This window comes from Anastrepha ludens, chromosome 3 (assembly GCF_028408465.1).
Source record: "Anastrepha ludens isolate Willacy chromosome 3, idAnaLude1.1, whole genome shotgun sequence".
NCBI lineage: Eukaryota > Metazoa > Arthropoda > Insecta > Diptera > Tephritidae > Anastrepha > Anastrepha ludens.
In genome coordinates, this window is record NC_071499.1 from 57,406,971 (window position 1) to 57,463,269 (window position 56,299).

Sequence of the window (56,299 nt, forward strand, 5' to 3'; positions counted from 1 at the left end):
TTTATATTTGTGGATTCCTTAGAACTACACCTACAGATGCATTAAGAATAATGCTGAACTTACTACCAATCAAATTATTCGGTAAGCAAGCCAAATCAGGGAAATAAACTCATTCAGAACGACCCATAAAGGTCATTCGACCATATTGGAGAAATCCGACTGTATTCCTTGTAATTAACTTAATTACATTAACTTTAACAAATCCTTTATCGCAATGTTTCCTTCGAAAGAAGATCGGGATAACGGCCTAATTGAACATGAAAATGAAATAACTATCTATACATACGGCTCAAAATTAGATAATAAAGTAGGTCCAGGCGTCTACCCCAAAAAAACTGGAGATAAAGCAATCATTCCGCCTATTCGATCACTGTAGTGTATTTTAAGCGGAAGTCACTGCCATTAAGGAAGTACTCACAGCGATAAAAACAAGAGTATTACCCACAAATGAAGCCTTCATTTACTCAGACAGTCAAGGAGCCACAAAAACGATAGAGTCCAAAACGCACTCGTCAAAAACAGTCATGGAATGTTTTAATCTACTAAATGATATGTCTCAATACTACAAAGTACACCTTATTTGGGTGCCAACCACAGGAATATAGCAGGAAACTGCAAGGCAGATGAACGCGTTCGAATCGGTACGAGTACACCCTTGATATCCAGTTGTATAAAACGTTGATACCCACACACCTTGACACTTGTAAATTACTTAGAGACGGAGTAACTATTAAAATAGTAAATTCAAAATGGAACAACCTAACAAAATGCGAATTAAGCAAATTGACATGGCCGAAATCAACAGTAATCGTTCAAAATACCTGCTAAAACTTAACAGAGAGGATACAAGAATTTTATAAGTGTATTAACCGGTCTTTGTATGATATAATAGTTAACCATGCAAGAAGACTGGGAGTAGTACATACTACGAATATTGCAGAGGCTGCTACAATACAGAAGAAGAGGAAACTATTAAACACCTCCTTTGAGAGTATGAAGGATTACGCTTGGTAGTGCATTTTCAAGAGATGTAGAGGATATAGCGCATCTTAAACTAACGAAGTTAAGCTCTTTTATAAAAGCCGAAGGATGGTTTGAAAGGAAAAACTTCCATTGGAATCACAATGGACCAACAACAGGTCTAAGTGTGTCATTTTGGCAGCACCCAGACCTACCTACCTACCTAACCACTGAGGGTGAAACTTTAAAAGAAAACCCGAAGGAACGTAATATATCTGTGCAAGATGAATCCCAGGATAAACCCGGTGGTAATGGAAGCGCAGATGAGGATAAAAAGTCTGTGAAGTCAGTGAAAGTAGTGACAGTAAGCTATTTTAGACTTTACTGCATGAGAGAAAGATTCTCCGGAAGATTTTTTTCCACGTTGGTGCCGGCGAATATCGGCCACGATGAGCTGTATGAGCTTTACGACGACATAAGATAGTGCATCGAATAAAGATTCAGCAGCTACGTTGGCTGAGTCATGTCGTCCGAATGGATACAAACGCTCAAGCTCTGAAAGTATTTGATGCGGTACTAGCTGGAGGTAGCAAAGGAAGAGGAAGGCCTCCTCTGCGTTAGAAAGATCTTGTGGAGAAGGACTTGGCTTCACTTGGTGTGCCCAACTGGCGCCGATTAGCACGAGAAAGAAACGACTGGCGCACCTTATTAAACTCGATCAAAAACGCGTAAGTGGTTATCGCGCCAATCAAGAAGAATAATATAAGCATTTTATCAATGGGATCTGGTGCATCTGTTTTCTGTGGCAGCAGTATTGGATCTTGTGGATCTCGTTGCCAAAGGGCTTCCATTCAATTGTTTGCTGATGAAACATTGATGAAGTCTTAGTGCATAGACTGAACGATGATCTGAAAAAAAATGATCCGGTCGTATTAAATTTGGACATGGGTGTCGTACTGATTGGAATTTATTTCCATTGAAAGAGCAGTGATACATAAAATGTAAGATTATGAAGGACAAACAAAATGTATTGATTCTATAAATAAATAAAGACTGTATAAAATTAGTATGGTTCCTTGCTGCAATGGCTGAGAGTAGACATACGGCCGCAAAGGGTTGACTTGTACGAATCACAACAGTTATGTATGTATACCATCTCAAAAATTTACCTTTTGATACACCCGATGCTGTCTATTGTTGAACCAAGGAGTGTTTTCCCAGACAGCACAAAACTTAGATATTGGGGGTGGACAAATGCTGACCAGAGAAACCAAAATCCTGCAGTAAGGAAACCAAAATTCTGTTGGTTGAAATGGCGACAAAATCAAAATCCCGTAACTTGAGACGAAATGGCGACAAAAAATATCAGTTAATTTTCTTAGAATGTACAATCATATATGTATAATACTGAATGTTTTGGATTGACAGATAATATTTAATAAATGGAGATAAAAAAAATTTCTTCAGCACTCCAAATTAGGTTTTACAAATATTTTCAAAAATGTTCCCCTATTTATACAAAAATATTTCTATCAAAGCCTACTTACTTTTACAGAAAAAAAAGCTGATAAACCTCAAAGTGGAAAATTATTGAGTAAGTAATAAGATAGAGTCACAATCACTAAATTTTTGGCAAACAGGCATATTGATGCGGTCGGTCAGGTGAAAGGAGAGGGAGGGCGAACCGTTGCTACAAGTGTTATAGAGACGAGAAACGATGTCTTTCGTATATGTACACAAAAAGAAAACGACACGAAGCAAATGCGATGTAGATTTGCCTTTGCCTAAGCATTGAGCAAGCGTGCGGTAAACGTACATATGTATGTTCATATAACCTTATAAAGGGTGATTTTTTAAGAGCTATCGGAAAGTTTTTCAAAAAAACACGTAAAATTCAGAAAAATTCATGAAATTTTTATTTAAATCGATAGTACATTCCATATAATTTAATGTTTGAAGATTATTTCATGCAAATGTTGATCGCGACTGCGCTTCAAATGGTCCATCCGCTTATTCCAATTTTGGCATACTCTTTCCAATGTTTCAGCCGGTATCTCACATATAAGTGCTTTAATGTTGTCTTCCAATGCGTTAATTGAAGCAGACTTGTCTGAATAGACATGAGCTTTAACATAGCCCCACAAAAAATAATCTAAAGGCGTTTTATCGCACGATGTGGGTGGCCAATTGACAGGTCCCGAACGTGAAATAAAATGTTCACCGAACTCGCCTCTCAACAAGTCTATTGTTACGCGTGCTGTGTGGCATGTGGCACCGTCTTGCTGAAACTACATGTCATGCAAGTCAAGGCATTTTGCCTTGCATTTTGGGCAAAAAAAAGTTGGATATCTTTTCCCGGTAGCGCTCACCATTTACAGTTACGTTACGATTCCCAGCATCTTTGAAGAAGTACAGTCCAATGATACCTCCAGCCCATAAACCGCACCAAACTGTGACCTTTCCTGGATACATTGGTAGCTCTTGCAATTCTTCTGGCTGATATTCACTCCAAAATCGACAATTCTGCTTATTTACGTACCCATTGATCCAAAAATGAGCTTCGTCGCTGGACACAATTTTTCGACTTTAAACTTTCTTAACAGAACACGCATTTTTATAATAAAATTTAATGATTTGCAAGCGTTGTTCGTTTGTAAGACGATTCATGCTTAAATTATAGACCAAACTGAAGATGTTTGACAGTGAAACAAACACGAAACGTGCGTCAGCTGTTTAAACCAACTGTTTAAAAAGATAATACCTAAAAAATCACCCGTTATAAATGCGTTTTTCTCAAAACAACTGGTGATCACTGTAACTTAAAAACCGCTTGGTAGATTTCAATAAAATTTATACTGCTTTTGAAAAACATAAAAAATCGAATAATTTTTTTTTCAAAATTTCGATTTTTTTCTCGAAAATCTGAAAAATATTTCCTGAGTCCGCCATATTGTAATTTTGAAAAAAAGAAAAAGCTTCGATCAGGCACAAGATTATCTATTAAAGGGCTATTCTGGTGTAGACGCCTTAATTTTAGGTATTCTTAAAACTAAGATAAAAAAATGAAAAACCTTTTTACTATCCATTTTTTTATGGCTTTTATTAATATGGGAAAAGTATAAAAAAAAATTATGAAAAAAAAAATAAAAAAAATCGTGGAATTACAGGTCGGCGGAGTGGGGGCTACATGAAAAACGGTGCTCCATGGTTGACATGATTCCAACCCTTTTGTGATCTAAAACAAACGAATTAAAAAAATTCTTCATTAGTTAGGATGTCGCTATCGGATTACGCCAAATCAAAGAAAAAAATCACAAAATGGCGTCAACTTGGAAAAAAATTGTTTACCCTCTGTTTTTTTACCTTTTCAAATTTTTTAAAAATACTTCAAACTTAAATTTTTCAATTTCCAAGGCAGGCGCGATAGACAGATGTATAATGAAAAATTCTTATCAAACTTCAAAGCGATCGGTCAAGTAGAACTTGAGATATCATGACGACCATCTCAAAAAAAGAGAAAATTGCGTTTGAAGTGTAAGCAATTCCAATAGAATAACTTGAATCATAATATTTACTACTCACTCTGGATTAATCGGCGATATATTTCCAGGTATACCTATATTATACAAGCATAAAGTATATATACTATATGTATCGAATAAATAAAGGTTGTGTGGGATACAAAAGATTTTGTGGAAAGAACGAATCCTTAAGTGGTTCGGTAACGTCTGCCGTTCATGGTGCGATTCGCTCCACTCTGCTGACTTAGCCGCCACGTCACAAAATCCGCTGTATCTTCAAAAATAATTCGAATTTTGAAAAATCCGTTGAAGGGCATATTTTTGAAGATCTAAACTTTGAAAATATGCAAAAAAAATCGATTTTTTAAATTTCTAGACCAGAATACCCCCTTACTTAATAAAACTAATTTCTTTTGTCCGATTGATTTCTGATGAATCGCCAAGGACTTGTGATGATCACCGTAAGGGACTTCTGGAGAAACGAGCTCCACACAAACAGCAATAACTTTTACAATTGTTAATTTTTTTTTTTGAAATTTTGCTAAAGTCAAGTCGAAACTTGGTGTATTGATGTTGTGTTTTTATTTTTGGAAAATAAAGTAATTCACTAGCAAAACAAAAAATATTGAAAATCATCATTTTTCCGGGCCTCTAACTACCCCTAACCCCTTAAAGCCATCATTTTTGTTGGTGCAATAAAATATATGTAAAATAAATTCAAACAATTTTAAAATTAATTAGTTTTATTAATTTAGTTCGGTATACCTTTTCTCTTCATATGTCTTATAATTACAAAAATCGTTTAAATTGTTTTATGTTAGTTACAAATAGACAGGTTTCTTTTTAATTTTTTCTGTTTATATTTTTTATATTTTGGCAAATGTCATTTCTTACCTAAATTTCACTTATTCCTTATGCATAGCTATACACAAGTTAATTCACAGTGGCAAATAGCAAGTGAGCATTTCCTACTTCGATGCTTTAGAGAACATTTAAATATAAGGTTGCCTTTTTATTGCTCACTACTACTTTTTTCTAACATTTTGCTGTTGCAATAAGTATTATAGCATAATTTCGTTTGCTTGTATGCATGCATCTATGTAATTAAACAACACTGAATTGAAAGTAAATATATTTCGTGTTACTGTAACTAGTGCGTTGTTCACACATTTTTGTATTTGTTTTGCATAATGATTATGTTTATTAAATGGAAGATTTATTTTGCTTTAAATACAATATATTGCAATTTTTTTTTTGCTTATTAAAAAAACTCAAATTATTTTGTACTCATACAACTTATATGCTTTCCAAATATTAAGCATTACTGAATCAGAATTTTTATATTTGTTTGCATACACTCGATTTTATATTCATACATTTTATAAAAGCTGCTCTACATTGCATTCATTGCAAAACTTTACTCACTCATGAAGTATTGATGTATTTTTTTTTTTTTTTGATAACTCCGTAGGAATTTTTTTTTTATTATTATTATATTATTCAATTAAAAAGTAAAGCAAGAATGTCAAAATAAAAGAGTGCACAATTTTTAAATGATAACTGCGTATAAAATAAATTTAAAAATATTAAAAATGTTATTTGAACTGAATTTATAAATGTAAGAATTTTCGAAATTATTAATTGGTCTAAGCCTAAACAACTGAGCACAAAAAATAGTTAGCAATTAAAATAAAATTTTAGAAAATTAAATATAAATAGTCATTGCTAAAACTAACAGCGTTAATTTTGCAGTCATTTGCTGCTAAGATTACTTGCTTTTTCTTTTTCGATGTTAAAATAAAATAAATTTAAAGTTGTCTCATATATTGGGTTTTGGGGGAAAAGAAACCGTTATTTTCGCGCAAATGGTTTAAAACTGTTTTATGGGTGATTTTTAGCTCCTGGACGATGCTACGACTACTAAAATGCCGCTCAACTTTGATTATTTTTGTGATTTTATCGACAATTTCTTTAACATCAAAAAAGCCTGAAATGCCACCTTGACAACGAGCATAAACTTTAAATTGTTTGATCGACACTTCACGAGATATCGATGACTACATCCATCTACCGAGAAAATAATGGATTTTTTTCCCCCATTTATTTTCTGAGCACGTCCTGCTTAATTAAAATAATCATAAAACTATTTAATGCTACGCTCACACATTTTTTTAATTTTTTGTATGTATTTGTATTTGTATTTTTTCCTATGATCTTATTTGCTTTAAATTGTTGCTACTCTTTAGTAGCGCGTATTAATCTATGCGCTCTTATACTATAATATAAGTTGGTTTCTACTGTCCTGTGTTTTGTTTTTGCTACTTTCTATTTTATGTTTTAATCTTTATTACATTTTGTTATTAAAATAAAGATTTTTTACATTTTATTATTATATTTAATTAGCTATATCCTATCGCAGTCCATATTTGACGTCTGTCATTTCTTTTTGATGCGCTGCACAATCCACTCAAGACCCTGATAAAGACTGTTGAAGAAAAAAATATAGCATTTAATATTTAAATATAAATAACTTTGATGTGAAAAGAAGGGAAGCAAAAAAGTAAAGCACAACCTCTTTTGTGATAAGTGTATTCTGATAGAATGAAGAGAGTGACTTCCAAGCAGCTCGTTTTTAGACCTACTGTTAGGTGACATCGATGACGACGACTGATGACCTAACCGTTCGCACGACAGTCGGTTCCACGTTACCTGAACAACTCTAATTTGTATCCGACAAAGGGCTCCCCATACAACAACAACTGATGGTTTAACCACTCTAGGTTAGGTTAGGTTAGGTTATGGTGGTTGTCGGTCTATACGATTAACTCATTTAGACCTTACAGGCCCTTATTTTTTTTCTTCGTAGAACCATTTTGTGGGTCTTATAACCGCTCTAAATGGTGTTTAATAAGATACTACAAAAATAACAATGTAATGGAGAAGATTGATGGGATTTAGGTTGGCGCACTGTAACCTTAATCGCCTTGCTGCCAAATCCGGACATTTACAAAGAAATTGCTCAACTTCTTCTGAAAAGGTCCCCATAGCTTCTGCAATGGGAAGTAAATGGTAAACCTGGCTTTTCCGCTTGTGCGCCGATTGTCCAATGGCCGGTAAACACAGCAACGTGTTTGGAAATTGAATGGCGTGGTTGGTTGGTTTAAGTGGTGATTCGCCCAGAATCCAACTAGCGTCTTCGCACAATTTTGTTGTCACATCCTCGTTACCAACTTGTTTACCAGTTATTTACAGCATGAATATTTTCAGTCTGTGCGGTTCAGGAACCTTATCAGGTTGGTGACATCTAAGCCAGACAGTTGTTCAAGACTCTTGAACCGTGAATTGCCCAGGATTAACATTCTGCCCTTCCATAGGGCAGGGCATTCGCAGAGGAAATGGAAGATTGTTTCCTTTTTCTCCGGTTGCTTGCAACTGTGACAGTATGTGTTGTGAGGGATGCCCATTTTGGCTGCTTGTTCTCCCACAGACCAAAAGCCAGTTATGACTGCCGTTAGTCTCCAGGCGTCTCGGGACCCAGATTAAGGTAATTTTATGGTTTTCGCTTTAGGTGGTAAGGCTAGTCCTGTTTTGTTCCACCAGCTTAGAGGTTGTTGTCGCCGAATCCAGCGCCTGGACTTCAGCTTGGCTATCCGAAAGAATAGCGATATTGCCCTTAAAAGAGGGATCTGCGATTAGTAGCCTACAAGCTTCCCCAATTGCCAGTACTTCCGCCTGGCAACACCGCAATCCATTTTACTGCCATCTATATAGACCGTAGTGTCGAAGTTGTTTAGTGAGAATCCCTTATTCCATTTTTTTTTTCCTAGATGGAAAGAGAGTGGCAAAATTTCTACTGAATGTTACCGTCGGGACGATGTAGTTAGTCCTCTTCGAGATATACTGGGTTTGTCGCAGTAATAGACTGGCGTGGCCATGAATGCACTCTTTTTTGTCATCTTCGTGATATGTAGATCTACCGGAATAACGTGTGCTATAGCACAGGCTGATCTTTGCATTCTGCCAAGTAATTTGGGGCGTGCAGTTCCCAGGACTTTCTGAGCCCACCGTCTCTTTTATCTACTGGGGCCAAAGGGTTTCGAAATATCCCATGAAGAACTGGAGCTCCATCTTTTCTGCGCTTTCCTGAGAAATAAGTTGTGCGAAATTCCACCTTTCTATTGTTGTTAGACTGTGGGCGTCGTAGCCGAGTTGGTTTGTGTGTGACTATGATTCGATTGGTTCCAGTGTCAACGCGCACAATGTACATAGGGCATCAGATGATGGAAAACGATTTTTCTAATAAATCATCATCATAAAAATATCTGCCGTTCGGAGTCGGCTTGAAACTGTAGGTCCCTCTATTTGTGGAACAACATCAAGACACACACCACAAATAGGAGGAGGAGCTCGGCCAAACACACAAAAAGGATGTACGCGCCAATTATATATATATATCTGCCGTTCTGTACCAATTCATTTTAAAATGTTAGTCATTTTTAATTTCTTTTTTTCGCTTTTAGCAATTTTCTTTTAACAATTGCTCTATATATTTTTCAATGGGAAAAATTGTTTTGATAGCTTAGAAAAATGTTATGTTATAACGACCAATATTTTTCGTGTCCATTCTTAAGTATGTTTTAAAAAGGCAAAATGAAGAATTGCTTGCAAATTTAGATAAGATTTTATATGACAAATATAAAAAATGCCTTATTGTGCACTAAGCAGCAATTGGAATTGAAAACGTGCCCGACATCCACCCAAACAGAAGATCGAAAAGGGAACAGGCTTATATTTTGACGATATACAGATAAATGAAGAATTGGACTTCCAAGCACTTACTTTACAATACCTTTGGTTGCTTTAACAGCATAAAACATTCCCACAAATATTTGGTGAACTGTTGCTGAAGTGACAGCTCTTGGCCGAATACGAAACTACGTTGTTTCGATACCGTAAGCCCGATTCACGTATGCCTCAATGCACGCTAACACCTTACGGTGCTCGCAATAATCAATTGATTTGATTACAAATTCTTTAATCCTATTTTTTTTTTATTTGTTGTTGGAAGCATGAACATGCCCTTCAAAGATTTCATTGTTTTCTAAGCACATCATTAGCACTTCCAACTTCTAAGAGGTCTGGTTACGCTTATGACAACAAATGTTTGTTTGTTTAAGACTTCTCACTGTACAAATACATAGGCAAGCGTTTGTATGTTTGCCATGTGCTTTACGTATCAGCAAGAATAAATGAATAAAAACACTTTAGTGTTTTAATGTTGTTCCCATAATAGAGATTAAGTGGACAAAAAACAAAATTATGTCACAATTACGTAAATACACAAAAGAGTAAATCGCGCAGTACAAAAAAACTTCCAAAAAGCGATTGGAATTATCTTTCTGCTTGCCTTCTTTCATCTTATTTTTAAATATAATGTTATAATTGCCTACCCCTCGCCGGTGAGCGCACAACACGCCTGTATATGCCATTGATGTTTCTTAATCGAGGTTAAGTCCAACTGACGCGAAATTTCCGCAGCTGACATCGCACCCTTGAGATCCTGCACGAAAGTGAAAACAAGAATTTAAATATCAATTTATGAGTAAAACATAACAAACAAACAGCAGCGTGCTGACAAACCTGTTTATTTGCATAAACTAATAGACTGGCTTTACACAGATCCTCATGCTGCAACATGCGATACAGTTCTTCGCGCGTCACAGCCAAACGCTCACGATCCGTCGAATCGATGACCATAATGATAAACTGTAAAAACAATAAAAGCGGAAATGGTATTCAATTAAAATAAAACAGTAATGCGACTTGCTATATTAAATATGCAGTTTATTTACAGTTGCGGTCATAAAAAGTGGAGCATCAAAATATTGAAATTTTTGCTGCATTATTTTTCCACATGCAAATGTGAGGATATTGCTAGGTATTTTGATTTGAGGTTAGAAATTTGCAAATTACGTATATGTAAAATGCATTTGCGGCCTAGGTAGGCTAGCATAAGGGCCTAGCCTGCCATCCCAGAGGTTGGGGGTCGAATCCCACGTAAAGCACGGCCCTCGTATTTTTTCAAATTTACCTATAATGCTTTCCCTGTTTCTAAAAACAAAACCAAACGAAAAAAATCTCATTCCTCAACCCCAAAAACTTATCCTTTTCATCCTGACTCCCACACAATAGTCACCGCATTATTTGCATTATGGCTAAAACAAGCAAAAACAAAGAAAAAAACACACAGTTACACATCGCATCAGTGGCGCCAGCAAGAGGAAGTCGGCAACCGCGGTAATAGCGCAGACACACCAAATTTAGCGAAGTTTTCAACCATGTGTGCGATCCTTTTGGCAGAAAAATGTGAAATACAGATGGCGCTCCAAGCAGTAAGAAGACATTGTTCCTAAGCAACGACAGGTGGGCATTCCGGCAGGCTAATCGCCTACCCTGCCAGATAATCAAAATAGATTAACAAAACCAACGCAAGACTGAGTCTTGTCGAGGTGCTATGCTTCCAAGAGGAGTGAACAAGGGAAACAAATTTGGTTTTCAAAACGAAATTTCTGGTATTTTCATCAAAAAACTGTAAAATGTACCGAATTCTCTCTTTGTTTTCTTCTTTCTTTTTCCCCAAACTAATATAGAGTACATTTACTTTTGACGCTGACGGTAGACTCGTACATACTTATGTATTAACACAGAGTACTCTTACACATATAACTCTTCAAATGCAAGCTTACTCTCCCGACTCTCATGCCCGCAACTGCATGTAAATATGTATAATAAATAATAATATGTGTATGTATGTGTGTGTCTGTACATACCTCTGTATTCGTATAGTAGGTGCTCCAGGCGGCGCGTAAACTCTGCTGCCCACCCAAATCCCACACCAGAAAGTGTATATTCCGCCACACCACCTCCTCCACGTTCGAACCAATCGTTGGGCTGGTGTGCACGACTTCATTCATAAGGAATTGATAGAGTATTGTAGTTTTGCCCGCATTATCCAAACCAACCATTACTAATTTGTGCTCTGCGGATGGACAAAGAGAAAATGGAAATTGCTTTAATTTTTTATTACACAAGTAGAAATTTCGATTTTGAGATGTTTCCTTCAGGTGGTGCTCGCCACTTGAAAGCATACTTTACTCGTATCACTTTGTTTCACTTTCGTAGTGATAAGGAGGAGTGCTTCTCTGTTGCTAATTGTGCAGTGAGTGAAATTGTTGTTGCTGGGCAGTTATCAAGAATAGGTAAATAAATGGCTTTTGTGTGTAACGAATGTATGATGACTATCTCAAACCATTTTCATACAGAAAATTTACAATAGCTTATTTCATTCCGTTTATGAGTCTAGTAGTCAAATACAGTAACATACATACATACATACATACATACATACACCCGTGTATGCAATAATAGTAGAGCGACATTTTGCCAAGGTTTGACTATTTATTAATTATTTATTTATTGTCATTTCTTTTATTTTTTCCTAAAAATATAGTTCATACTACAACAAAAATGACACATAACTTAAAAATTCAAACTTTGTACAAGATTTATAAAAATTCTAAATTTTTTCATCACAATTTTAAAATTTTTGCATCAGAATTTCCATATTTTTACATCAAAATTACAAAAATTTTGCATTAAAATTTATAATCAAAATTAAAAAAAAAAACAATATACATATGCACTTTTATAACCCATTAAAATTTATTATATGATATTAAATTAGAAGTGTAAGGCCGCTAAAAACGTTCGTTTATTTTTGATAATTTTTTCCCCTGACGATATTTCGCATTTTCTCCATATAACAAATGCAGAATATTTTCATATAACGTTTCTGTCGCAGTTTCCTTTTGGGTTGCAGCCGCTAACGTGTTTTAACGCAAACATCAGCCAACAGAAAAATAAAAAAACGGAATCAATATCAAGAACCTTGAAGCCCGTAGCTGGAAAGTTTATGGACGGTGAGTTGAATTTCAAAAAGTTGGAAAGAATTTTTGAGTGGTCCTAACAGCAATACGGCTACTAGCTGGTAGCGTGTACTAGAAACTCTCATAAAAGAAAGGGCCCCTAGTTATATTATCTGACTAATTGGGAGCTATTTTTTGGAGCTTAAACTGAGGTTTAGAACTGACAAAGGCAAGGAGTACAATGAAACAGCAGGGGCCCCAAGGATCAGTTTTAGGTCCGCTACCATGGATTCATATGTATGCCGGTGTTCTAAGATTGTATAGAACTCCTAGATCCAATGTCATTGGATTCATGGATAATATCGCGGTACTAGTGGCAAAACACATCCAAGATATTGAGAGGATCGCCAGCGAATCAGTAGGTAGGATCCAGGCTTGGTTGACGTCCATAAACGTGGAATGAGCTGAGCACAAAGCTGATGTGGTTCTAATGAGTAGCAGGAAGGCAGTGGAATTAATGAAGGTAAATATTGGGACTGCAACTATCAATTCGCTCCGATATTAAATACTTAGGGGTTATGACTGATAGCCGTTTAGACTTTAAAACGCATTTAGAATACGCTGTGTATAAGACATCGAGTGTGCAGTCTTGTCTGGCACAAAGCAAAAGAAAATTATATAGTAGGGTTGTCAGCTCGGTCCATTTGTACGCGGTACCAATCTGGGCTGATGCATTGAACATAAATACCTACGCAGAAAAACTAATAGCCGTCTATCGTCTAAGCGCCTTGCGAACTATCTGCAGCTTACATACAATTTCCTATGACGCATCTTTCGTCAGGACTAATCCGGGTAGACATTCTGGCAAAAGAAATGAAGTCAGTATACGAGTACTATATATAAAGCTATCCGAACACGACGGTAGAGCAAGGCGTAAAGAAATTTTAGCAGAAGAAAGGCGTCGTTCGATCGCCCACAGGCAGGACCGGTGGAACAGGTCACCTAATGGTAGAAGAGCGCACGAGTTAATACCTATTCCTACGACATGGCTAGAAAGGAGACATGGGGACAAACTACCACCTAATAAAATTTGTTTCAGGGCATGGAGTATTTAAAAAATATCTGGCGTGTGAAATAGTATTAAATCACTACGAAGATGATAAATGATTAAATTAAATCCCGGTAGCCGTGTGCAAAATTACGCAAAAACTGCACATGCCTAGGTTAGATTTTCAATGGCAATGATTCCAAATGGATCTTGTGCCCCAATAATTACAAATGAAGTTGCAAAGTATTTTGAGAAAAAGTGTCATCCTGAAACTGTCCGCAGAGTCCTAAGAGAAGCTAATTTCCATGGACGCACAGCCCGCAACAAGTCAAAAACCGTACAGCCAGATTGAAGTTTGCAAGCGACTGATGGTCTCTAAGGATGAGAACTTATGAAACACCACAATTTTTGCTGACGAAAGCAAGTTTAACAATTTTAGATCAGACGGCATAAATACTTCCTGTCTCAGAGGAAAATTGGTTTCGAAGTGCCGCAAAAGTAAACATTCGGGACAATTTTGGCTTTTATTAGAATATCGACGCGAAGTATAAATCGATTGGCTCATTTGAAATTGCCCGCTTATTGTTCAAACACCAACGCAATCGCCAGATTTGAATGTTATTAAAAACCTGTCGTTTATATAAAAAAAATAGAAACCAATCTTACCTCAAAAAAGGCGGTAAAAGAGGAATGGAAAAAAATGTCTTCTGAATATACTAAGGGGCTTCAAGCTGTTATTGGCATAAGAGGATACCCTACAAAATGTTAATTTACTACAGCTTAAAGTTTTTATATTATATAATAGTTATTAGCATTGTTTTTAGCACTGCACCAGTTTGCCTGTGACTTGGCTTCCTAGATTGTGTTATAATTGTTGTGCTAAACAACACTAGGTTGTCCAATAAGTTTTGCGGTTCGATAAGAGGGGGCGTTGCTATTAGCCTATATTTTTTCGTTAAGTTTCAATCTGTCATTCATTCTTTGATTACCAGTCATTTAGTATCGACGGGTCACAGTATTTTCTACAATGGAAAAAATCAATTATCGTGCAGTGATTGAATTTTTATTTTTGGAAGGTTTAAAAGCAAAGAAAATTTATGAATGACTGTTCAATGTACAATATATAAGAACTTTTCGCTATCAATTAGTACAATAGAAAAATGGGTTGCTGAATTTAAATTTCAAGGTCGTCGAAAAACAGGTACAAACCTGTAGGTATTGGAAAATCGTCAAGTGATTGAAAGAGATTTGAGAGCCCTAGGCATCTCATTGGGTAGTGTAAGCAATATTTTGACTGCAATATTGGGTTTCAGAAAGCTGTGTGCACAATGGGTGCCGCAATCGCTAACAATGGAACAAAAACACATTTGAGTTCCTCAGCAACATTTAGAGCATTTTTGAAAGCATAAAGTGGATTTTGTGCGTCCATTCATCACTAGGGATGAGATTTGGCTCCATCACCATGATCCTAAATCAAAATAAGAGGCTAAAGAGTGGTGTGAAGTTGGTTTTTCGGCTCCAAAATGAGTTCATGTCCAGAAAACGACCAAGAAGGTGTGAGCATACGTTGTTTGGGATGCGAGAGGAATTTTTTTTGCGGGTAAAACAATAAATTCTGAATATTATTGTAACCAGCTCAAGGAAAAAATGGGTGAAAAGAGTCTCAGTTTTCAAAATAAAAAAATCCTTTTCATCAGGATAGTGTAGCATTCCACTAGAGCATTTCGACAAATGTCCACGAATTAAAGTTCGAATTGTTGGAGCAACCACCATATTTACCAGATTTGACCACTAGCGACTTCCGTCTATTTCCAGACCTAAACAAATTCATGCGTTTGCGGAAAGCGTTTTTCATCAAATGATGAGGTAATAACAGCTTTGGAAGCGCATTTTGTAGCCCTTTGAGATTCTCACTTCATGGATGGAATTTAGAAATTGGAATCTCTTTGGAACAAGTGTATTAATGTTCAAGGGGACTTTCTATACTATAAAGGTGAATGTCTGTACGTTGTCAGCGCAACACTACGAAACGACAACACCAAATGACTTAAACATTTTTATACATTCATATTTTCACCCAATGAAGGTTATAGGCATGTTTTTATGATGGAACTCCCTTCCCAGAGCCCTCAGGCCGCGCCACCACTCTCATTCGTCACTAATAATCGAATATTTGCTTTAATTTAATCTAAACTATTTATAGCACACTCTAGACTTCATAATCCGCATAAGCTGTTCAACTATGACCCAAATGCAAAGTTCAAAAACGGTTTGAGACAGAAAATTAATAAAAATAATTTAGCTTGATATTTTTCTGATTGGTTGTTTTGATTTTATTCAACGAGGCATAGCACCGGATGCCGGCTATTGTAATATTATGGTTATTAAAAAAAAAGTATTTTCTATGAAATTATTGTTGGTAATTCTTTTATATACATATCCTAAATCTCTCAAAACTGATCCTACGCGAGCGGGGCCGCGGGTTAAAGCTAGTACTGAATAATAAAGTGTATTTTTTCAAACCATAAAATTATGTTTTTCCTATCGAACCGCAAAACTTATTGAACAATCAAGTGGCATTTTGCCCAAAATGTGTTTTGTTTTCTTTTAATCTCACTATTGGGTTTAAAAACTCGGTGAGTCATTATATTTCATCATAAATGGGTGTGGCCTATTTTCCAAAATTTATTAAAAGAAATCAATTATTTGCTATAATTCACTCTACACATAAGTTTTTAGCGATTTGGCGCTAGAAGTTAATTAAATATTGCGGTTTTAGCTTGTTCCAAAAGTACCGTTAGTTCCGATCCGATTTTACCCATTTTCATTACCAACCAATCTTGGAGAAAGAGTAGCAAGTGTACTAAGTTTTATTGAGGAAACTCATTTAGAAAGTTTCAGAAAAAACAATTTTTGGCCGTTGTTCCATACAAGTGGAACCACTGTGCATCTGTTGGGCCTGATGGGTGTAAAAGTGCGTTTTACTGAAACAGTGCAAATGGGAATTGAAAGTGCCAGTATGTGTGCATGTAAGACAAACTGGCACAAGTCAAAAAACATTGACAAGTGCCAATGTGAATAAATATGCAGGCAAAGAGTAAAGAAACGTGCATATATTTACTATCTGGCATGGCGGTAACAATTAGCGCTTTGAATAAATTAACCTAAGCACAAAGTTGCCAAAGGGAGCAGTAACCTCCACTCCAACGCTTACTAGGCAATGCTCACAGCCACTAAAGTTGGGATGCTACACATTTTTGTGGTTTCAATACTACTCACTCAATTAGAGTTGTTTGTATGTGTGTGCGCGTTGCAGTAATTGTGACACGATGCGATCTGAATGTATTTGCGTACATATTTTAGTTGAGGACCACTGTAGTTGAAGGAGCTCGGAAGTTGTATAAAGATTGTATCGTAACAGCATAGAATCGATTCCTACATAAGTGATGTAATATTCAAGTAATAAGAGCAATATTTTTCTAATAGCGTTTAACCCGGTTCCGAGTGAACTCATAAGAAGAAGCTTCTCATAAAAGCCTACTGGCGAGTTACAATAGCATTTTTAGTAACCCAAACAAGATGAAAACCACATATTTGGCAAGAAACTCGGCTTATAAAATCTTATTATTATAGGGTGTCTCATTAGGACTGCTAAATTTTAAATTTAAGCGGATAGATGCAGTTTTTATTTGAAAAATTTTGTTGTTTTTACTATAAAAAGCGGGAGATATGAAGGTTATGTATACAGGGTGTTCCATATGGTGGTTTATTTTCAAGCAAGAGTTATTTTGACAATTTAAGCAGATAAACGCAGTTTTTATTATAAAAGTGTTGTTGTTTTTACTATAAAAAAGAGGGTGGATATGAAGGTTATGTATACAGGGTGTTCATATAGTAGTTTACTTTTAAGCAAACGTTATTTTGGCAATTTATGCGGATAAACGCAGTTTTTATTAGTAAAGTGTTGTTGTTTTTACTATAAAAGGAGGGTAGATATGCAGGTTATGTATACAGGGTGTTCATATAGTAGTTTACTTTTAAGCAAACGTTATTTTGACAATTTAAGCAGATAAACGCAGTTTTTATTAGAAAAGTGTTGTTGTTTTTACTATAAAAAAAGAGGGTAGATATGAAGGTTAAGTATACAGGGTGTTCATATAGTTGTTTACTTTTAAGCAAACGTTATTTTGACAATTTATGCGGGTAAACGCAGTTTTTATTATAAAAGTGTTGTTGTTTTTACTATAAAAAGAGGATAGATATGCAGGTTATGTATACAGGGTGTTTATATAGTGGTTTACTTTTAAGCAAACTTTATTTTGACAATTGAAGTGGATAAACGCGGTTTTATTTGAAAAGTTTTGTAGTGTTTACTATAAAAAAGAGTCACAGGAAATTCTCACAATTGCAGTATTGAAATATTTCTTCTTCTTTTCTTAATTGCGCGCCACCTTCTTTTCCACCTTTCTTTCCAACGTAGAGGAGCCCTTCCACTTCCTCTGCTACCCCAGCTGTTACCGCATCGAATACTTTCCGAACCGGAGCGTTCGTATCTATTCGGACGACATGACCCAGCCAATGAAGCCACTGGATATTTCAAATTTTATATCCGTATCTTGAAATATTTACATTTCTATTACTGGCACGCGCGTGTAATTGTGCGTGATTTAGGCACAAGCAAAAGTGGTGTACGAACAACATAAAAAATGGCGTTAAACCAAAACGGTCGATCTTAATGGGACACCCAATATTAATTTATACTCACTATAGCGGCACGATCCGATGTGACATGTGCGTGCACACGTAGCGTTAAATTAGCACACAAATACAAATACCAACAGGCTCATGCATATGTGCGTAGATGAATTAGATTACCAATTTTGTAACTGACAACCTAAAATTGGCGATGACAACAACAGTAACTGCCTGCCTGCCATGATGCATGTAGAAATGTATGTAATTACAAAAGTAATGAAAAAAAATACTATTTCGAAAAAAAGTTGGCAATCATTGTCACAGTCAACGAACTGAATGAATGAAAGCGGCATTCCGACAAGAAGACTATACAGCTAACAAAAAAATGAAAATAAAAGCAAATTGAGCAATGCCATTTGAAGCAAGTTGCTATTCAAAAACCACTCAGCCTCAATGCCATTGTCAAAAAAGATGTAACATGAAGCCAGTCGCCGCAGACAATTTATAATAAAAATAGCTTGGAGTAATAAAATTACGAGCACATTTGTCCCCTCTGCATCTGGTCATTTCACGCCTACTTACGCGTGTTCCACATTTCGTAAGATCAGGGCACTTAATAGTAATTGCTACCACATTGAGTTGAAGGAGCAAAGATACATTCGCCTAAGCGAGGAAAATAAACAAATATAATAAGCTACGAATATACGAGGGTAGATCAGAAAAGTTCGCGGAAGAATGGAGTTAAATCTTATTTTATTTTTTCTAATACAACTATCAGATGTCTCACAGAATTTATTTATACCATAAAAAATATGCTTTGCCGAGGCTTCAAAATAGGCACACAAAAAAAAAGTGCTTGCAGCATAGTACACATAACACAAGTGAAACTTTCAAGGCAGACAAAGAAAGAGGGAGAGACCCGAGAGAGAATGAGAGAGAGAGAGAGAAAGAATATATATCTAAATAAATTCACAACATTTGTAGAGAATACAAATAGACAAAATTTACAAAAAACGGAGAAGGGTTGACCGGTGTAGGTAAACGCCGGACACAAACCGTGGCAACAATGCGCACTACTCCGAGCGTTTATCACCCGCACAAACGAAGAGATTCCATGACCGTAGCAACGGCACAAATTACCGCAAGGCAATACCAATAAATCCGACGTCGGAATGGATAGCACTTTATAGTACGCACAAGCACTAGACAGGAAACGGAAATAAGCACCAAAAAAAATACCGCCAAAAAAATTGGGACCAAAAAACGCACCAAACAGTAGGCACCAAGGAAATGTGACGCCAAAAAGTAGGCACCAAAAATATATTTCCTAGAAGTTTGCACCAACAAACAAGCGCCAAAAAATAGGCAGTGTTATTTCTCACTAAAAATTAGCAGCCACAAGGAAAAACTCAGGAAAAATAGCCTAAAGTGTATCTGAGATATTTATAAGGTATAGCTCTCTCTCTCTCTCCTTTTCCTCTACTTTATATCGTTTTTCTCTCTCACAGAACGAAAATGTCCAAAACGTTGCATGGCATCGAAATTTTACTCTCCATAATATCTCTCCATACTCTCTCGCTCGTCCATCGACGCCTAAGAAGTTTCACTTCAAAAAACTGACTTCACTTCATCATCACTAAAAAATTTCTTTTCTCCCAATTTGCTTTATAATCGGTCAACAAAATATCTTCAGAACCCAAAACCCCAGTAGTCACTACAGCCGCCGAATTTTGAAATCTTAAACTTTTTAGCTAGTGCTGCTTTCACTCAGCTTAGTAGTGATGACCCTCGGCTCCATTTTTAGCCCTCCGTTGGACACATTCTTTAAAATCTTAGGTCAGGCATCCGGGTCTGACTTTTTTTCGTCCTGTTCGGGGATTCTTTTTAAAAGGTTATATCCATAAATCGATAGAAAATTAAATTTTAGGAAGCTACCTGGAAGCCCCAGTCGTTATAATATAAAAGAAAAGTCGGTATAATATAATAGAAAAGTTTGACCAGACTCGGGTGCCCAACAGAGGGTTAGTAACAACGTAGTTCGTAAACTTATCCCTGGTCTCGCTAAACCAATTGAAAATCGCTCGTCGCACTATTACTTCTGCAGTAGTACCTTCTTGTTCGAACCAATATAGTCATGGAGGATTTTCAATATGGTCGTAGATGATACTCTAATAATTTCTGCGATGTCTTACTATTTCAAAGATGCGTCTTCCAGAAGTGCTTTGACTTTTTGACATTTCAACTGTTTTCTAAGGGCATCGCTGCACATGGCCGATCTGAGCGCTTAGCATCTTCCACTGACTCTTTGACATACTTGAATCGAACAAATAATTTAAAAATCATTGTTTCCTGAACAACAGTGTAGCCATACAATATCTCATCAACAATTAGCCATTCATGAATCGACTGTGTGATGGATTTTTCCTGTAGACGTGTTAGAGGTGGACATTTAAATGATATTATTTTTTACGTATAATTGTTAAGAGCCGTTTTTGAATAAAAATAGAGAAACCTCAAAGAATCCAAATTTTTACAACATATGTTAAAATAACATCTAGACGCATCTTTCTTGTTTAGTTTAGAGTTATATCTTAAACGTTATTTTTTCGAATCAACCGTGGTCACAAATCTGAAAACTTGATTTGAACACACGCAAAAAAAAGTTCTATGTCCGGGCTTTAGTACACTCATTCGATGCCATCATTTTGCAAAGGGAATACTCACCCCCAAAAAATGGGGAATATAACGAATACGAATACGAACATTTAGGAACAAACAACCGTTAATTTACTTTGATATGGAATTCAAGACAAAATACGAGTACCATTTATTCGCTATTTTCGAAATATTACACTGGATTTTTAGTTGAGCGCTAAAATTCAAAGCAAAAACTTCATATGTATGTACGTAAATTTTTAAAATTAATTTTTACACTGCGTATTAATGATATTTAAATTAAAGAAAAAAAGTTGCAAAGCATTTGTATATGTATGTACATATATAATATATGTTTACTATGCATAATGTAATAATATAAAATAAATATATATATATGCATTGCGACTTTGAAACTTTTAGTGTATAAGGGGGGCAGCTCCTCCAGACAACGAGTTTTTCAATAATTCTTTGCGAAAAGCTACGAGTATTTATTACATTGAAATAAATTACATATAAATATTCATGCTTAAATGAATTTATAAAAATTTGTTTGAAAAAAAAAAAAAAATGCAGGCGCTACAGCTGCTCAAACGCTGCTCCTTTAATTTGCGCCGTGGAATTTATAGCCTCTTTTTATCAACTAAAATCAAGTAGACAAAAAATTTTTAATAAAATAAGTTTTCCGCTTTACACTTATGCATGTTTTTAACGAAAAAAAAAATTAAAATTTGAAGTGAAAAAGAAAAAAAGGATACTTGGTTTTTAATAAACAATTGATCAAAAAAATATTTTTAGTCCCTAGCACTGAAGGCCCTAGTAGCCAGTATTGATAATTTTGTTGATATCTTGATTACTTTTTTAGTGACACTCAACAGCGTGGAAAAAAACGTATTTCGAGAAAAACGCAATTAACGTTTTCGCTCTTACTCATCTTTCGTTCGACCCTCACCACTTCACTGACTTTATAGGGACTTTTTATTACTTTCTATTAAGCTTAAAACATTGAAAAGATATTCTTGAGTTTGTAAATGAATTTTTAAAGCAAAAAAAATTTAAATTTGAAAGTGCTGGAGGAGCTTTTTCTTATTCTTTATTTAGCTTTCTAATAACAGCCAAGTCAACAAATGAAGCGCTAGCAAGCATATTACAAATATATATACACACATGCGCACATATACTCGTACATTGAATAAATCAACAATCAGCTGTATTGCTAATAAGTGATAGTTCATGTCGAACGCGTGGAGAAATGTTTACAGTAAATTCAATCGACAAGATAATAATGAGATTATGAGAGAGAAGAGGCTTAAATACAAAAAAAAAATTATCTCATAAAAATAAAAACAAATATACAATAATATTTTGTCACATAACTGGAATATTAGCTACAGCAAATTAATTTATTCTACTCGTTTCACTTATTCACTTCATAATTTTGGCATTTGATAACATTTTTTTTTTAATATTTTTTTTTTTGCAATTTTTAAGTTCAATATAACTTCCCTAAGCTTTGCTTCGGATCGATCACACTGGTTAGTATTTGCTTTTCGTTTTCGTTTTTGTGTTTCTTATTTTTGTTTACACACGATTAGGGAGAGAATTGTATGTGTATGTGTGACATTAAATATTTAGCTAAAGCACACAAGTGGACAAGCTTCTTGACTTTTAAAAAGGCATCACAAAAATCACTGACGAAATAAGTGGAGGTGTACAAGTCAGTACGGTGTACGAAATATATTCAAATGTATGTACAAGGTGGTTGAATTGCAGTTATCTCTGTGACTTATGCAAGTACTGGCAACGAAAAAATAAAGTAATGACAAGTTTTGGTTGCTTATTTATATACTTGTTTTGATTTCAATAAATTGTTTTTTATTCAAATATAGTTGAGACTGACGATATTTCCAGCAGCATTTTCAGGAAAAATGTATCTAACTGTTGGTTGCATTGGCTTCTCGGAAATTATGTCTAGATTTTCTCATCACCTGATGGAACAATTTAATTTTATCTGAAAGTATGATTTTTCATTAAGGGAGAACACCACTGTGACTTAAAAAAAATCGATTTTGTTTGCTTTTTCTTAAAGTTGATATATTCAAAAATATTTAAAAAAAAATTGTAACTTAAAATCTTGAAAATTAACGAAGTTATACCCAATACGCGTTTTTCTCAAAACGACTTTTCTGAACACGATGGCCTCGATTTCTCGAAGACTTATGAACCGATTTAATTTTTTATTTTTTTTTTTTATTTTTGTACATGTATTGGCTACAGTCGTAAATAGCCGTTTTTCAAAATTCCAAAAATTTAAATTTTTTCAAGCCTTTCGAAAACAAAAACGGGTAAAAACTCAAAAACAAACTAATTTTGCAAACCTGCACCATTTTCACAAAAACAAGAAAAAAGAAAACAATAAAAAAACCGCCACGTACGACGATAGCGATGACCTATAGATTAAGAATTTTTGTGGTTTTTTGCTTTCAGATAATTTTTTACCGCTGCATCGTGCCCACCAGGGTGCATCAGTTTTTTATGACGTCATTGCATTATTATTAATAACAATGATAATTTTTAATACAAATTTGTGTTAGTATAGTTGAATATATGTTGAATAAATTATAATTTGTCCTATCCTTAAATAATCATCCCTACCTACAATAAAAAAAAAATAAAGAAAAAACTCATGAAAATCACTTAATTTTCACGCGTTCACAGTGGTGTTCCCCCTTAAAATACAGTCAGTGTCAAATTAAAGTGTACACCACATTCTTTGAGTTTTGAATTTATTATTTTTATGTTTTTTTATATAATTCATACTACAATAAAAACCGTATAATGCAAAGTTTCAAATTTTGTACAACATTTATAAAAAATGGGCAAAATGTTCATCAAAATTTCAAACTTTTCAGTCAGTATTTTCAGAAAAATTCTGGGAATGCAATTTTGTAGCTCATAAAATTTTTGTATAACAAAAGGCAAGTTTCATTCGCGTGATTATTTAAAATTTCTCTTCGCTGAGGTGTGGTGCATGTTCTCCATACGACGACGCAAAACCGGGAATAAAATTATTAAAAATTGTATTGCATTTGGAACCACTTGAAGCTTTTGCTTTGGATTACTAAAATATAAGGGCAATTAGCAATATTTGGAAAATTGGATTGTCAGGATGCGCTACTGCGAAGTTAACCTATTTAGCCACGTAAATACGCAGAAACTCGTAACACGGAACGGAATATTTTTTATGCTTCCGAAGCATATCTTTTTTTAAATACTTGCATCCGGATGCAATGTGGTACCGACTAGACTATAAATTAATGGTCTTTACATAACTCATACACATGTACATATATGTTTTGCTTATGGACCAAATGAAACTCTACGCAGACTCTAAGAAATGTTTCGAACCCAATCACACTTAGCGAGCTTATTTTTATAAGTTTATTTCCGCCCACTTTAAATATAAATATTCTCAATATAAGAGAAATTGGTCTGAAACTACGACTTTTACAAATATCCCGACTCCAGCGTCACCAAGCGCACCCAAGCACACTTGTAAACCGTCGTGGGCGTTCTCCCACAATCTAAATAATTCATTCAGGAAGGCATACTAAACATACATACACTAATTACACATCCATATACGATTTACAATCATTACAATGCGCCAAAAAAAAATTTTTTTTTGCTGATGCTACTCCATAAATTTGTTTTAATTTTACCAGTGCCGCCAACACTTTGAAAACTACTATGGAATTCTGATGAGGAAAACTGCGCTAATCTGTAAATATGAAACTTAAAAAAAAAAACAAATGCCAAGAAGAATATGCTTTATGCTTTTTTCTCTTCATCATCATAGCAATTACAGTACAGCGCGGGGTGAGCCAGTGCTTCCTTCACAATCGCGCTTCATACAACTCGGGTCATTACGTCGTTTCTCCTAGCATTTATAAAGGATTTCCATGCTTTTCATTGCCCATTATAGGAGAGTTGAAGGTATTTTTCATAATTCTGCTGTGATCCGGAGCAGGTGGCCAACCCACCACAGCCGCTGAGCTTTAGCGGAAGGCTACATGTTTTGACCTGGTATCAGCTGTTCGATCTCATCATTGTATCTGATTCTCTATTGGTCCAAATATCCTTATTAGGACTTTACGCTCAAAGCAGACAAAGTCGTTCTTTATGTTAGACGTCCGTACCCATGTTTAGCAGCCATAACTTGCTACAGGTCTTATTATCGTCCTGTAGATTTGTAGCTTGCATGATCTTGATAGTAATTTATTTCTGAAAAGTCTCAGGTGAGCAAAATAAGTTCTAAAAGCAGCTTGTAATCTATCATTCACGCCGATTAGGGGGTCTGCAGAGCTGCTAAGTTATTTAAAACTCTGCACTTTGTGAAAAATATATATTACTTAATTAAAAGAAAATGTATTGAACTATTTTATATAGGGACACAAATTTTGAAAATTAATAAAATAACAAAATAATAATAATAAAAAATTAGGTGCCCCTAGAACAAATTTAGGGAAGGTAGCATCAAGAAAAAAAATATTTTTTTAGCAATCCTAATTTTCCTACATATATGTACATAATTTTAAAATATTAGATGATAACCTTTATTAGATTTACATTAAAGTTGCTTGGACCACCCTGTATGAATAAATTCATGCACAAATATTTGAGACTAGCGAATAGCAACAGAAACTGGTTTAAAAGCGTGACAATAAAAACCCAAAAATGATTCAATAACAATGGAATACTAGACAAATAAATATAAATATTACTGAAATTTGCAAACAACGTAAAAAGATTAGCTACGTATTTTAAAACTAGACTAAAAATTCGTTTTGTGATATTTTTGTTAAAATAAAATTTTGCAGCTAACCAGATTTTAGCCAAAATCATGACAAAACAGCAGCTGAGCTTATGCAACCGGATTTAGCTCTTGCCATTCGTTGAGCAACAAGTAATTTTTTCGTCAAAGCGAGAAAACTCAAAATCAAAAATTATATTAATTATTACTGATTTGCGACGAATGATGAACAGCGACAGTAAAAGAAATAAATGGGTTTGAAATAAAAAAATTCCTACAAGAAAAAAAGTTTGTCCGACTGGCCGAATCTACGAAAATTCATATCAAAAAATATCCACTTATATAAAACCACTTTTACTTTGCAAGGTCAGACGTGGACAGAGTTGCCGGCAGCAAAAACAAAAATTTACCAAAAGCTCCAAAAATGTACCAATTCGGAAAGAAATTTACTTACCAATTTTTTAAACAATTAAAGTAACATAAATATGTACTTTACTACACATTTTTTTTACATTAATAGCGAACTGAGCCTAACACGATCCAGGCAAATATTTCATTAGCATGAATGGCTAATTGTCGCTATTCAACAGCAAGACCATCATGAGGTGCTACATTGGACGACTGCTTTTTAAATTTTATATTTTCTTGAGTCACACACGATTCGATTTTGATCTGATTTTTCTTTTTCCTCACATTTTTTAAATGAATACAAACCGGGGCGTGGTTTCTTCAAATAATTGATATTATTTGTTAAGTTCTTCTCACGCGCGATACAACATCTTTTCTTGCTATTTCGCAGTCAAGTAAAGTGGTTTACCCACCCACTATGAAACTTTCGCTTCACACGTTAACATCAGCAAAAAAGATATTGACGAATTTACATAAACTTAAGCAAAACGGCAACACTAGACGTGATCAATATTTACATCACGACTGCGTTGAGTAAGCAACTCGAGTAAATAGTAGAATCAGCGTATGTGGCATTTTGTTAGAAAGAAATGCGAAATCACATGTGTCAAATTCACAACAGTATATATGTACTAACTGTTTCCAAAGTGTATATGTATGCGCACTGTTGGACAGCTGACGGATCATACAGCGGCAATTTTTATAAAGGGACTAAACAAAACATAGAGGCCAGTACTGGATTTTGACTCATTTTCGAGGAGGCCTTCTACATTGCGAGTGAAATCGAAAAATGTGCAATCGTTTTCATATAGTTTCTCCTGGCAAAAGTCCTCTCGAAGTGTCACCATACCGTCCGATCTCTTTTCTACCTATACTGCCTAAGTTACTCGAAAAATTAATTATGCAACGATTGCATGCTTTTATTGAAAACTTATTTCTAATAACCAGTTCAGATTTCGATCAAAGCACTAAACAATTGAGCAAGAGCATAGAATCACAAGCGTAATAGAAGAAGCAATCGAAAAGAATGTGTGCTCTTCCATATTTCTCGATGTTGCTCAGGCCTTCGATAAGGCGGACCACTCCATAAGCTAAAGATCTTGCTTCTAAAAGAAGTTTCGGACATTTTAACTTCGTAACTAAGCAATAAATACTTCAGAATGAAACGCGATGGCACTTATTCAAGCCAGAAGCTAATGAATACCGGGGTTCCACAAGGAAGTATCCTCGGACTTATACCGTATGAGCTTTTCACATCTGTCCTAAAAATAACAGTACTCTGTCACTGATGATACGTACATTTTTGCAATCGGAGATGAAGATACTCAGTCCACTCGTAAACTCTATGAGGGCGTTAAAAAAATCATTGAAAGGACTATGAAGTGGCGTATAAATCTTAATAACACTAAATCGATTCATGTAGATTTTAGAAGATGTTCACCTCTTTCCTTTCGAAACAAAATTTTAATTTATAACCAAGTGCAAGATGAAGTCAAAAATAAACGAGACGGAGCTAAAATATAAATGATATTCCAAATAGTCCCCTCTGGCTTCGATACACTGTTTTGCGCGATCTAAGCGTTTTTCGAAAAAGTGCTTCAGTTCATTGACCGGAATGTCCTCCAGGATGTCCATGGCTAAATGCAATTTTCTGAATAGGTAGAATTCACAGGGAGCCTTATCAGGCGAATACGGCATCATCAATGATTAAAACGCGATTTCTAGTCAAAAAATCAGTCACAAGAGGGGATCGATGAGATGGTTTATTAGCATGCAATAAGCGCCAGCTTCCTCCTTCGCGGTATTCAGGGCGAATTCGTCGAATGCGATGCAACAAACGCTTCAAAATGCCAAGATAGAAAATTGCATTGACGGTTTGGCCCATTGGCACGAACTCCTTGTGGACAATTCTTTTGGAATCGTAAAAACAAATGAGCATCGACTTGATTTTTGACTTCTCCAAACGCGATTTTTGGGTGGTGGCTCGTCTGGGGCCTTCCATTCGGCACTTTGACGCTTAGTTTCAGGTTCATTGCTGGAAACACCACGTTTCATTACTAGTTACAATGCTGTCGAGGAAGTTCCCGTCTTTTTTCGCCTCTTTAATGAGGTCTTTCGGATGTTAAATTCTGAGTAATTTTTGGTCCTCAGTTAGTTTGTGCGGAATGAAACGTGCACAGACCTTTCGTAAGCTCAAATAATTCCATGAATTTTAACGATGATTTCGGTTAATTTTTGATAAATTTACGAACAATATCGATGGAGTTTTCGGTGATTACTAATTTGGGCCCGTATGTTCATTGTCATTTATGTCCTCACAACCATCTCTGAAACGGGTAAACCCCTCACGAACTTTGGCACGAGGAAGACAATCATAGCCATAAACTTTTTTCATCAATTCAAATGTTTCGCTAAACGTTTAACTGATTTTAAAACAGAAAAACAAAATTTGATATTAGCTCTTTGTTCAAAACTCATTTTTGTACCGATGACACAAACATACAGACACTCGACTGAAGAGATTATCGCTGAAACTGAGGCAAAAGATAAATCGTCTACAAAAGTGATATGGAAATGTTAGAGCGACGCGCTGGAATGATTGCGTTATTCTTGATGGAAATTACGTTGCTGAATAAAGCTAATTTGAACAAAGCTGATTTTTGTTTTCTTCGTTAGGCTCGAGACTTTTCAGCCCATGTTTTATGTCAATGTCAATGTTAAGTATCAAAAAATCAGCAAGATTTTTGAGCGACTTCAAACTCCTACTACCAAATTTTAAAAGGCCTCAAAACCCGTTCCCATGAAAGTGGGTTCTACATTACTGGAACCACACGGATTTATATCCGGCCAAGGACTGTCAATCCAGCAAATTTAGCGAATGCTTATGTTGATACAACATCAACGCAAAAATTAAAAAAAACCGCACACCCAGTAACTTTCCAATAATTTTGATTAAAAACTTGAAAATCTTGATGATAATTGTAAATTTTGTGCAAAGTTGAGAACTTTAATTACTAAGTTTTTGTTACACAATGAACAATATTTTTATAAAAAAACTTACAAAAGTTATAGAAAATATAGTATTGTGAATATTGTTAAACAACTTTGACAAGTGCACATACACAATGACAAGTGTTCACAAAAATGTGAGAACACGAAATGCAGATAAAAAAACAAAAACACTTTTAGTAAATCATCCGCGTGACTGCTTTGATATTTTTTTAACCTAAGCTACAGCAAATTAAGGCAGCTGTGCACCAACATAAAAAGTATTGGAATCTGTAACACGAAACCAATCGTGTCCGCGATCATGCACACGCTTTTGTGAAGTACTCGTACATGACAACAGCAAAAGCAAAATTATAAGATGAAAAAGTACAGGCAACAGTTACGCTAGGCTATGCCTATGCGGTATGCAGGTTGTTCACCTGATTCAGCGCATCTACACATATGGACGCACGTATTTTACGGTGTTTATTTGCAGTTTGCGGACGGCTGAAGAAAATAATGATAAAGCAAAAACTGCAGCATCTGTTGTGCGAAAATAACAGTTCACATGCCTCAAAGATCATGGCCAGAGTAACGTAATACTTAATATAGAAAAAAAAAAAAAAAAAAAAAAAAAAAAAAAAAAAAAAAAAAAAATACAATACACTAGAAAATTGTGAAAACAGCTAAAGCGGAATAATAAATAAATAAATACGAAAGAAAAAATTAAAAGTAAAACACAGAGATTTAGCAAACGTGTAAGGATGCTCGCAGGGTAAACACAAAGTAAGTAACAAGTAATCGAAGTGCGCGCGATTCAAAAAGTTTAAAGGTTATCGCGCACTTGCGGCATTTATCAAATATGGAAAGTACAAACTCCATAGTCATCGCCACAGAAATTTGTCAAATCATTAAGAAATAAAAACAAATCAATTTTTGACTTCAATCGTTTAATACCTATGAATGTTTAGGTATATAAAGGGTGCGCTATTGGCAGGTTTCTTCAAAAAAATGCCGCATCAATACTTTTCAGTGGCATTTACTTTAAATATTAGAAAAATCAAGCATTCCGATTAATTACACAGGCCGACAAAATTTAACCAACATTCAGACCCAGAAACCAGACTATATATTTCCGAAGGTTTATGATGCGCTGAATCCAAATCTGGCCTCAGAATTGCTCTATCAGCTCTGGTTTTCGAGATATCCTAACCTAAAAGTGCAAAAAACCCCATTTTTGCCCATATTTGAGGTTATGTAGCCTTGCAGATGTTTTCTTTCACCAAAATTAAAGGATGGCATCTTTAAATACAATCCTTCTTTTTTCAAATGGCGTTTTGTTTGCTCAAATATCATTTTTTTTCGCAGAGATATCGCATTTTGAAATTTTCATGTTTCGAAATTTTCCTACACCTGAAAATCGATTAAGATAACATAGACATGATATATTCGATTACTAATTTTCTTGAATTGAGTCTTATTTTTCTTAAAATTTTGTCTCACACCATAAGTGTGCTGACTCACCACATCCCTACACTATCTAACCTTTGGGTACCGAGTCACACACAGCCCTAACCCCTAGAAACCACCCCTATCATACCGCGAGCAGGCTAACCCACATAACCGCAAGCAGGCTTTCCCACAAACTCCAAATTTACATACTATTAATCCATATATTTCAGGCCCTCAAACCCAAGAAAATTAGTAAGCGACTATATCATGTCTATGTTATCTTAATCGATTTTCAGGTGTAGGAAAATTTCGAAACATGGAAATTTCAAAATGCGATATCTCTGCGAAAAAAAATGATATTTGAGCAAACAAAACGCCATTTGAAAAAAGAAAGATTGTATTTAAAGATGCTATCCTTTAATTTTGGTGAAAGAAAACATCTGCAAGGCTACATAACCTCAAATATGGGCAAAAATGGTGTTTTTTGCACTTTTAGGTTAGGATATCTCGAAAACCAGAGCTGATAGAGCAATTCTGAGGCCAGATTTGGATTCAGCGCATCATAAACCTTCGGAAATATATAGTCTGGTTTCTGGGTCTGAATGTTGGTTAAATTTTGTCGGCCTAGTTCCATTAAACACGAAAGATACGATTATCGTAAAAACTCAAACTAATAAATTAATTTTAGTTATCAATCCGAATTTTGCATGGACAGAGAAGCAGATATTAGTTTAAATTATTTCGGATACTTTTCCTTGTAGACTAGTGTTATAGAACATAGAGTTTACCTTTCCTCATCACAAACTCTTTGCTCCAAGACAAGCAAAATAATTATTTGCGATTTATTTTCTTTAATTTTACTCTAGCTTGACATTTGTTTTGAAATTTTGTTAACACACTTACAAAAGTTTCATGGCTACAGTAGGAACGGAACACTTTTATCATCGCACAAACTAGAGTCGCAAAATAATCCTTTGTGAAAAGAGAGGAGTGAAAAGTTTTTGTAATACGAAAATTTTTTTCCACTTCACGTTTACACAGAACGATAATTGACCCCAGGTCGTAATTTCTGCACACGAATCTAAACATTTTTTTCTTCGATAATCCAAACTCTTACACGATAACTTCATTCTATTGCCTGCTCCGGTTAGTCCTGAACGATTTTTCAGCAAAAATTTTGTGTTTTATTGTCGGGGTTGTCGATATAACATCGATCTTCAAAGGCAGTCCACAAAAAAAGTCGAAGTGTGCCAAATCACAAGTCTGTAGAAATCAATTGGCATCACTAAGATGATGGCCAAGGACTGTCACTTCAGCAGCATATCCCGTGCATGTATGCGGAATGTATATGCTGATACAACAACATTAACTAAGATGACAAATTACACAATTATTGAACTTTCTGTTCTATATTCGGCCAGTAACCACTTCAGCGATTTTGGCAGAGTTCAGCGAAAGACAGCCGATAATATATAAAATGAATCTAAATAAAATAAATGTTTCCTACAGGAGTTTCCAATAAAAAATTAAAAGTACAATTTGTTTAGTAAAAAAAACCTTTAAAAAATAGAAAAAATTAAATAAATTAAAACTTTCAAAATTAGAAAAAAAAATTCTAAAAATTTAAAAAATTTTTGTTTCCCAATTTTGAACTTTTTGTTTTAATTTTTTTCAAGTTTCGAAATTTTAGATTTTTAAAATTTTTTTTTTAATTCAAATTTTTTTATTTTTTTCTAATTTCGAAATTTTTATTTTATTTTTTTTTTCAACTTTCAAAAATTTCTATTTTTTTAATTCTTAAATTTTCGTATTTTTTAATTCTTTTTAAATTTTTGATTTTTTTAATTCTTTTCAAATTTCGCAATTTTTGATTTTTTTTAAATTTTCGAAATACTTTATTTTTTAATGATACTCAAAAGAAAACTTGGAACAATTCCTTCAAATAATTCCTAACTTTTAAATTTTTCGCACTTGACTCCAATAAGCCTAACAAACTGGAAATTACGAAGAATATAGAAAACATCTATTTTTATGCACTAAGAATTGGACGCACTTCAGACTCAGTATTGCGAGTGGTTTTTGACGTAGGAGACTCGCGGTGATTGCTCTTTTGGCTCACTTCAATTGATGTGTCACATACGCACGCCAAGACAAATGTCGAGGAACCCACCCAAGGCCGATGAGTCAAGTTAAAATTGGACGAAGGCATTTCAAAGCAAATCCAAGGCATTGCGTATTTTTTTGCATTACAAGTATTTTTATCGCAAAGAAATTTCGCGTTTTTCTTTTTGTTAAGCTTTGTAGACGCCTAGCGAGCGGGGCGAAAGAGAAGCATTTGTGATATGTATTGTTGTTGCACATTTAAATACGTTTAATTATAAATATTGTCATAGACAATTAATTTCGAGGTAAATTTATTTTATGTGATGCGGCTTGCGCTACTCGGCCGTTAAGGTGTGTACAGTGATGTACAGTGGCTTACTTACACCAAAAAAAATCAACAAGGTGGAAAGACCCCTCGGACGTCAAAGAAAACGCTAGCCCAAGCCTCACTACCCGTCTTGGAACCTGCGGTGTATAAATGTTGATCTCAGGTAGATACATATGTCAACTTCCCGGATCTAGTCAGATTTCGATAGGATTAGAACCGCTGAACATATGTTCTGAATTATGTTTCAGGCCCTGTCTGAGAGTAACGGTTAAATGAAGAATTCTTACCGTGGCGCACCATCGTTTCCTTCGATAAGTCCACTACTCGGTTGCTTATAGCTGACGCTGCTGCGGGGTGCGTTATATGGAAATTAGTAGGAAGGAAGTACGTTATGAGAATTGGGCGAACTATTGCTGCCTATATCTAGTGAAGTATTTTCGGTTGAAAATCGGAAGCCTTCCGAAATACTCGCTTACGAAGCTCTCCTTTTTAACCCTTTCTTCAACATTAATTTTCCAATTCAGCTTCCAATCACCTATCTGCTAGACAGGCTAATCGCTGTTTAGTGTTGATGGCTTAAAGCTTAGTCTTGGTCGCAAAACTCATTAATTCTCTCTTATTCAGATGAATTCCAAGCTACAGCTTGTTTAGGACACTTTCCATGATGTTATTCACAACGAATGGAAATAACCCAGTTACTTGAATTATTACATCTCAGCATAAGCAACTACTTTCACTTTCCCTTCGCTGCGTTTAAGTAGTTCAGTACTTGATTGTTAGAAGCCATAAAAGTTGTGAAATCGCTCCGCCACGTGGCCTACTTCTTCCAACATTCTCATTCTCAAATACAAACACCATCAGATTCTCAATTCTGCACAAAATGTTCTGCTGTTGTAGAATTACTCTGAATCTCTACAAATTTAAGACCCTACATTAAAATGCTCACTCCCAATGGCAAATGACCTTTAGCTATTGCGTGGCAGAACTGCCTTCAACGCATTGCAAGGATTGTGCGAAAAATTACTCCGAATCAGAAACTGAAATTATATACAAACCAACCCAATTAAATTGAATACAGTAGCGGAAAAAATAGTCGTTACCTGATCTGCCTTTCATTATACATTTCTTTAACGATGAGTTGAGAGAAATGTTGACTCAAATTAAATGGACGGGCTTCCTTGATAACTGTAAACATCAGTTAATTTAAATTGCCGCATTAAGCGTGTGAGTCGTTAACCTCGCTATTGACACCTACACACACAATCTGCTATCGAATAACCTTTGGCGAACAAACAAAATAAGTAAAAATAAGTAACAAACCAAAGAAACCGCATAAAGGTCAACGATACCAAGGCACAATGCCAACAAACTAGGGTAACACAAAATCAAGGACAAGTGGGCGGTAAAAATCTTGTATATACAAAAGTAACTGCTTGAGGCAATGATACGAGTACCAATTTGGAGAAGTGGAATGTCTGTCAACACCACAATCAGCATGAAATTTGCGTCATTTCACACAATCCGCGGCCAGCACTAGAAATGTTGTATTGATGTCGTCTGACAATTGTTAAAATAAATAAAATACAATAAAAAAGGCAAAAGCAGTGGGTAGTTGAGGCAAAGAAAGTGTGCTGATAGAAGAGGAGAACACAAACGCAAGAACATACATATCGTCATATGAATTCAAAAAAGCCCTAAGTTACAAAAAATTCAAAATCGACTTTTTAGTTGATTATTATGCATCGTATCATCATACATGTTCCTTTAAAATTTTATAATCCAACAACCAATAATGACGTTGGTATAAACAAAATTCGAAAAGCCGGTGACGGTGACGGTGAATAAAACATTTTCATTTAAAAGGTTTTTTGCTTCTCCTGTAAAATTTTTAAAACGTAAGTTAGGGCTTTTTTGATTTCATGTGACGATATGTAGATGCAAAAGAACTGTTACTTTGCGCATTTTGGTAGATGTTTGTTTGTTTGAATGTGAAATGGAGCGAAGCGCAAAAAGGCGACCACTAGGCCACTTTATGGCCAAATGCTAATCAAAATACAAATTGGGCTTCATTTAGTGGCACAGTGACATAGCTGCTGCGGCTTTTAGGTTTAACTTTATTGCCATATCTGTAATTCGCAAAGTTGTTAGATAAATCAAAGAGAAACTCGGTATTATTGAAGTAAAAGTTGCTAAATGGAGAAAATTATATGAAATTAAATTAAATTCAATTAAGAAAAATAAATAGAGGAAAGTAAAATAAAGTAGGGTAAAGTCATATAAAATAAAATGGAATAAATTGAAATGAAATATAAATAAATAAAATAAAGAATAGCAGAACAAAAATTAAAAAATAAATTAGATAGAATAATATAAAACAAAGAAAAATATAATATATTAATATAGAATAACCTAAAATAAAGTGAAATAAAAGAAAAAAATTAAAAATACAATAGAAATAAAAGATAAAATGAAATAATTATATGAAATAATGGAAGGACATAAAAAAATAACTAATATAAAATTATAAATAATAGAATACAACGAAATTAAGAAAAACGTAAAATAGAAAAAATATAAAAATATAATAAATATAAAAACTGGAAAATAAATAAATAATAAATTCATATTTCAAAATAAAATAAGCTTCAGAAAAATTAAATTTAATTAATTAAAAAACAAAAGAAGTAGAAAGAATTAAAAAAAGAAACAAATATAAATCAAAAGAAAATAGAGAAAAAAGAAACCAGACACATTTAAGCAAAATGAAATAAGAAAATATAATACAAACTAAAAATAAATAGAATAGAATGAAGAGAAAATATATAAAATGAAGAACAATAAAATAAAATAGAACAAAATAAAATAGAGAAAAATATAATAAATATGAAAATGAAATAAAAATTACAAATTTCTAATAAAAATCAAAAATTAATAAAGTAGAATGAAATAAAATAAACAAAATAATAAGAATAAAACAGAATACAACAGAAGAATAAAATATAAGAAGAATCAGTAATTAATAAAATTAAATAAAATAAAATTAAGAACACAAAAAATTAAAACGAATAAAACAACGAATATAAAATAAAAACAAAATAAAATTGAATGAAAGTAAAAAAGAATGAAATAAAGAACACACAATTATGAAAACTAGAATCAAAAATTAATAAAATTGAATAAAATCAAATCAAAAAGAATACAAAAAAATTAAATAAACATTGAAACGAAAAATATAAAATAAAATCAAAATAAAAAATAATTAAGAAAAATATATTTATTACGCAAAAGAATACAAAAAAATTAAATAAACATTGAAACGAAAAATATAAAATAAAATCAAAATAAAAAATAACTAAGAAAAATATATTTATTATGAATCGAAAATATATAAAATAAAAAGGAGAAAAATAATCAATATAAAATAAAAACAAAGTAAAATAAATATAAAAATAATAATAAAATAAGTAGACTTGAATCAGTAATAAAAGTAATAATGAAACATAATTAAGAAATATAATAATCAATGAAAATGAAAATCAAAAATTAGTAAAATGCAAAGAAAAATTAAGAATGAAAAATTAAATTAAATAAAACAAAAAAATTTAAAATAAAAAAGGATAAAAATATAGAAAATATAGAAAAATAAGATAAAATTTAAAAAAAAAATTAAATAGTAGATGCTATCTCCATCATTTTAGTTATCATCATAGTTAGCTTCCAAGAAATTTTAAGTCCAGAATGAATGCCTCGGTATTTAACTCTATCGGACATTGTAGCCAATTGGGCTACAGCCAGGCTTACGTCTACCGATTTCGCATTCGTGCATACTTTTTTAAAAAGATCAAAGAACGGATGAATCACAAGTCTCAAATGAAATTCAGAAATAACAAATCTACCAGTTTCTTCACTACTAAACTGTTGATTGCATGTTCATCTACAGGGTGACTCAAATATTATACATGGTTTACTTTTGAATCATTAATTATTTTTACATTGGGAGCTATTTCGCGCTAAAAATCCTGACTTTCCGATACGGAGAGCGATCGTGTGGCGCGCATTTTGGATTGATGTTACACATATTTTATACCGACCTTGAAGAAATGGGTTTGCGCGAAATTGGCCACATAACCCACTGGTGACTTGTTTTCAGTAAGTTTTGCAATGGGAATTGGACGTCTCATAGTTGAATTTGTTTTTTATTTTATTTACATAAGTCAAACATACAACCACAGGTTATTTTTACAATGATTGACCTATTGAAGATATTAAAGAAAAGATAAAAAAGCACTCCAAAAAGCAATTCATTTCTGAGGCGCAAATTTTCTTTTATAGATTTAATTTTTAGCAGTAAATTATTCCAAAGACGGGCAGAGAACACAAAGTATTGACGTTCATTCACCAAAAAACTATATGTCATGGAGACTAAGTTTAGCGAACGGCAAGATTTTGGAAATATATGTATGTAAGTCGATCTTTGAGATATCTGGGTTCCTGAGTAGATTTGATACAAGTCAACCTTTTTGTCAGGTGTCTGCTGTTAACCTAGAAACTATGAGGCATGAGACGACGAGACGACGAGAGGACAAGAAATCATCAACAAGGTCTTAGAAAATTGAATGATTTACTAGGAAGTCAGGTGAGGCAACCACTATAGGGCAAAAGACAATAAATAGGCATTAAAATTATTTTAGGCCACTTCTCTGCTCGCCTTCTTTATGCCCGGCTCACTTGCCGAACAATTTGCGTGTGAAAGCAACAACAAAGCTATCGAGCAAGATTCTCCGCTAGCGAGTGGCATAACCACATAAAACTGATATAACTCACTATTTTAAAGGCAAATGTAATTTTAGGTAGCTCTATTCCGGCGTTGCCTAGATATGTATGTTTATTTACACCAGTTGCTTTATCTATTCGCCACTTGCTACCGCTGGACGAAAAAAAGCCTATTATACCAAATATTTTTCATTATATTATATTTTTAATAAGTTCCTTGCATTTGGACCACCCTGTATGCAACTTCTAAGCACTGCAGGTGATGTCTGTCACATCGAATTGGTAGATGTGGGTTAATTGCGCACACTGCATTTACATTCAAGTACCCACATACAGATGTACCCACATGTATGTGTGTGTGTACGCATCCAGGGTAGGTAAAGATGTATGCACATATTTTGTTAGTGCTACACTTTATTTGCCTACGATAGTATTGCTGGCGGTGCCGTACCGGTTGTGTGGTCCCCTTGCATGAGGCCATCATCCACATGCCTGTTGCTTTCTATACAAATTCCTCAAAAATTACTTTTATTATACAAGTTGGCGCTACGCGATTAGGTTTGTAGCGCAGCGAGAGAAAAAAAGCATGCGCACGATTTTAATTTTTGTGGTACCCTACTCATGAAATGCTCGTATACGAGTAAAAAGCAGTAATTATTTCATTTTTGCTATGTTAAGGTTGTGGTGGTCTAAGCACACACAGACGACATACGAGTATCTCGCAGCGTGTCTGCCAGCCGCCTGCTGTAGAGAAGTATGAATTTCCATGCTGTCACAATCATGTGCAAGCATGATTTTTCTAAATGTTTACGTTTTTTTTTGCCGAAAGAAAACTGGAGCAGAAAAGGCAGTGCAATTTCTATTTATTGTGAGCTTAGGCCCCACAAATGCCCCACAAACACATACGCACACACACGCAAAAGCATGTTATATACGTACATGTACGCTACTCGCATACCACTGGCACCTTTCTCGTGTAAAATATGCAACAGTATCAAGCACATGTGAAAAATAGTTCAAACAATTGAAACGTACTTACGCTCTTTGTTGTGCTTGTACGGAGGAAATTTATTATGCATAAATACTATCCAATTAACATTAAAAGTGCACACTCACAAATGCGAACACAACAAAGAAGCTTAAACATTCTCTTGTAATACACAGGTACGTAGATATGTATGTATGTATGCCGGATTTAATTATAAACATCCATATGCATTTGTGTACAAACATAATTAGCTGAAAATATTCCAATTACTACATCCACTCAAATAAAGTGGAGTGCTTTGTTAAGGTGCCGTCAGACGTGACAAAGAAAGTGCTTTCAACAAGTCTGCCTGAGTAAAAAAGAGTTTGTCTGTAAAGTCGGTTTACTGACGACAGTTTAATCGGCAAAAGCAAAAGTTGAACTGCTCCCTTATTTATTAAAATAAAAACAAATTACTTAACAAGTGGCAATTTTCAACGCAAAAGCCAAACTCGTACAATGTTAATTTATGAGGCAACATTTTTGGCAATCACATCTAAGTTCACGTTATTTTTAAAGTGGAGTTCCGCGAAGTCCCAAACATAAAACTTCTTTGCCATATGTTGAATATTAAGTCATTTGTTGGTAAAAGATAATAAAAAAGTGAAAATGGCAGTCAAAGAGAACAAACCAGTGTTGAAGTGCGAAAATTAGTAATTCATCATTACGAAAACCAAAAATCGCTTCGGAAAGTATCTGAAATTGTAAATCGAAGCCGATCGACCGTACAGTACACCATAAAACGGTACAAATAGGATAGAAATGGGAAAAATAGAAGTTGCAAATAACATATAACAAAATTTTCTCTCCGAGTGATGAGCAATATATAATATTATACGGCAAGTCAAAAAGGATCCATTTTTAAGTACACCGAAACTCGCAACAATCGCCGAAAATGAGGAAAAAATATTGCCCAATTAGAAATATACTCAATAAGGCTGATATCAACGGCAGAAGAGCAAGGCAAAACCCCATATAAACGAACGTAATCGTAAAGCAATGCAGCGATTTGCCAAGGAACATCAATCAAAAGATTTCGCATTTTTGCGGAACTTGCTATTCACTGATGAAAGCAAGTTCAACCTTTTTGGTTCAGATGACAGACCTTATGTTTGGAAAAGATCAAATGAAGCGTTACTTGCCAAAAATATGAAGCCTACAACAAAGCACGGTGGTGGGCCAGTAATGGTGTGGGGTTCATTTTCTGCATCTGGGCCGGGAGAATTGCATCTTATTGAGAGTATTATGAATCAGGCAGTGTATCTTAACATTAAAAAAAAAATGGTCGCTTTGTAAAGAAAAACTTGGTCTAGGGGAAGATTTGCATTTGAATCAGGACAATGACAGGAAGCATAAAGCGTATAATGTGCGATCGTGGTTGCTATATAATAGTGCGTATGTCATAGATACACCAGCCCAGAGTCCAGATTTAAACCCCATTGAGAACTTATGGAGTTATCTCGATGAGAAAGTTCGCCAGGATAGCATAAGTTTAAAGGTTTTAAAGTTTAAAATGAAGAGCGTCCTTCCGGATGAATGGCGTTCAATTTGGGTTTTTTTTTACCCAGCTTTTGTGAAAGTTGTTAAAAGTATGCGAAAAAGTTTTCACATGGTTATCAGAAACAAAGGCATGCATACGAAATATTAATATTTACACTAACTTTACTTTTATAAAGAGTAGTTAAATTTCAAGGGCCGATGTTGAATGTGAACCACACCTAAACGTCAAGTTTTTTTCTGCATTTCATTTGACTTTTTTCAATTTCAGACTAACTCAATTTGAACCATGGAAAGATACACAATCGAGCAACGCGTTATTCAGGCTTATTATGAAAACGGGCAACAGTGTATGACCAATTTTCGAAGAAGATCATCTTCAGTGATGAGGCACATTTTCACCTCAGTAGATTCGTCAATAAGCAGAATTGCCGCATTTGGTCGAATGATAATCCAAGAGTGATTGCCGAAAATCCAATGCACCCACAAAGAGTGACTGTTTGGTGCGGTTTATGGGCCGGCGGCATCATTGGGCCGTATTTTTTCCAAAATGAGGCCGGTCAGACAGTTACTGTGAATAGTGTTCGCTATCGTGAGTAGATAACGAATTTTTTATGGCCCGAATTGGAAGATATGGATGTGGACGATATGTGGTTTCAACAGGACGGTGCCACTTGTCGCACAGCTAACGAAACAATGGCTCTTTTGCGCGAAAAATTTGATGGCCGAATAATCTCACGTCGCGGCGATGTCAATTGGCCGCCAAGATAATGTGATTTGACCCCGTTGGTCTTCTTTCTTTGGGGTTATTTGAAAGAAAAGGTGTACATCGATAAGCCAGCAACAATTCAAGAGCTAAAGGATGAGATAATTCGGCACATTAACGGCATAGAACCTCAATTATGCCTCAACGTCATCGAAAATTTGGAACATCGGATGGAGGTGTGCCGGCGAGGCCGCGGCGGCTAATTATTTGGCCGATATTTTGTTCTATACGTAATTGAGCCATACCAATATTATCATAATAAAGAGAAATGACAATAATTTCCTAAAAAAATTGTATTTTATTCAAAATCAACACCGGCCCTTGAAACTTAACCACCCTAATGTATTAATGTATTTACAAGTTTCACTTTGGCATTGAATTACATGAATTTAATTTTTTCACTTCACTTAAAAGCTAATTGAATTAAACATTTGAATTGAATTATTTTGTTCTTGATTGATACCACTGTAGTAATAAAAAATGCAATAACTTTTTGAACCGTTTGTTTTACTTATGATTTATGAAAATAATTTTTTCTTTAACTGTACGAGTTTCGCTTGGGGCTACTGTAAATCGCAGCGTTGTTCCATCTTCATTACATAAATTTTTACAAGAGCGCAGTTTGTTATTATTTATTTATGAGAAATAATTTCGATTGGCTTATTATCTAACAGCGCAATATGCGTAGATACATAGACACCGATTGCTGCTTTTTTATATATTTTTTTATTTATTGGCAGTGAAAAATATTAAATACGACAACAGTCCATAGTATGTAATGATGTGTGTCGTACAAAGACTCTGTTTTTCGGTTCAAAAGCGAAGAGAATCATTTTAATAACCGGTCGAATAGCTTTCGATTTCACTTTGGCAATAATTAATGACTTTTTGTATACAAACTATTTATAATATTATGTATATACGCGACAAATCGGACATAACATAAGCATAAACCCACAAAAATTAAATTAAATTGACCAACAACTGCTAAGAATTTCCCCTTTGTACATCGAGTTTATTATCAAAAGTACTCCGATAAAAAGTTTCGGCAACGACGGTATTGCCTGTTTGATATTCCAGACAAGTTGACTTGAGTGTTTGTTTGGTTTTTTATTGTGTTTCTGCTTCTGCATTTTTCACAATGAACAAGGTTATGGTATTTTATTGTAGTTACTGACTCGAATTTGCTTTCAACGAAATAAATTACTATAAATTTAAATACAAAAATGCCAACTTGCAAAACAAACAATCAAGTACATACGTGTACGGAGCTAATAATGCCTTATATGAACCTGAATGAAATTTGTTAACATTTTGAGCATACTTACGACACATACATAAAATACTTAAATAATATGAATTTACCTTCATTGCCAAACATGCTCCACAATTTAGATATTAAGAGCCCCATCTTGTTATTGATTTCAGGTTTTTTCTCCTCAAAGTAAATTGGTTTAACCGTTGAATTGAGACTGCCTTTCAGTAAATGCACTTCACTCCAGCTTTACAGTATTTGAAAATGTGTGACTGAATATGAAATTCCAGTTGTTAAAAACAAGTATTTAGGCGAATTCCAAAATATTGAGTTATGAAAGATATTTTGCGGATTTCATTTCCCACCAAAATCACACAACTTCACAGTTACAACAATAGTATTATGGAATTGACAAGTTTCTGTCCGATGACCCGTGGCAGCAGTGATGGTGGTGGCGCGAGGGCCAGCTGTTGACGATGGTGCGATCGTTCACGTTTCCGTTCACTTTTCGCGCAATCAAATGAGGTAAATGAGGTTAAATTGCGAGAACCTCTCACAAACAACAATCGACTTCCAAACCGCTGCGTTTAACACTGAACGCTTTAAAATGGCAGTAACAATAAAATACAAAAAGCAACGAAAATGAGTTTAAGCAAATTGTTGCTACTTCTTGTTATTGTTGTTTCGCCTAAGAAATGGTATTAGTTCAACCAGCGAGCTGCAATTCAACCATGTCGTCAAACGGTGTGCAGCGCCAATAGCTTTACTCTTTGGCGTACAGCTCTTGGCATTACGCAGTTTCGACTGTTTTGCAGTTATTAACGAATCTCCTTTTTTACTTTTTGTTTTTGGACGCGTTTAAACTTTCACTGGCTTTATTTTTAATTTTGTATCAATTAAAGTAGACACAAGCAAACTGTTTGTACTCGAAGGTTTGCGAAAGGCAAGAAGAATAGAGGGGGCTGCAAGGTAATCGTTTTCGTGGTTGTTTGCTTTGTTTGATGGATGGGTGCGGAAGCTATGCGTTGGGTTAGCAGTTTTTTCACATTACTAATGCGTTTTATCACAACTTAATAAACGCATTTCCTACACAAAAAAACAGCACAATTTTATCTATTAAAAGCTTTCTGCTTTTTTATTTATTTTTTTTTTCTTATTATATTTGGTTGATGTCTCACTTTTGCAATCAATGGCTCAGCAACACAAACTCGACACTTTTCATTTTTTCATGATTTTGTTCATTGCTCTGCACACAAACATTTTCATAAGGGTTGAAAATTAAAAGAAAAATAAATACCCTTTCGGTGTATTATTAATATAAACCTTAATTAAATTAACATAAAATCTTTTCACATGTAGCAAAAATGTATGAAATGTCACGAATGACTGAAGGAAATCCAAAAAATCGTCAAATGGTTTTGACAGCAGCACCATCAAAGGCAAATTAAGAAAATAGACCATAAAAAAGAACGAAAACGATGATGCCAGAGAGCGACAAATTAATTTCTGTCAGGGCTGCAATATTTGAATACCAAAAAGTTAAAAAATAACTTGCCAGCACTGTAATACTAAATATTATCAAATTCGCACGCAACTCAAAAATAAAAAACTGTATGCGTTTGAATGAGTTAAGCCCTAAAAACAAAATAATATTTGGCTGTAAAAAATTAAAAAATTAGATGTTGGGAAAATTATTCATCGTGTAAGGAAACTAGCGAAAACTTTGTTTGCATTTGTTTATTTAAGTGCTCATTCATTTATTTGCAATAACATATATATCTATATTTATAATACAGTTACATTTTTACATAGAATAAATAACAACGATTGAAATGTATTTACATTGCTCATAAACTTATTTGATACGGATGCACATATAATACACACATAATTGTTTGCATAACACAGCGATTTTGCAAGAAATTTGCTTTAGGTACATTTTTCTATTTATACATAATTCGTAAGTAAATTTTTGTGTTAACTTTCCTTGTTTGACATTGTTTTAAAATCCAATAAAATTCGTAGAACCATCTATATGTTGCCGGAAATCCTTTCTGCAAAACAAAAACAATTTATTTATTTGCTTTATGTAATGCTGGAATTCTAATTTATATATTTCTTACTTTATCTCAATGCTGTTACCCCTGAGTGCCCTGATTAATGCTATGGTCAATATGGCTACCTGCCCCAGTAAAATGTATCCTCGCTTTAGGTTTGAATTAGCCTTTGTTCCCAGATCCGATTCCATTGCACTTAAAGTTGACTCTTTTCGTAAATGCGAAACTATTTCGAACTCATCGGTGATACCAACTCGACGAGTAATATCTCGTTGTTCACGTCGCTGTTTGCGGGTAGCCGTCGGTAGGACAGCAGCAAGTCGATCTGTGCGGTCATGAAACCGCCTGATATTTGCAGTTCGTTCCTCAAGGTCGTTCGAGCGATTGAATAGCTCTCGTCGCTCTTTGTGGGTACCCGTCCGTAAATCAGCATCTCGTTGTTCTTCGCGGTCATCGAAATGCCTGGTAGGTTCTAATCTTTTCCCACGATCACTTGTGCGTTGAGCTTTTTCTCGTCGCTCATTGTGGGTGTCAGTGCGTAAGGCGGCGACCCGTCGTTCTTCGCGGTCATCAAATCGTCTGGAAGCTTCCAATCTTTCTTCACGGTAACTTGAGCGTTGAACCTGTTCTCGTCGCTCATTGTGGGTGTCGGTGCGTAAGGCGGCGACCCGTCGTTCTTCGCGGTCATCAATGATCCTTTTAATTGTTCGTCGTTCATCACGATCATTTGAGCGTTGGGCTTGTTCTCGTCGCTCTTTGTGGGTACCGGTCCGTAAATCAGCATCCCGTCGTTCTTCGCGGTCATCAAAGTGCCTGGTAGCTTCTAATTTTTCTGCACGGTCACCTGAGCGTTGAGTTTGTTCTCGTCGCTCGTTGTGAGTGTCAGTGCGTGAGGCGGTATCTCTTCGTTCTTCGCGGCCATCAACGGTCCTTGTAATTGTTCGTCGTTCCTCACGATCAGCAAACCTTCTGGTAGCTAAAGATCTTTCTTCACGGTCCTTCGTGCCTTGGGCTTGTTCTCGTCGTTCTTCCCTAACGTCAACACGCCTGGTAGCTAAAGATCGTTCTACATGTCCGTTTGAGCGTTGAACTTGCTCTCGTCCATCTTCGCGGTCATAAAACCTTCTGGCAGCTACAGATCTTTCTTCAATTGAGCGTTGCTCTTGTTCTCGTCGCTCGTTGCGGGTGTCGGTGCGTAAGGCGGTATACCGTCGTTCTTCGCGGTCATCAAATCGCCTGGTAGCTTCTAATCCTTCTTCACGGTCAATTGCGCGTTGCTCTTGTTCTCGTCGCTTATTGTGAGTGTCGGTGCGTGAGGCGGTATCTCGTCGTTCTTCGCGGTCATCAAATCGTCTTGTAGCTTCTAATCTTTCTTCACGGTTAATTGCGCGTTGCTCTTGTTCTCGTCGCTCGTTGCGGGTGTGGGTGCGTAAGGCGGCATCCCGTCGTTCTTCGCGGTCATCAAATCGTCTGGAAGCTTCTAATCCTTCTTCACGGTCACTCGAGCGTTGAGCTTGTTCTCGTCGCTCATAGTGAGTGACGGTGCGTGAGGCGGTATCTCGTCGTTCTTCGCGGTCATTAAATCGCCTGGTAGCTTCAAATCTTTCTTTACGGTCAGTTGGACTTTGGGCTTGTTCTCGTCGCTCATTGCGAGTGTCGGTGCGTGAGGCGGTATACCGTCGTTCTACGCGGTCATCAAATCGTTTGGTAGCTTCTAATCTTTCTTCACGGTCACTCGAGCGTTGCTCTTGTTCTCGTCGCTCGTTGCGGGTGTGGGTGCGTAAGGCGGCGTCCCGTCGTTCTTCGCGGTCATCAAATCGCCTGGTAACTTCTAATCCTTCTTCACGGTCAATTGCGCGTTGCTCTTGTTCTCGTCGCTTATAGTGAGTGTCGGTGCGTGAGGCGGTATGTCGTCGTTCTTCGCGGTCATCAAATCGTCTTGTAGCTTCTAATCTTTCTTTACGGTCAGTTGGACTTTGGGCTTGTTCTCGTCGCTCATTGCGAGTGTCGGTGCGTGAGGCGGTATACCGTCGTTCTACGCGGTCATCAAATCGTTTGGTAGCTTCTAATCTTTCTTCACGGTCAATTGCGCGTTGCTCTTGTTCTCGTCGCTCGTTCCGGGTGTCGGTGCGTAAGGCGGCATCCCGTCGTTCTTCGCGGTCATCAAATCGCCTGGTAGCTTCTAATCCTTCTTCACGGTCAATTGCGCGTTGCTCTTGTTCTCGTCGCTTATTGTGAGTGTCGGTGCGTGAGGCGGTATCTCGTCGTTCTTCGCGGTCATCAAATCGTCTTGTAGCTTCTAATCTTTCTTCACGGTTAATTGCGCGTTGCTCTTGTTCTCGTCGCTCGTTGCGGGTGTCGGTGTGTAAGGCGGCATCCCATCGTTCTTCGCGGTCATCAAATCGTCTGGAAGCTTCTAATCTTTCTTCACAGTCACTCGAGCGTTGAGCTTGTTCTCGTCGCTCATTGTAAGTGTCGGTGCGTAAGGCGGTATCTCGTCGTTCTTCGCGGTCATCAAATCGCCTGGTAGCTTCAAATCGGTCTTCACGGTCAATTGCGCGTTGCTCTTGTTCTCGTCGCTCGTTGCGGGTGTCGGTGCGTAAGGTGGCATCCCGTCGTTCTCCGCGGTCATCAAATCGCCTGGTAGCTTCTAATCTTTCTTCACGGTCACTCGAGCGTTGAGCTTGTTCTCGTCGCTCATTATGGGTGTCGGTGCGTAAGGCGGCGTCCCGTCGTTCTTCGCGGACATCAAAGCGCCTGGTAGCTTTTAATCTTTCTTCACGGTCACCTAAGCGTAGAGCTTGTTCTCGTCGCTCATTGCGAGTGTCGGTGCGTGAGGCGGTATCCCTTCGATCTTCGCGGCCATCAAATCGCCTTGTTGCTTCTTGTCTTTCTTCGCGGTCACTTGAGCGTTGAGCTTGTTCTCGTCGCTTATTGTGAGTGTCGGTGCGTGAGGCGGTATCTCGTCGTTCTTCGCGGTCATCAAATCGCCTGGTAGCTTCTAATCTTTCTTCACGGTCAATTGCGCGTTGCTCTTGTTCTCGTTGCTCGTTGCGGGTGTCGATGCGTAAGGCGGCATCCCGTCGATCTTCGCGGTTATCAAATAGTCTGGAAGCTTCTAATCTTTCTTCACGGTCACTCGAGCGTTGAGCTTGTTCTCGTCGCTCATTGTAAGTGTCGGTGCGTAAGGCGGTATCTCGTCGTTCTTCGCGGTCATCAAATCGCCTGGTAGCTTCAAATCGGTCTTCACGGTCAATTGCGCGTTGCTCTTGTTCTCGTCGCTCGTTCCGGGTGTCGGTGCGTAAGGCGGCATCCCGTCGTTCTTCGCGGTCATCAAATCGCCTGGTAGCTTCTAATCCTTCTTCACGGTCAATTGCGCGTTGCTCTTGTTCTCGTCGCTTATTGTGAGTGTCGGTGCGTGAGGCGGTATCTCGTCGTTCTTCGCGGTCATCAAATCGTCTTGTAGCTTCTAATCTTTCTTCACGGTTAATTGCGCGTTGCTCTTGTTCTCGTCGCTCGTTGCGGGTGTCGGTGTGTAAGGCGGCATCCCATCGTTCTTCGCGGTCATCAAATCGTCTGGAAGCTTCTAATCTTTCTTCACAGTCACTCGAGCGTTGAGCTTGTTCTCGTCGCTCATTGTAAGTGTCGGTGCGTAAGGCGGTATCTCGTCGTTCTTCGCGGTCATCAAATCGCCTGGTAGCTTCAAATCGGTCTTCACGGTCAATTGCGCGTTGCTCTTGTTCTCGTCGCTCGTTGCGGGTGTCGGTGCGTAAGGCGGCATCCCGTCGATCTTCGCGGTTATCAAATAGTCTGGAAGCTTCTAATCTTTCTTCACGGTCACTCGAGCGTTGAGCTTGTTCTCGTCGCTCATTGTAAGTGTCGCTGCGTAAGGCGGTATCTCGTCGTTCCTCGCGATCATCAAATCGCCTGGTAGCTTCTAATCTTTCTTCACGGTTAATTGCGCGTTGCTCTTGTTCTCGTCGCTCGTTCCGGGTGTCGGTGCGTAAGGCGGCATCCCGTCGTTCTTCGCGGTCATCAAATCGCCTGGTAGCTTCTAATCCTTCTTCACGGTCAATTGCGCGTTGCTCTTGTTCTCGTCGCTTATTGTGAGTGTCGGTGCGTGAGGCGGTATCTCGTCGTTCTTCGCGGTCATCAAATCGCCTGGTAGCTTTTAATCTTTCTTCACGGTCACTCGAGCGTTGCTCTTGTTCTCGTCGCTTATTGTGAGTGTCGGTGCGTGAGGCGGTATCTCGTCGTTCTTCGCGGTCATCAAATCGTCTTGTAGCTTCTAATCTTTCTTCGCGGCCACTTGAGCGTTGAGCTTGTTCTCGTCGCTCATTATGGGTGTCGCTGCGTAAGGCGGCGTCCCGTCGTTCTTCGCGGTCATCAAATCGCCTGGTAGCTTCTAATCTTTCTTCACGGTCAATTGCGCGTTGCTCTTGTTCTCGTTGCTCGTTGCGGGTGTCGATGCGTAAGGCGGCATCCCGTCGATCTTCGCGGTTATCAAATAGTCTGGAAGCTTCTAATCTTTCTTCACGGCTAATGGAGCGTTGAGCTTGTTCTCGTCGCTCATTGTAAGTGTCGGTGCGTAAGGCGGTATCCCGTCGTTCCTCGCGATCATCAAATCGCCTGGTAGCTTCTAATCTTTCTTCACGGTTAATTGCGCGTTGCTCTTGTTCTCGTCGCTCGTTGCGGGTGTCGGTGTGTAAGGCGGCGTCCCGTCGTTCTTCGCGGACATCAAATCGTCTGGAAGCTTCTAATCCTTCTTCACGGTCACTCGAGCGTTGAGCTTGTTCTCGTCGCTCATTGTAAGTGTCGGTGCGTAAGGCGGTATCTCGTCGTTCTTCGCGGTCATTAAATCGCCTGGTAGCTTCAAATCGGTCTTCACGGTCAATTGCGCGTTGCTCTTGTTCTCGTCGCTCGTTGCGGGTGTCAGTGCGTAAGGTGGCATCCCGTCGTTCTTCGCGGTCATCAAATCGTCTGGAAGCTTCTAATCTTTCTTCACGGTCACTCGAGCGTTGCTCTTGTTCTCGTCGCTCGTTGCGGGTGTGGGTGCGTAAGACGGTGTCCCGTCGTTCTTCGCGGTCATCAAATCGCCTGGTAGCTTTTAATCTTTCTTTACGGTCAGTTGGACTTGGGGCTTGTTCTCGTCGCTCATTGTGAGTGTCGATGCGTGAGGCGGTATCCCTTCGATCTTCGCGGTCATCAAATCGCCTGGTAGCTTCTAGTCTTTCTTCACGGTCACTCGAGCGTTGAGCTTGTTCTCGTCGCTTATTGTGAGTGTCGGTGCGTGAGGCGGTATCTCGTCGTTCTTCGCGGTCATCAAATCGTCTGGTAGCTTCTAATCTTTCTTTGCGGTCAGTTGGACTTTGGGCTTGTTCTCGTCGCTCATTGTGAGTGTCGGTGCGTGAGGCGGTATCCCTTCGATCTTCGCGGTCATCAAATCGTCTGGAAGCTTCTAATCCTTCTTCACGGTCACTCGAGCGTTGAGCTTGTTCTCGTCGCTCATTGTAAGTGTCGCTGCGTAAGGCGGTATCTCGTCGTTCTTCGCGGTCATTAAATCGCCTGATAGCTTCAAATCGGTCTTCACGGTCAATTGCGCGTTGCTCTTGTTCTCGTCGCTCGTTGCGGGTGTCGGTGCGTAAGGTGGCATCCCGTCGTTCTTCGCGGTCATCAAATCGTCTGGAAGCTTCTAATCTTTCTTCACGGTCACTCGAGCGGTGAGCTTGTTCTCGTCGCTCGTTGTGGGTGTGGGTGCGTAAGACGGTGTCCCGTCGTTCTTCGTGGTCATCAAATCGCCTGGTAGCTTTTAATCTTTCTTTACGGTCAGTTGGACTTTGGGCTTGTTCTCGTCGCTCATTGTGAGTGTCGGTGCGTGAGGCGGTATCCCTTCGATCTTCGCGGTCATCAAATCGTCTGGAAGCTTCTAATCCTTCTTCACGGTCACTCGAGCGTTGAGCTTGTTCTCGTCGCTCATTGTAAGTGTCGCTGCGTAAGGCGGTATCTCGTCGTTCTTCGCGGTCATTAAATCGCCTGATAGCTTCAAATCGGTCTTCACGGTCAATTGCGCGTTGCTCTTGTTCTCGTCGCTCGTTGCGGGTGTCGGTGTGTAAGGCGGCGTCCCGTCGTTCTTCGCGGTCATCAAATCGTCTGGAAGCTTCTAATCCTTCTTCACGGTCACTCGAGCGTTGAGCTTGTTCTCGTCGCTCATTGTAAGTGTCGCTGCGTAAGGCGGTATCTCGTCGTTCTTCGCGGTCATTGAATCGCCTGATAGCTTCAAATCGGTCTTCACGGTCAATTGCGCGTTGCTCTTGTTCTCGTCGCTCGTTGCGGGTGTCGGTGCGTAAGGTGGCATCCCGTCGTTCTTCGCGGTCATCAAATCGTCTGGAAGCTTCTAATCTTTCTTCACGGTCACTCGAGCGTTGAGCTTGTTCTCGTCGCTCATTGTGAGTGTCGATGCGTGAGGCGGTATCCCTTCGATCTTCGCGGTCATCAAATCGCCTGGTAGCTTCTAGTCTTTCTTCACGGTCACTCGAGCGTTGATCTTGTTCTCGTCGCTTATTGTGAGTGTCGGTGCGTGAGGCGGTATCTCGTCGTTCTTCGCGGTCATCAAATCGTCTGGTAGCTTCTAATCTTTCTTCGCGGTCACTTGAGCGTTGAGCTTGTTCTCGTCGCTCATTATGGGTGTCGCTGCGTAAGGCGGCGTCCCGTCGTTCTTCGCGGTCATCAAATCGCCTGGTAACTTCTAATCTTTCTTCATGGTCACTCGAGCGTTGAGCTTGTTCTCGTCGCTCATTGTGAGTGTCGGTGCGTAAGGCGGAAACTCGTCGTTCTTCGCGGTCATCAATGCTCCTTGTAATTGTTCGTCGTTCCTCCCGATCATTAATCCGCCTGGTAGCTATAGAGCGTTCCTCACGGTCTATTATCCGTTGGGATGGTTCTCGTCGCTCTTCGTGGTTATCCAAACGTAGAGAATAATCTTGTCGACCTACGAGGTTGTCAAGGCTCCTTGTAATTTTTTGCCGCTCTTCACGATCATCAAACTGTCTGGTAGCCAAAGCTCGTTGCTCGGGATCATTAAAACGTGGAGACAGTTCTCGTCGTTGCTCTATATTTTCTAGTGGTTTACCTAGGTCAATAAAGCGATTATTAGGTTCTTGTCGTTCCTCTTGGCCATTTAAAGTGGTTTGATGATCGAAGTGTTCATAAGATATCGGTTTTTCGTTCTCACGGTCTTCTGAACTCCTTGTGTGGTCGGCACTATCATTGCGTTCAAAATTCCGTCTATTGCTTTCACTTTTATCTTGGTAGTGGTTGTCAGGTTCGTTGATGCCGACTATGTGTCGATATTTATAATGAGTTAAGGTGGAACGGTAAGCCGGTTCTGTGGTATCCAAATTGGTGTTAGTGGCGGGTTGGTAATCAAACTTTTCTCGTAACCAGATTACATTGCCGTTTGTATATTGAATACTTTCACGTACGAAATGGTCGGAACAATTTTCACGATCGCAAAACCCGGGCTCGCATCGAGCAATGCTTATAACTACAAGCAGATGAATGACAGTTGCCTTCAGCTGCCAGAACTTAAATCCCATTTTATCACTTTGCGTTATATATTATTTGCTTATCTGCTGTTGTTCACTTGAAAATTGTCCTCGTCGGGCTAATGTCTCTAACTTGACTGACCTCCTCAAGGAATTTGTGCCGCTTTTATACCAGCCTTTCCGAGCAGCAGCACCTGCACCGCTTTGTCATAGCCGAAGTAGTGTACCGATTTCTTCCTCTTCAGTGAACTTCATTTGCGCGCTGATTGATTGAATTTTCTTATCACACATGTGCACCACTGCACAACGGTAACACACTTGTACAAAGTGCCCGAATGACTTCAGAGGGCTACGTATAAGTGTGCATTTCTGGTGGCATTATTTATTGCTTTGTTGTTGAGTAAAAACACTTAATAGCTAAGTTTATGAATGAATTTCTCGAAAGCCTTGGCAATGACGTCAATAAAAACCCATTTTTGAGTGTCAAGGACTTTTCTGCGCATTGGCTTATAACTTATTTGTACAGTACAGTAAGCGAATCAAAAATGGATTTTAAGAAGAAAAATTAATATTTATAAAAATAAAATCAACAATAAGTACTTGATAGCATATAGTAAGTACTGGAAGTTTTAACTTATTGCACCATTTTTCTTCTTAAATCTTCTTACAGAAGAGAAGCGATTAGGTCCATAACCCAATGTTTCTATCGAAAGTTTTCCCTTTCGGATGTTTAGGTTAGATTAAATGGTTGCATGTAAGAACCCACTTGGGCAAAATGTCAATTCGTGTGACGCCATATAGAGAAAAACAAAGGGTGAAGAACAGAACAGAGAAGGCAGAAGGAAGAGGGGACTTTGGATTAGAGGAGGAGAACGGCAAAATGGTGGCTAATTACAATTTACGTTAACCGCTTAAAGCTACTTGTGAAATTCATCAGGTGTGCGAGAGTTAAGATGTATGAATCTTTGCCCGACGAGAGCAGAAGGAGGTGCTGAAATGATTCCACCACACCCTCCTGACTGCTGCCGCAGAAAGGGCTTGAAGCAATCCAAAGTCTCACTGCATAGACTCTTAAAGTGCAATGTCCCCTAAGGATACTAACAAAATTCGATAGCTTTTTGGCTTTGTTAGCTTTTAAATTCCTCTCGAGCGCTTTCGATATAACCTAGCGCTCGCTGATTTGTTGCGAGGTCCATATTTCAAAGAGCGTGGAAATCATCTCAAGCTAGCTCATCAGCCGAGTATGGGTGGTACTGGGAATAAAATATTTGGAAAAACTGTTTTTATAGTTCAATATAAATGCATACCTAATATCTTGAATATGTTTAGAAAAGAGGTAGTTTAGCGGTCATAAAACAGTGAGCGTTGGTACGGAGTTACATTCAAGGCTCCCCTTACTTTCTGTATTTACCCATGGGCACAAAAATGAAAAATTCTTTTCATCGAGTCATGGTCATCGATTCGTACAATACGATCAAGCAACCACAGGGAGGGGAGGGAGATGGGTTTCATCTAGCCATACTCCTCTTTATTCTAGTTTACTGCAAAACCAATTTTTTTTTATACTTAAGTTTGGTAGATGTTTAATCTAATATACAATCTTCTTGTAGCTCTTTCCCAACTTGCGAAAACAGGAAATCCTGTGGGATCTTTCCGTTAGAACGCGACTTTCCGAGTCCTATCTCAGACTCTTTACCTCAAACCATTACTAGCTCAGTTCCAGTTGATTCTAGAAGTTGTGGCCAAATCGATCCCCGTGATATGATAGCCATAGTTCAACATTCGATCGCTGTTCTTTTTAAAAAAGAGACACGGAATCTATGCGCCGTTCCCATTTAGGCTTAAGATACTCTTAGCTGCAGAGCTAAATTCAAATATATTCCTGGTGTGCCGAACGAGACGTAGATTGGACTGCTTCCGTTACTTATAGACATGCCAACTATTCCACATTTTTGAAGTTGGTGTTAGTAGCATTCCGCCAGACTACCGCGCAATACACGAGAATGTGCCTTACAAGTGCTCTACGTAGTCAATATATTGTATGCGTCGTAGTAACGAGTAAAGCGCGCCAAGTACTTTTTCTCCGCTCTTCAATAATTTGTTTTTACAGGAAAGGTTAGAGTTAAAAATAACATCTAGAAATGTTGCCTCTTTTATACCAAACGAGATTTCAGACAGAGTCGCTGAAGCTAAAAATAAAATGTATTATAAGAGTATAAAATCGCTGGCCTAGATATTGGCCTTTGAAATCCAGCAGAGAATCTTTGTAGCCAAAAAGTGCGAAGTGACTTGGACTAAGTAGACATTTGAGTAGTAAAGCCAATTCTCGATGAACAAAACTATTGTATGGCGCAGAAACTTAGACGAAGATAACATCCGATGATGCTTCCCTTGGAGTGTTTGAGAGAAAGGTTCTGCGGACGATTTTTAGACACTTGCACGTTAACGACGACGAGTATCGTAGGCTAAGGAACAATGAGCTGTATGAGCTTTACGACGGCATAGACATAGGGCAGCGAATAAAGATCTAGCGGCTTCGTTGGCTGGGTTATGTTGTCCGAATGGATACAAACGCTACCATCTGGTGATAACAGAGGAAGGCCTCCTCTACGTTGGAAGAATTAGGTGCAGAAGGACTTGGTTTCACGACTGGTGCGCTTTGGAAACTCGGCCAAAATCCCGTAAGCGGTTATAGCGTCAATGAAGGAGAAAAAAAAATTATTTAAAAACAAAATTTGATGATCAATTTGAGCGAACTTTTTAAATTACCGATGCTTAATATTTTTTTTATACGGAAGAAACCTAAAAAAACAAAATGTCAAAAATCCATGGTAATTTTAAGCTACTTCAAAATTCAATAAGCTATAAAACTGCTAAACGATATTTTTCTAAAAAATCTGATTAAGAAGTTTGAAATTTTGGTGAAAATTTGTTAACATTTTTTTTTAATTTATACAAACTTGAATTTGTATGCAGGAGAATGAAATTCTTATCTTGCCACGAAGGAGGCCTAGTGAGTGCAATAATCCTGAGGGCAATGCCGCCGGTAGCGCAGCTACTGGTAGGGCCTCCCAAGCCGGTAAGGTCGATGATGAGCACCGAAGTTAAAAATAATCCACCTAGTAACGTCTGAAATAAATTCGTGGCGGTTACAGCGAGAGTTTCTCAGCGTCTTTTCATCAGGTTACATGTGGCTGGGAGCGGGTGTCGGTTATGTAGCACGGTTGTCCTAAAATTTCCAGTACGTATGCCACTGACACATACGGGGTTGTGCAAGGTTGGTGCCCTTATCATAAAACAACAACACCCAAGAAACCAAATGGCGTACCATAAAGGACAAAAAATATGTGTACCTGTGTAACTGGTCTACAGGTTAGATTAGCCAGGGTCTTTGTCTAAGACAAGATACTCGCTGGCCCTAGGACCCATTGTGATACCTGCATTCGACTTCCATCCAGTTGCTTAAAAAACCACTTAGATCTTTTTAAGAAGGTAACTAGTCTCTCTAGTGAGACATTTTGGTCTTCAAAGAAATAATCGCTAAGATATTTGGCATGGCTTCTTTGAAGTGTAGGACATTCACAGAGGGGGTGTTGTACCGACTCAATTTCTTCTTCATCTCCACAACTGCTGCAGAAATCATTGTGAGGTACACCCATTCTACTGGCTAGGCTACAAATAGTGCTATGACCCCTTATAACACCTGTGAAGACGCTGGCATTTGATCTGAATTCAAGTATTCAGTTTGTCCTTTTAAGATTCAGTTTTGGCCAGAGCGCTTTGGATATCCTGCATTTAGTAGTTAGAGACCATCATCTATTGGTTTCTGTGAATACGCTCTAGCCAATGGCAGTGTATAGTTCGTTTAGAGGAATGCTTATGTCCACTACCACTCGCTAAAGATTAAGCTCAGAGCTGCTTTGATCCTCGAAGAAGATTTGGCCGCTATCCTTTAACATATACATCAATGGGTGGAATATGTAGGATCACTTCCAGCGCAACCTGTGGCGTGAATCGGAGCGCACCTGTTATTCCTACACAAGTTAATCGTTGGACTTTTATATGAGACTCTTTAGGTAGGATTGTGTCTGCGCTGCCTCCCCCCACATGAAAGCTTCATAAGTCAAAATGGGTCTGATGATTGTATTATGCGCCCATTGGCTTATATACGGATTTAGACTTCATTTTTTGCCAAATGTCCTCTTACAGATAAAAAGCATATTACAAGCTTCCTTCATCCTTCTTTTCTTAGAAAGCTTTGAGTCCATAATTATGCCAAGATACTTGCCTTCATTCGATAGGGTTAATATTACTCCATCTACGGATGGTAACTGGAAACTCGATTTCTTACATCTTCTAATGAATCGAACTAGTTCGGTCTTGGCTTGGTTAACCCTTAGACCATTTGAGGTCTAAGTAGGCGCTGATTGCATGAGCCCGCTGATAGTCGAGAGAAACTTCCCTGTCCGCATAAGCCACTATCT

General features: G+C 37.2%; 2 protein-coding genes across 2 annotated transcripts; both read right to left on the minus strand.

Moving 5' to 3' along the window:
* Positions 1–5,908: 5,908 nt before the first annotated feature.
* On the minus strand, positions 5,909–43,616 carry LOC128858035 (ADP-ribosylation factor-like protein 5B). The gene is made up of 5 exons (XM_054093963.1): positions 42,325–43,616; positions 11,312–11,520; positions 10,122–10,247; positions 9,932–10,041; positions 5,909–6,966 (listed from the first exon to the last, which is right to left on the minus strand). Exons 1-5 carry the CDS (start codon positions 42,368–42,370, stop codon positions 6,918–6,920), a joined length of 540 nt encoding a protein of 179 aa, XP_053949938.1. The 5' UTR covers positions 42,371–43,616; the 3' UTR covers positions 5,909–6,917.
* Positions 43,617–43,945: 329 nt separating this feature from the next.
* LOC128857518 (trichohyalin-like) lies at positions 43,946–51,927 on the minus strand. Its single transcript, XM_054093269.1, has 2 exons — positions 44,338–51,927; positions 43,946–44,268 (listed from the first exon to the last, which is right to left on the minus strand). Exons 1-2 carry the CDS (start codon positions 51,864–51,866, stop codon positions 44,217–44,219), a joined length of 7,581 nt encoding a protein of 2,526 aa, XP_053949244.1. The 5' UTR covers positions 51,867–51,927; the 3' UTR covers positions 43,946–44,216.
* Between the last annotated feature and the right edge of the window lie 4,372 nt (positions 51,928–56,299).

What these genes read in the sequence shown, in the direction of transcription:
- LOC128858035 (XM_054093963.1), bottom strand. Translation starts at nt 42,370, where the DNA reads ATGGGGCTCTTAATATCTAAATTGTGGAGCATGTTTGGCAATGAAG. An exon ending in CCTACTATACGAATACAGAG is followed by an intron (nt 10,248 to 11,311) that starts GTATGTACAGAC and finishes TTGTTTTTACAG; the next exon opens with TTTATCATTATGGTCATCGA. An exon ending in TGTGCGCTCACCGGCGAGGG is followed by an intron (nt 6,967 to 9,931) that starts GTAGGCAATTAT and finishes TTTCTTCAACAG; the next exon opens with TCTTTATCAGGGTCTTGAGT.
- LOC128857518 (XM_054093269.1), bottom strand. Translation starts at nt 51,866, where the DNA reads ATGGGATTTAAGTTCTGGCAGCTGAAGGCAACTGTCATTCATCTGCTT. An exon ending in GGTAACAGCATTGAGATAAA is followed by an intron (nt 44,269 to 44,337) that starts GTAAGAAATATA and finishes TTTGTTTTGCAG; the next exon opens with AAAGGATTTCCGGCAACATA.